Here is a 72,089-nt window from a genome sequence, read left to right on the forward strand (position 1 = left end):
CTTGCCAGAATTGCTAACTCCTCCTCCTTATTAACCTCAATCTCATCTAGTCCAATAGCCTGTATCGCAGTATTCTCCTCGACAACATTGTCTTTTTCCTGCGTGAATACTGACGAAAAATATTCATTTAGCGCCTCTCCTATCTCTTCAGACTCCACGCACAACTTCCCACTACTGTCCTTGACTGGCCCTAATCTTACCCTAGTCATTCTTTTATTCCTGACATACCTATAGAAAGCTTTAGGGTTTTCTTTGATCTTACCTGCCAAAGACTTCTCATGTCCCTTCCTGGCTCTTCTTAACTCTCTCTTTAGGTCCTTCCTGGCTAACTTGTAACTCTCAAGCGCCCTAACTGAGCCTTCACGTCTCATCTTTACATAAGTCTCCTTCACAAGAGACACAACGTCTTTTGTAAACCACGGTTCCCTCGCTCGACCACTTCCTCCCTGCCTGACAGTTTGGGTGGGGGTTGGGTCCCAAAGCAATAGGGAGATAGATGAGAAGTTTGAGGACAGCACAGAAGTTAAAGAGAGCACATTAGTTAGTAAAGGCAGTGTCAGTAATCTTAGTACCAGACAGATCAGGCAAAAGCAAGACAGGGAACAAAGAAAGTCCAGATTAAACTGCATTTATTTCAATGCAAGAGGCCTGACGGGCAAAGCAGATGAACTCAGGGCATGGGTACATGGGACTGGGATATTATAGCAATTACTGAAACATGGCTAAAGGAGGGGCAGGACTGGCAGCTCAATGTTCCAGGGTACAGATGCTGTAGGAAAGATAGACCAGGAGGTAAGAGAGGAGGGGGAGTTGCACTTTTGATTAGGGAAAGCATCACGGCCGTACTGAGAGGGGATATATCCGAGGGTTCAGCCACTGAGTCTATATGGGTAGAACTGAGAAATAAGAAGGGGAAATCACTTTGATAGGGTTGTACTATAGGCCCCCAAATAGTCAGCGGGAAATTGAGGAGCAAATATGTAAGGAGATTACAGATAGCTCCAGGAAAAATAGGGTGGCAATAGTAGAGGATTTTAACTTTCCCAACATTGACTGGGACAGCCATGGGATTAGAGGTTTGGATGGAGAGAAATTTGTTGAGTGTATTCAGGAGGAATTTCTCATTCAGTATGTGGATGGTCCGACTAGAGAGGGGGCAAAACTTGACCTCCTCTTGGGAAATACGGAAGGGCAGGTGACAGAAGTGTTAATGAGGGATCACTTTGGGACCAGTGACCATAATTCAATTAGTTTTAAGATAGCTATGGAGAATGATAGGTCAGGCCCAAAAGTTAAAATTCTAAATTGGGGCAAGGCCAGTTTTGATGGTATCAGGCAGGAACTTTCATAAGTTGATTGGGGGAGTCTGTGGGAAGGCAAAGGGACATTTGGTAAGTGAGAGGCTTTCAAAAGTGTGTTAACCAGTTTCAGGGTAAGCACATTCCTCTTAGAGTAAAGGGCAAGGCTGGTAAGAAGTAGGGAACCCTGGATGACTCGGGATATTGAGGCCCTGGTCAAGAAGAAGAAGGAGGCACATGACATGCATAGGCAGCTGGGATCAAGTGAATATCTAATAGAGTTAAGAGAGAAATCAGGAGGGCAAAAAGGGGACATGAGATTGTTTTGGCAATAAGGCAAAGGCGAATGAGGGCCTACACAGTGGTTAGCACTGCTGCCTCACAGCGCCAGTGTCCCAGGTTCAATTCCGGCCTCCACACTGTCTGTCTGGAGTTTGCATGTTCTTCCCATGTCTGCATGGGTTTTCTTCGGGTGCTCTGGTTTCCTCCCACAGTCCAAGGATGTGCAGACTAGGTTGATAGACCATGCTAAATTGACCCTAGTGTCAGGGGGATCAGCAGGGTAAATGAGGGTCACAGCAATAGTGTCTGGGCGGGATTGTGGACGGTGCGGACTCGGTGGGCCAAATGGCCTCCTTCTGTACTGTAGGTATTCTGTGATTGGAGAATCCAAAGAGATTCTTCAAATACATAAAGGGCAAAAGAATAACTAGGGAGAGAGTAGGACCTCTTAAAGATCAACAAGGTCATCTATGTGCAGATCCACAAGAGATGAGTGAGATCCTAAATGAATATTTCTCATCAGTATTTACTGTTGAGAAAAGCATGGATGTTAGGGAACTTGAGGAAATAAATAGTGATGTCTTGACAGTGCGGCACTCCCCCCCTCAGTACTGACTCTCTGACAGTGCGGCACTCCCTCAGCACCGATCCTCTGACATTGCGGCACTCCCTCAGCACTGAGCCTCTGACAGTGTGGCACTCCCTCAGTACTGACCCTCTGACAGTGCGGCACTCCCTCAGTACTGACCCTCTGACAGTGCAGCACTCCCTCAGTACTGACCCTCTGACAGTACGGCACTCCCTCAGTACTGATCCTCTGACAGTGCAGCACTCCCTCAGTACTGACCCTCTGACAGTCCGGCACTCCCTCAGCACTGACTCTCTGACAGTGCGGCATTCCCTCAGTACTGACCCTCTGACAGTGCGAGACTCCCTCAGCACTGATCCTCTGACAGTGCAGCACTCCCTCAGCACTGACCCTCTGACAGTGCGGCACTCTCTCAGCACTGACCCTCTGACAGTGCGGCACACCCTCAGTACTGACTCTCTGACAGTGCAGCACACCCTCAGTACTGACCCTCTGACAGTGCGGCACTCCCTCAGTACTGACCCTCTGACAGTGCGGCACTCCCTCAGTACTGACCCTCTGACAGTGCGGCACTCCCCCAGCACTGACCCTCTGACAGTGCGGCACTCCCTCAGTACTGACCCTCTGACAGTGCGGCACTCCCTCAGCACTGATCCTCTGACAGTGCAGCACTCCCTCAGCACTGACCCTCTGACAGTGCGGCACTCTCTCAGCACTGACCCTCTGACAGTGCGGCACACCCTCAGTACTGACTCTCTGACAGTGCGGCACTCCCTCAGTACTGATCCTCTGACAGTGCAGCACTCCCTCAGCACTGACCCTCTGACAGTGCGGCACTCTCTCAGCACTGACCCTCTGACAGTGCGGCACACCCTCAGTACTGACTCTCTGACAGTGCGGCACTCCCTCAGTACTGACCCTCTGACAGTGCGGCACTCCCTCAGCACTGACCCTCTGACAGTGCGGCACTCCCCCAGCACTGACCCTCTGACAGTGCGGCACTCCCTCAGTACTGACCCTCTGACAGTGCGGCACTCCCTCAGTATTACCCCTGGGGTGTCAGTTTGGATTACAGTGTGAGACCTGAGCCTGTGTCTGGGTTGAGATCTGATGCTCCAGACTGAGGCAGACTCTGTTCCCCCGTTACTCGCACAGTGGGAGGGGCAGCTCGCCACAGCTGAGTTTAAGAGTTTTCCTGTCCAGGTCATGTCTGAGTGAGGAGTAAAAGTGACTGTGCCTATCTGTCAGTGAGGACTGGAAGCGGCGAATGTGCTGATTGTAACCTCTGTTAACAGGAGGGTCCACATCTCCCAAAGCACCTGTAATTGCCTGAATGGAGAGTTTGAACTTGAACCAGGAGAAGGGGAAAAGAGGAGCGAGTATTTGCGAGAGAAGGGGATAAAGACCTACCTGGTGGTGGTGCCTCCAAAATCCACAGTGGTGAAGAATGGGATCAATGGTGTGGTGAGCCAGATAGTCAGGAAGAATGTGTGTCTCTCCCTCTGTGTCTCTATCTATCTCCCTCTCTCTGTCTAAGCCTCTCTCTCTCTCTGTCTATCCCTCTCTCTATATATTTCTCTCTCTCTCTGCCTATCTCTATCTCTCTGTTTCTATCTCTCTCTGTCCCTCTCTCTGTCTATCTCTCTCTCTTTCTGTATCTATCTCTGTCTCTATCACTCTCTGTCCCTCTCTCTATCTCTCTCTCTGTATCTATCGCTGTCTCTCTCTCTGTCTATCCCTCTCTCTATATATTTCTCTCTCTCTGTCTCTGTTTCTATTTCTCTCTGTCCCTCTCTCTGTCTCTCTCTCTTTCTGTATCTATCTCTGTCTCTCTCTGTTTCTATCTCTCTCTGTCCCTCTCTCTGTCTCTCTCTCTCTGTCTCTCTCTCTGTCCCTCTCTCTGTCTCTCTCTCTGTCTCTCTCTCTCTCTCTATTTCTCTTTCTGTATCTATCTCTGTCTCTCTCTGTTTCCATCTCTCTCTATCCCTCTCTCTGTCTATCTCTCTCTCTTTCTGTATCTATCTGTCTCTCTCTGTCTCTATCTCTCTCTGTCCCTCTCTCTATCTCTCTCTGTGTATCTATCGCTGTCTCTCTCTCTCTCTCTGTCTATCCCTCTCTCTATATATTTTTCTCTCTCTCTCTCTGTCCCTCTCTCTGTCTCTCTCTCTCTCTGTCTATCTCTCTCTCTTTCTGTATCTATCTGTCTCTGTCTCTCTCTGTCCCCCTCTCTATCTCTCTCTCTGTATCTTTCGCTGTCTCTCTCTCTCTCTCTGTCTATCCCTCTCTCTATATATTTCTCTGTCTCTCTCTGTTTCTATTTCTCTCTGTCCCTCTCTCTCTCTCTTTCTGTATCTATCTCTGTCTCTCTCTGTCTCTATCTCTCTGTGTCCCTTTCTCTATCTCTCTCTCTGTATCTATCGCTGTCTCTCTCTCTCCCTCTCTCACTTTCTCTTGATGATTTAATTGGCGATCACTGTTCACTCTTTTTCAGAAGTTGTCTCTCACATCGTCCAATGGAAACTCGCCGCTGTTGATTAACACCACAGAGTGTAACGGCAGCCTCCACACCCCCTGCCCCAGCCCAGATGATGCTGAGGATCTGGACACCCGGGTGAGTAGGCGGCACGGTGTGACTCAGCCTAGCTCTCAGCAGAGTGACACTAAATCATCTGTCTGCATTCTTCAACTGCATTGCTGCAGAAAGATGCCTGTGAGACCTGCTAACGCTACGTAGCCTGTCCCAGGCTGAGGACCTTGCATACATGGAGTGATATCTGCTATCTGCCCGAACCAGTGAGCTCTAACTCCAGCTCAACACAGAAATATTCAATGTTCACTCTGAGTGTCTCTGGGTAAGGGGGACACATTGAGCAAATCTAAGACGCTGAACACACGCATCGATGCTGGGTAAAGGCATGTGTTGTTGAGGGATATTTGCAGCCAGTTTTAGTGAATGCTGAGTTGGTGAAACACAAACGGTCAGATTAAAACTTAAAGTGAAGTAAAATGGGAAAGTGCTGGGACACTCAGGGATCGAACAGCATCTGTGGAGCGAGAGAGAGAGAGTTAATGTTTCCAGAGCAACGATGTGTCAACTTGAGCCAATGGCAGGTCATTGATCAGAAACATTAACTCTGTTCCTCTCTCCACACATGCTGCCAGAATCACTCAGCATTTGGAGCAGTTTCTCTTTTTATTTCCAATGTGTAACATGTGCAGTATTTTGTTGTTGTGGGAATGGGTCAAGGTGGGAAAGAGTCAGAGAGTCTGAGGAGAGAGAAATAAACAACGCAGATTGATCTGTCATCTGAAAATAAGTAAATAATGTTTGCATGTGAGTGTTACCATCACAGCAGATGTCATTGAGCAAGCCAGACCCAGAGTGAGGTCTGGCACACTGATCATAAATCTTTTTTTATTGTGGAAATGAGGAGGAATAGCTACTGACCTCAAAAGCATAGAACTCCGGAAACACCTGCAGAATTGTAAAAATTAAAAGATGTAATAAAGAACTGAAACCCACAAGATTAAAGTTTCAGTTAAAACAGTTTTACAGAAAGTAAAGTAAAAAAGTAAAATAAAGTTTATTTATTAATCACAAGTAAGGCTTACATTAACACTGCAATGAAGTTACTGTGAAATTCCCCAAATAAACCTGCATGGTGAAAAATACACAAATTAATTATATTCCTGGCAAAACCCCCTTACAGATTTTAACCATAAAAATTCAGTCATATTACCCAAGTTAAGGGATTGCCATTTTGATAAAGATATACCTCATGACTTCTCAAACAATTCCAGTCTGATGTGGAATTCCAAAAGAAGGTTCAGAAAGAAAATAAAGACTCTTATAGCTCAGAGTGTTGGTGATCTTGTGACTGGGTTGAAGCACCTCAGAGTGCAACTTGCTCGATGTAGAAAACTTGAATGTCATTGCCCTTTCTGTGATGGCCATTCTGAAATGTTTATAATGTTCTTTCAGATATTTTATGAATAAAGTATTGTTAAAGTACAGGATCAGAAACATCGGGGTATATGATGAAACTAGACTGTTTGGAGCTTTGTTGTTCTGGTTGAAGTTAGGGGGATTTTGCAGGTTTCAGAAAGCTCTACATCTCTCTGAAAACTCCCAAGACTCCCTACACTCATAATAGCAAGTATATTTGTGATTGCTAATGATATTTAAAGTGGGTTTTAAGTCTATAAGAAGAATGTTGTTTATTTCGAACTGAAATAATGATGATTTAGAAATTAGAGTTGTTTCTTTTCGTGTTAAACTGTTGCGAGTTAAGCTGCGCCATTTGTTAGAGCTGCTCTGAGACGGTGAATAAAATTGGCAGCAGAAATGGCAGATAATTGTGCCTCAGTTCATAAATCAAGGTTTGGTTTTTGACATCAATTTCAATTTGTGAGGGATAGAAACTGGGGAAAAGACAGGTGGTCAATACAGAGGAAGTCTTGGAGATAGTTAGGACAGTTTGCTTCAGGTTAAAAAGGAAATGTGTGAGGATGGAAGAGAGAGAAGAAATCTTAAATCCTTTCTTTGTAATAAAGTTGGACACACAAATTCACAGTGTTGGTGGCTTAAGGAAAGCACTGAGAAGACAGACAGGTTAAGGCAAGATAAGTCAGTGAGATTCCTTAAATTGGCAAAATTCTTTTTCACCTCTTCAGTTGAAGCTGAAGACCTGAAAAAGAATGTACAGCCTTGTCGGATTTGTGTAGGTGAGGTTTACTCATATTTACAAGGTGAGGTAGGTAAAGAGATTAAGATATTAAGGGATGCAAGTGCCATTTAATCTTTAATGATGCGAGATGAGGAGGTATAGTAGCTTGGAAGGAGTATCGCCAGAAAAGGTAGTAAAATGTGGAATGGGGGTGAAGGGTGTAGTGTTCCATTATGTAAGGCAAGGTTAGAGAGTCCGGTGACAAGGGGTGAAGTGGTGATAGGAGTTTTAGAGGTTACCTTTACATTTTAACCTGGGTAACGATGTAGCTGGATCACAGGTGGGATGCCTATTGTGGTTGAAAAGCCAGAGGAAAGTCAAACAACTGAGGTGTTGTAGGAAGCATGTCCTGGAATGTTTCCCAAGTGCGTGGTAACTCGACCACAAAGCCACAGGTGGAGACAGGAGGAGGAGAAATCAAAGAGCAAAGTTAATTAGACGGAGGCTCAGTTATCAGAACAATATTGTGACCAGATTGTTGAAAAAGAACAAGAACAGGTGGAGGATAAAGTGGATATTTTTAGTCCAGTAAAGTTGGCAGAATTACAACAGAAAGATGCAGAGGTAAAACAGATATATTAAAAAGCATACACAGAAGAATCTGAGTGCCAGAGGACTGGAGAGTGGCGAATGTTGTTCCTCTGTTTAAGAAAGGGAATAGAAATGACCCTGGTAATTATAGGCCGGTAAGTCTTACTTCGGTGGTTGGTAAATTGATGGAAAAGGTCCTTAGGGATGGGATTTACAACCATTTAGAAAGATGCGGATTAATCCGGGATAGTCAGCACGGATTCGTGAAGGGCAAGTCGTGCCTCACAAATTTGATAGAATTTTTTGAGGAGGTAACTAAGTGTGTTGATGAAGGTAGGGCAGTTGATGTCATATACATGGATTTTAGTAAGGCGTTTGATAAGGTCCCCCATGGTCGGCTTATGATGAAAGTGAGGAGGTGTGGGATAGAGGGAAAGTTGGCCGATTGGATAGGTAACTGGCTGTCTGATCGAAGACAGAGGGTGGTGGTGGATGGAAAATTTTCGGATTGGAGGCAGGTTGCTAGCGGAGTGCCTCAGGGATCAGTGCTTGGTCCTCTGCTCTTTGTGATTTTTATTAATGACTTAGAGGTGGGGGCTGAAGGGTGGATCAGTAAATTTGCTGATGACACCAAGATTGGTGGAGTAGTGGATGAGGTGGAGGGCTGTTGTAGGCTGCAAAGAGACATAGATAGGATGCAAAGCTGGGCTGAAAAATGGCAAATGGAGTTTAACCCTGATAAATGTGAGGTGATTCATTTTGGTAGGACAAATTACAGGGTCAAAGGTAGGGTTCTGAAGACTGTGGAGGAACAGAGAGATCTTGGGGTTCATTTCCACAGATCTCTAAAGGTTGCCACTCAAGTGGATAGAGCTGTGAAGAAGGCCTATAGTGTGTTAGCTTTTATTAACAGGGGGTTGGAGTTTAAGAGCCGTGGGGTTATGCTGCAACTGTACAGGACCTTGGTGAGACCACATTTGGAATATTGTGTGCAGTTCTGGTCACCTCGCTATAAGAAGGATGTGGAAGCACTGGAAAGAGTGCAGAGGAGATTTACCAGGATGCTGCCTGGTTTGGAGGGTAGGTCTTATGAGGAAAGGTTGAGGGAGCTAGGGCTGTTCTCTCTGGAGCGGAGGAGGCTGAGGGGAGACTTAATAGAGGTTTATAAAATGATGAAGGGGATAGATAGAGTGAACGTTCAAAGACTATTTCCTCGGGTGGATGGAGCTATTACAAGGGGGCATAACTATAGGGTTCGTGGTGGGAGATACAGGAAGGGTATCAGAGGTAGGTTCTTTACGCAGAGAGTGGTTGGGGTGTGGAATGGACTGCCTGCAGTGATAGTGGAGTCAGACACTTTAGGAACATTTAAGCGGTTATTGGATAGGCACATGGAGCACACCAGGATGATAGGGAGTGGGATAGCTTGATCTTGGTTTCAGATAAAGCTCGGCACAACATCGTGGGCCGAAGGGCCTGTTCTGTGCTGTACTGTTCTATGTTCTATGTATACTGGAGTGTTATTACATTAGAAATAATGTATTAATGAGGAAATTGAGACCTTTACATATTCAGGCAGATGGAAAATGGGCAGAAGTTCATTAATCTGGATTAAAAATACAGAAAATCGAGTTGAGAAGAATTTGGTTATAGAAAGGAGGTTTTGCGGGTAACACATTAGATTCCACAAGGGGGAGGTTAAGGAAAACTCAAGTAAAAATACAAAAACACTTTCATTGGCCTGGACAACATAAAGATGTGGTTACATTTTGCCATACATGTCTCACATATCAGACAATAGGAAAACCTCAAGCGGTAATTAAACCCGGATCATTAATACCCATCCCGCTATTTGAGGAACCTTTTACTAGGGTTCTAATTGTTTGTGTGGAACCCCAGCCTAAAACAAAAAGGGGGAATTATGTTCTGGTTGAAGTTCGGGAAATTCTGCAGGTTTCTGAAAGCTCTAGATCTCTATGAAGCCTCGAAGGCTGTCTACACTCATTTCAGCAAGTATATTTGTGATTGCTAACTTTATTTAAAGTGAGTTGCAAGACTGTAAGAGGAATGTTGCTTATTTGAAACTAAAATAGTGATAAGTTAGAAATTATGACAGAAAGGGTGGTGGTAGGAGGCTGAGCGACTGGAAGCTGGTGTCCAGTGGCATACCACAAGCTTCAGTGCTGGGTCCCTTATTGTTATGTTTGGTGTCCTTATCTGAGGGAGGATGTCCTTGCTATAGAGGGAATACAGCGAAGGTTTACCAGGCTGATTCCTGGGGTGGCAGGTCTGTCATATGAGGAGAGACTAAGTTGGTTAGGAGAGGGGCCATGTTTTTGAGGAAGAGAAGCTGTTACAGGCTAATAGGCTGGAGGAAATAGATGTTCGGAGGGAGGATGTCCTGGCAGTTTTGAATAAACTGAAGGTCGATAAGTTCCCTGGGCCTGATAAAATATATCCCAGGACTTTTTGGGAGGCAAGGAATGAGATTGCAGAGCCTTTGGCTTTGATCTTTGGGTCCTCACTGTCCACGGGGATGGTGCCAGAGGACTGGAGAGCGGCGAATGTTGTTCGTCTGTTTAAGAAAGGGAATAGAAATGACCCTGGTAATTATAGGCCGGTTAGTCTTACTTCGGTGGTTAGTGAGTTGATGGAAAAGGTCCTTAGGGATGGGATTTACGACCATTTAGAAAGATGCGGATTAATCCGGGATAGCACGGATTCGTGAAGGGCAAGTCGTGCCTCACAAATTTGATAGGATTTTTTGAGGAGGTAACTAAGTGTGTTGATGAAGGTAGGGCAGTTGATGTCATATACATGGATTTCAGTAAGGCGTTTGATAAGGTCCCCCATGGTCGGCTTATGATGAAAGTAAGGAGGTGTGGGATAGAGGGAAAGTTGGCCGATTGGATAGGTAACTGGCGATCTGATCGAAGACAGAGGGTGGTGGTGAATGGAAAATTTTCGGATTGGAGGCAGGTTGCTAGCGGAGTGCCACAGGGATCAGTGCTTGGTCCTCTGCTCTTTGTGATTTTTATTAATGACTTAGAGGAGGGGGCTGAAGGGTGGATCAGTAAATTTGCTGATGACACCAAGATTGGTGGAGTAGTGGATGGGGTGGAGGGCTGTTGTAGACTGCAAAGAGACATAGATAGGATGCAAAGCAGGGCTGAAAAATGGCAGATAGAGTTTAACCCTGATAAATGTGAGGTGATTCATTTTGGTAGGACAAATTTAAATGTGGATTACAGGGTCAAAGGTAGGGTTCTGAAGACTGTGGAGGAACAGAGAGATCTTGGGGTCCATATCCACAGATCTCTAAAGGTTGCCACTCAAGTGGACAGAGCTGTGAAGAAGGCCTATAGTGTGTTGGCTTTTATTAACAGGGGGTTGGAGTTTAAGAGCCGTGGGGTTATGCTGCAACTGTACAGGACCTTGGTGAGACTACATTTGGAATATTGTGTGCAGTTCTGGTCACCTCACTATAAGAAGGATGTGGAAGCGCTGGAAAGAGTGCAGAGGAGATTTACCAGGATGCTGCCTGGTTTGGAGGGTCGGTCTTATGAGGGAAGGTTGAGGGAGCTAGGACTGTTCTCTCTGGAGCGGAGGAGGTTGAGGGGAGACTTGATAGAGGTTTATAAAATGATGAAGGGGATAGATAGAGTGAACATTCAAAGACTTATTTCCTCGGGAGGATGGAGCTATTACAAGGGGGCATAACTATAGGGTTCGTGGTGGGAGATATAGGAAGGATATCAGAGGTAGGTTCTTTACGCAGAGAGTGGTTGGGGGGTGGAATGGACTGCCTGCAGTGATAGTGGAGTCAGACACTTTAGGAACATTTAAGTGGTTATTGGATAGGCACATGGAGCACACCAGGATGATAGGGAGTGGGATAGCTTGATCTTGGTATCAGATAAAGCTCGGCACAACATCGTGGGCCGAAGGGCCTGTTTTGTGCTGTACTGTTCTTAGTCTAAGTCAATGTTTTGAGTCCATTCTGACTCTTCTTCAGAAACACTGGCTCTGAGCATCCACACCACTCACTCACTCTCCTAATCCAACCGGTTCTCTGTACAGGTTGTCAATCCTTCTTTTCCCAACCCTCGGAGGCGTCTGCGATTGCGGGATATATCCGAGCAGGTGATCGATGCTGAACAGAACCAGCTGGAGCTCAATCATTTACTGAATGCGGCCTTGTTGGAGCGAGAGACACTGCAGGCGTGAGTAACACCCCCCACACAGCTGGGCCGCGGGAGGGAGGCAGGATCAAACATTGCCATAGTGCTGGAGACAGGCCTCAATCTGTGTGTGTACAACTACTAATAACATGGCGTCACCAGGAGGGAGAACAGACAGAGAGAGAGAGGTGTGAGCCAAAGAGAGGGAGGGAGCGAGTGGGAGCAGAGAGAGTGAAAGTGGTACCAAAGAGAGAGGGGAGGGAGGGACTGGGATGTGGGATTAGGGAATGAGTACTTGGATTCAGGGTGAGTGATGGATAAGGAGCCGTGTGGTGGGGGAGTGGGGGGTGGGAGTGAGGGGTGGGTGAGGGGGAGGATGGGAGGGATGGGGTGGGGGGTGGATGGTTGCGCGATGGAATGTCTCAGTCCAATCGCTCACTCTCATGGTGTTCCCCATTAACAGGATGAGAGGAAAATCCACAAACCGACTGTCAATGCGATTCACTGACCCTCAGCTCGAGAGCCGCTTCTCAGTGGAGAAGGAGAAACAGAGCGGAGCAGCATTTAGCTGCTCCTGTGTCATCCTCTCGTTCACCTTTTTGGTGCAGCTTTTCATCGACCCTGGGTGAGTAGCTGTTGGTGTCAGGGTCAAGGGTTATCCAGACCGAGTGTCCCTGTTGTTGGACACTGCCACAATCTCCCAGCGGGTGATCTCCGGTCAATATGATCCAGGTTTGCTAAATCTGTTCAGGACGATACTAGGTAGGTAGAAGCTGACTGTTTCCAGTTGTTGAAAGTCTCAAGGGCAAGGCATCACAGATGCAAGACTAAATATCAGGGAGTTCATACAGAGAGCAGGAGAAACTTTTTCACAGAGAGCTGTGAGGCTGTGGGTTTCTGATGCACTATCAATCAAGCAAAGACTAGTTTGTATGCTCGAACAAATAGGCTTTTATTAGCAAAAGAGTTGGAGCACACCCATGCCGATGAACTGGTCCAGAGACTGAGGCAGGGGGTGGGGAGCAGTCACCTTTATACCTGGACCAGGGGGGGAGGAGTCTCAGGCAGGGCCGGCAGGGGCATGCCCAGGCATGTCGCACACACACACACAGGCAATAAGCTAACAATGGTTTACCACATTCACCCCCTGCTTTTAAAAAAGAGTCCGGCGGGGGTGAGGTGGGTGGAACGATATTTACAGAATTACAAATTTAGTCTCTCTGGGGGCTTGATCTGCCGCTGCGACCGCCGTAGTGCCGGTTGTGGTGTCGGTTCCGGTGGCCGCGGTGTTTGTTCAGGCGCCAGGCTGTAGTCGCTCGAGTCGTCTGTAGTCCCTTCCGATTGTCGAGTGAGTGGTGGCGGCTCCTGAGGCTCAGGTGTGCTGTATACAGGGTTGGGGGTGTGGGGTTGTGGGTCGTCGTGGTCCCTGGGGCACCTGCGGGTGCCAGGTCTCGAATAGAGACCGTGTCCTCCCACCCGTTGAGGTACGCCACATAGGCGTATTGGGGGTTGGCGTGGAGGAGTTGGACCCTTTCGACCAGGGGGTCCGACTTATGGGTCCTCACGTGCTTCTGGAGCAGGACAGAGCCTGGGGACGTCAGCCATGACGGTAGTGAGGTCCCCGAGGAGGACTTTCTGGGGAAAACAAGCATTCTATCGTGAGGGGTAGCATTGGTAGCTGTGCAAAGGAGCGATCTAATCGAGTGTAGTGCATCAGGGAGGACCTCTTGCCAGCGGGTGACTGGAAGACCTTTAGACCTGAGAGCTAATAAAACGGCCTTCCAGACTGTCGCGTTCTCCCTCTCTACCTGTCCGTTCCCCTTGGGGTTGTAGCTGGTGGTCCTACTCGAGGCTATGCCTTTGGAGAGCAGGTACTGTCGCAGCTCATCACTCATAACGGAGAATCCCCAGTCGCTATGGATATAGCTAGGGAAATCGAACAGTGTGAAGAGGCTGTGCAGGGCCCTGACGACCGTGGCCGAGGTCATATCCGGGCGGGGAATAGCGAAGGGGAAACGTGAATATTCGTCAATGACGTTGAGGAAGTATATGTTGCGGTCAGAAGAGGGGAGGGGGCCTTTGAAGTCGACGCTTAGGCGTTCGAAAGGGCGGGTGGCCTTTATGAGGTGTGCTCTGTCTGGCCGATAGAACTGCAGCTTGCATTCTGCGCAGACCTGGCAGTGTCTGGTTATAGACCTGACCTCCTCAATGGAGTAGGGCAGGTTACGGGCTTTAATGAAGTGAAAAAACCTGGTGACCCCCGGGTGGCAGAGGTCGTTGTGGAGAGTCTGCAATTGGTCTATTTGTGCGCTGGCACATATTCCCCGGGACAGGGCGTCTGGGGGTCATTGAGCTTCCCGGGCCGGTATAAGATGTCGTAATTGTAGGTGGAAAGCTCGATTCTCCACCTCAATATCTTATCATTTTTGATCTTGCCCCGCTGCGTGTTGTTAAACATGAATGCAACTGACCGTTGGTCCGTGAGTAGGATGAATCGTTTACCAGCTAAATAGTGGCGCCAGTGCTGTACAGCTTCCACTATGGCTTGGGCCTCCTTTTCGACAGAGGAGTGTCGAATTTCAGGGCCTTGGAGGGTTCGTGAGAAGAAGGCCACGGGTCTGCCCGCTTGGTTAAGGGTCATGGCTAGGGCAAAGTCAGACGCATCGCTCTCCACCTGGAACGGGATGGATTCGTCTACAGCGTGCATCGTGGCCTTCGCGATGTCTGCTTTGACGTCAGGGGAAAAGAGGTGGATTTGATGAGCGGACGGGCTTTATCCGCATAATTGGGGACCCACTGGGTGTAATACGAGAAGAAGCCCAGGCATCTCCTCAGTGCTTTGAGGCTGGTGGGGAGGGGGAGTTCCAGGAGGGGACGCATGCAGTCGGGTTCAGGACCGATGACCCCGTTTTCCACAAGACAACCAAGGATGGCGAGGCGGCGTGTGCAGAATATGCACTTCTTATTATAGGTCAGATTTAGGAGTGTGGCGGTGTGGAGGAATTTGTGGAGGTTGGCATCGTGGTCCTGCTGATCATGGCCGCAGATGGTGACATTATCCAGGTACGGGAAGGTGGCCCGCACCCGTTCTGGACTACTATTCGGTCCATCTCACGCTGGAAAACCGAGACCCCATTGGTGACACCGAAGGGGACCCTAAGGAATTGATAGAGGCGGCCATCCGCCTCGAAGGCAGTATATTGGCGGTTTTCCGGGCGGATAGGGAGCTGGTGGTATGCAGATTTTAAGTCGATGGTGGAGAACACCCGATATTGCGAAATCTGATTAACCATGTCAGAGATAAGAACATAAGAACATAAGAAATAGGAGCAGGAGTAGGCCATCTAGCCCCTCGAGCCTGTCCCGCCATTCAATAAGATCATGGCTGATCTGACGTGGATCAGTACCACTTACCCGCCTGATCCCCATAACCCTTAATTCCCTTACCGCTCAGGAATCCATCCATCCGCGCTTTAAACATATTCAGCGAGGTAGCCTCCACCACCTCAGTGGGCAGAGAATTCCAGGGATTCACCACCCTCTGGGAGAAGAAGTTCCTCCTCAACTCTGTCTTAAACCGACCCCCCTTTATTTTGAGGCTGTGTCCTCTAGTTTTAACTTCCTTACTAAGTGGAAAGAATCTCTCCGCCTCCACCCTATCCAGCCCCCGCATTATCTTATAAGTCTCCATAAGATCCCCCCTCATCCTTCTAAACTCCAACGAGTACAAACCCAATCTCCTCAGCCTCTCCTCATAATCCAAACCCCTCATCTCCGGTATCAACCTGGTGAACCTTCTCTGCACTCCCTCCAATGCCAATATATCCTTCCTCATATAAGGGGACCAATACTGCACACAGTATTCCAGCTGCGGCCTCACCAATGCCCTGTACAGGTGCATCAAGACATCCCTGCTTTTATATTCTATCCCCCTCGCAATATAGGCCAACATCCCATTTGCCTTCTTGATCACCTGTTGTACCTGCAGACTGGGCTTTTGCGTCTCATGCACAAGGACCCCCAGGTCCCTTTGCACGGGGGAGGGGATACACGTCCAGCTGCGTGTAGCGGTTAATGGTCTGACTGTAGTCAATGACCATGCGATGTTTCTCCCCAGTTTTAACAATGACCACTTGGGCTCTCCAGGGGCTGGTACCGGCCTCGATGATCCTCTCCCCTAGGAACCGTTGTACTTCGGACCTGATTAAAGCCCTGTCTCCAGCACTGTACCGTCTGCTCTTGGTGGCGATGGGCTTGCAGTCGGGGGTGAGATTTTCAAACAGTGAGGGAGGGGTGACTTTAAGGGTCGAGAGGCTGCAGGTGGTGCGCGGTGGGCGATCTAAGAACTGCCGATTGCAAACGGAGAGCGGGGGAAAAGGCCCATTATACTCCATGGTGACGCTCTTAAGGTGACTCAGGAAATCTAGCCCCAGGAGTACGGCAGCGCAGAGTTCTGGCAGCATGAGGAGTCTGAAGTTTTTGTACACTGTGCCCCGTACAGTCAGGGTCGCCACGCAGTACCCGAGGACATCCACCGAGTGGGACTTTGAAGCCATGGAGATCATTTGCTTCACTGGCTTAGGGTGAATAAAGCTCTCCGTACTCCCACAGTCAAATAAACAGCTTGTAATGTGACCGTTTACCTCGATGTCCATCACGGTCCTGGCGAGTTGGTGAGGCCTGGATTGGTCCAGCGTAATCGAAGCCACCGTTGGATTTTGCGACGCAGCTGACGGCGTCCAAGATGGAGGCCCGCATGGCTCACATGTGGCTGAAGGCATCCAAGATGGCGGCCCGCACGGCTCACACGCGGCTACCCAGCCCAAGATGGCGGCCCCCGTGGGTCGCACGCGGCGCTACTGGGCTTGGAAGTCGATTTCGCCCTGCATACCTTCACGTAATGGCCCTTCTTTCCACACCCGGAGCAGATCGCATCCTTCACCGGGCAACGTTGTTGGGGGTGCTTCCCCAGGCCACAGAAGTAACACCTCGGGCCTCCGGAGACTGCTGCAGCGGTCGGGTCATTGGTGGGACGTGACGTGGTGTAGGCCTGCGGCCCTCCCGAGTACAGAGGTGGCGGCAGCCGCGGTGTCCACGATGCACCCCCGTGGTCGGGGGTGTAGGCCTCGGGATTACGGAAGGCCACATCTAACGAGTCGGCAAGCGCCACAGTCTTTTGTAGATCCAGCCCACCCTGTTCCAGCAGTCGTTGTCAGATATAGTTTGACCCGATACCCGTGACATAGGCATCTCTGATTAAGTCCTCAGTGTTTTGGGCGGCTGTTACGGCCTTGCAGTTGCAGGCCCTGCCAAGTGCTCGCAACGCACGCAGGAATTGATTGCCCGATTCTCCTGGCTGTTGTCTGCGAGTAGCCAGAAGATGTCTGGCGTAGATTACATTAGTCTGTTTGTTGTACTGGCCTTTTAAAAGTTCGATCGCGTCCTTGTAAGTTTCAGCGTCTCTAATCATCGAGAATACTTGATCGCTGACCCGGGCGTGGAGCACGTGGAGCTTGTCGGTTTCGGTCCGGACGACGGAGGCGGTGAGGAAAGTTTCGAAACAGCGCAGCCAGTGATCGAAGCTGTTCGAGGCTCCTACAGCTAGAGGATCCAATTCAAGTCTATCGGGTTTTAGTATCTGCTCCATCCCAAAACTTTTGCTAATAAAATTGATGCACTATCAATCAAGCAAAGACTAGTTTGGATGCTCGAACAAGTAGGCTTTTATTAGCAAAAGACTTGAAGCACACCCATGCCGATGAACTGGTCCAGAGACTGAGGCAGGGGGTGGGGAGCAGTCACCTTTATACCTGCACCAGGGGGGGAGGAGTCCCAGGCCGGGCCGGCAGGGGCATGTCCAGGCATGTCACACACACACACACACACACACACACACACACACAGGCAATAAGCTAACAGTGGTTTACCACAGTTTCATTTCCAGGGTGAGTGGTTGAGGAAGAAACAATGTGAACTTTCGAGATGAGATTGGAGAGGGGATGGAGGAAAGAAAAGGTGTTTGAAGGGATGTGGGAAGAAGGTGAGTAACTGGTTCAAACTATTTTCTCACATGAAGGGGAAAGGCCAACATGACTGGCTGCTTGGGACTGGAGTCAGGGGTCAGGTTGGGGTGGGGTCAGGGGTCAGGGTGAGGTTGGGGTGGATCTGTTTTAAATTCTATTTTCCTGTGACTGTTCTCTATTTTTTCTAGGCTGCTGGTGAATTATTACACATTCATTGTCGGGGAGATTCTGCTGCTGATCCTCACCCTGTGTTCTCTTGCTGCCGTCTTCCCCAGGGTGAGTCCAGAGTCAGAGGCCTTGATTCTGTCTCTGGCCATGAATCTGTCCACTAATTTCCCTCTTCAATGTTGCCCACCATGTTAGTTGTGCCCAGTGACCTCCTTCTCCAAGTGCAGATGCTCACAGTTCTCATCCTCTTCAGGTCTTCCCCAAGAAACTGGTCTTGTTCTCGACATGGATCGACAGGACTCGGTGGGCCAGGAACACATGGGCCATGTCTGCAATCCTCATCCTCACCACAGCAGATATCATAGACATGGTGAGTGTCCATCCCAGGTACACACACACACACAGACATGCACACAGACATGCACGCACACACACAGGCATGTGCACACATACAGACACACGCACACAGCACAGACGTGCACACACACAGGTGCACACACACACACATGCACATTCACACACAAGAATGTGCACGCACACTGGCTTGAACAAAGAACAAATAAAATTACAGCACAGGAACAGGCCCTTCGGCCCTCCAAGCCTGCACCGACCATGCTGCCTGACTGAACTAAAACCCCCTACCCTTCCGGGGACCATATCCCTCTATTCCCATCCTATTCATGTATTTGTCAAGACGCCCCTTAAAAGTCACTACCGTATCCGCTTCCACTACCTCCCCTGGCGGCGAGTTCCAGACACCCACTACCCTCTGTGTAAAAAAACTTGCCTCATACATCTCCTTTAAACCTTGCCCCTCGCACCTTAAACCTATGCCCCCTAGTAATTGATTCTTCCACCCTGGGAAAAAGCTTCTGACTATCCACTCTGTCCATGTCCCTCATAATCTTGTAGACTTCTATCAGGTCGCCCCTCAACCTCGTTCCAGTGAGAACAAACCAAATTTCTCCAACCTCTCCTCATAGCTAATGCCCTCCATACCAGGCAACATCCTGGTAAATCTTTTCTGTACCCTCTCCAAAGCTTCCACATCCTTCTGGTGGTGTGGCGACCAGAATTGAACACTATATTCCAAGTGCGGCCTCACTAAGGTTCTATAAAGCTGCAACATGACTTGCCAATTTTTAAACTCAATGCCCCGGCCGATGAAGGCAGGCATGCCGTATGCCTTCTTGACTACCTTCTCCACCTGCATTGCCACTTTCAGTGAACTGTGTACCTGTACACCCAGATCCCTTTGCCTATCAATACTCTTCAGGGTTCTGCCATTTACTGTATATTTCCCATTTGTATTAGACATTCCAAAATGCATTACCTCACCTTTGTCCGGATTAAACTTCCATTTGCCATCTCTCCGCCCAAGTTTCCAACTGATCTATATCCTGCTGTATCCTCTTTGCTATCCACAAATCCACCAACCTTTGTGTCATCCGCAAACTTACTAATCAAACCAGTCACATTTTCCTCCAAATCATTTATATATATTGCAAACAGCAAAGGTCCCAGCACTGATCCCTGAGGAACACCACTTGTCACAGCCCTCCATTCAGAAACGCACCCTTCCACTGCTCCCCTCTGTCTTCTTTGACCGATGTGGAGATGCCGGCGTTGGACTGGGGTAAACACAGTAAGAAGTTTAACAACACCAGGTTAAAGTCCAACAGGTTTATTTGGTAGCAAAAGCCACACAAGCTTTCGGAGCTCTAAGCCCCTTCTTCAGGTGAGTGGGAATTCTGTTCACAAACAGAGCTTATAAAGACACAGACTCAAATTACATGAATAATGGTTGGAATGCGAATACTTACAACTAATCAAGTCTTTAAGAAACAAAACAATGTGAATGGAGAGAGCATCAAGACAGGCTAAAAAGATGTGTATTGTCTCCAGACAAGACAGCCAGTGAAACTCTGCAGGTCCACGCAACTGTGGGAGTTACAAATAGTGTGACATGAACCCAATATCCCGGTTGAGGCCATCCTCGTGTGTGCGGAACTTGGCTATCAGTTTCTGCTCAGCGACTCTGCGCTGTCATGTGTCGCGAAGGCTGCCTTGGAGAACGCCTACCCGAATATCAGAGGCCGAATGCCCGTGACCGCTGAAGTGCTCCCCAACAGGAAGAGAACAGTCTTGCCTGGTGATTGTCGAGTGGTGTTCATTCATCCGTTGTCACAGCGTCTGCATAGTTTCCCCAATGTACCATGCCTCGGGACATCCTTTCTTGCAGCGTATCAGGTAGACAACGTTGGCCGAATTGCAAGAGTATGTACCGTCTACCTGGTGGATGGTGTTCTCACGTGAGATGATGGCATCTGTGTCGATGATCCGGCACGTCTTGCAGAGGTTGCTGTGGCAGGGTTGTGTGGTGTCATGGTCACTGTTCTCCTGAAGGCTGGGTAGTTTGCTGCGGACAATGGTCTGTTTGAGGTTGTGCGGTTGTTTGAAGGCAAGAAGTGGGGGTGTGGGGATGGCCTTGGCGAGATGTTCGTCTTCATCAATGACATGTTGAAGGCTCCGGAGGAGATGCCGTAGCTTCTCCGCTCCGGGGAAGTACTGGACAACGAAGGGTACTCTGTCCACTGTGTCCCGTGTTTGTCTTCTGAGGAGGTCGGTGCGGTTTTTCGCTGTGGCGCGTTGGAACTGTTGATCAATGAGTCGAGCGCCATATCCTGTTCTTATGAGGGCATCTTTCAGCGTCTGGAGGTGTCTGTTGCGATCCTCCTCATCCGAGCAGATCCTGTGTATACGGAGGGCTTGTCCGTAGGGGATGGCTTCTTTAACGTGTTTAGGGTGGAAGCTGGAGAAGTGGAGCATCGTGAGGTTATCCGTGGGCTTGCGGTACAGTGAGGTGCTGAGGTGACCGTCCTTAATGGAGATGCGTGTGTCCAAGAATGCAACCGATTCCGGAGAATAGTCTATGGTGAGCCTGATGGTGGGATGGAACTTGTTGATGTCATCATAGAGTTGTTTCAGTGATTGTTCACCATGAGTCCAAAGGAAGGAAATGTCATCGATGTATCTAGTGTATAGCATCGGTTGAAGGTCCCGTGCGGTGAAGAAGTCTTGTTCGAACCTGTGCATGAAGATGTTGGCATATTGAGGTGCGAATTTGGTCCCCATGGCTGTTCCGTTTGTCTGGATGAAGAACTGGTTGTTGAAGGTGAAGATATTGTGGTCCAGGATGAAGCGGATGAGATGTAAAATTGCATCTGGAAACTGGCAGTTGTTGGCGCTGAGGACCTGCAGAGTTTCACTGGCTGTCTTGTCTGGAGACAATACACATCTTTTTAGCCTGTCTTGATGCTCTCTCCATTCACATTGTTTTGTTTCTTAAAGACTTGATTAGTTGTAAGTATTCGCATTCCAACCATTATTCATGTAAATTGAGTCTGTGTCTTTATAAGCTCTGTTTGTGAACAGAATTCCCACTCACCTGAAGAAGGGGCTTGGAGCTCCGAAAGCTTGTGTGGCTTTTGCTACCAAATAAACCTGTTGGACTTTAACCTGGTGTTGTTAAACTTCATTCTTTGACCGAGCCAGTTTTGTATTCACCTTGCCAGCTCACCTTTGATCCCATGCGACTTCACTTTCTGTACCAGTTTGCCTTGGGGGACCTTGTCAAAGGCCTTACTGAAGTCCATGTAGACAACATCCACTGCCCTACCTTCATCAATCATCTTCGTCACTTCCTCGAAAAATTTGATCAAGTTAGTGAGACACGACCTCCCCTTCACAAAACCATGTTGCCTCTCACTAATACATTCACTTATTTCCAAGTGGGAATAAATCCTGTCTCAAAGAATCCTCTCCAATAATTTCCCTACTCTGTCGTAAGGCTCACCGGCCTGTATTTATCTGGATTATCCTTGCTACCCTTCTTAAAAAAAGGAACAACATTGGCTATTCTCCAATCCTCTGGGACCTCCCTTGTAAGAAGTTTAACAACAACAGGTTAAAGTCCAACAGGTTTATTTGGTAGCAAAAGCCACACAAGCTTTCGGAGCCTTAAGCCCCTTCTTCAGGTGAGTGGGAATTCTGTTCACAAACAGGGCATATAAAGACACAAACTCAATTTACAGAATAATGGTTGGAATGCGAATACTTACAGCTAATCAAGTCTTAAAGGTACAAACAATGTGAGTGGCGAGAGCATTAAGACAGGTTAAAGAGATGTGTATTGTCTCCAGACTGGACAGCCAGTGAGACTCTGCAGGTCCAGGCAAGCTGTGGGGATTACAGATAGTGTGACATGAACCCAATATCCTGGTCATCATACACATACACATTCCACTTCATGACCTCCCTTGTAGCCAGTGAGGATACAAAGATTCCTCTCAAGGCCCCAGCAGTTTCCTCCCTTGCATCTCTCAGCGTTATGGGGTATATCCCATCAGGCCCTGAGGACTTGTCTACCTTAAGTCTCTCAAGAATCCCAATCCCACCTCCTTTTTGACCTCAATATGACTCAAACTATCTACACACCCTTTCCCAGACTCATCATCCACCAAGTCCTTCTCTTTGGTGAATACTGATGCAAAGTACTCATTTAATACCTCACCCATTTCCTCTGACTCTACGCATAGATTCCCTCCCTTGTCCTTGAGTGGCCAACCCTCTCTCTGGCTATCCTCTTGCTCTTTATATATGTATAAAAAGCTTTGGGATTTTCCTTAATCCTGCTGGCCAATGATTTTTCATTCCCTCTTTTAGCCCTCCTGACTCCTTGTTTAAGTTTCTTTCTACTTTCCTTGTATTCCACACTTGCTTCGTGTGTTCCCAGCCTCCTAGCTTTGACAAATGCTTCCTTTCTCTTTGACTAGGCTCACAATATCTCTCGTTATTCAAGGTTCCCAAAACTTGCCATACTTATCCTTCATCCTTACAGGAATGTGCCGGTCCTGAATCCCGATCAACTTATAATTGAAAGCTTTCCACATGCCAGATGTTGATTTGCCCTCAAACAACTGCCCCCAATATACATTCTTCAGTTCCTGCCTAATATTGTTGTAATTAGCCTTCCCCCAATTTAGCACCTTAACTTGAGAACTCCACTTTTCTTTATCCATCAGTACCTTAAAGCTTACTGAATTGTGGTCACTGTTCCCGAACTGCTTCCCTACTGAAACGTGGACCACCTGGCTGGGCTCATTCCCCAATACCAGGTCCAGTACGGCCCCTTCCCAAGTTGGACTATCTACATACTGTTTCAAGAAGCCCTCCTGGATGCTCCTTACAAACTCTGCCCCATCGATGCCCCTAGCACTAAGTGAGTCCCAGTCAATATAGGGGAAGTTAAAATCTCCCACCACAACAACCCTGTTACTTTTACACCGTGCCAAAATCTGCCTACATATCTGTTCCTCTATCTCCCGCTGGCTGTATGGAGGCCGAACGTAAACCCCCAACATTGTGACTGCACCCTTCCTATTCCTGAGCTCTACCCATATTGCCTCGCTGTATGAGCCCTCCCCAAGGTGTCCTCCCGCTTGTGTGGAAACATATACAGACCCCCTCATGCAAATGCATTCACAAATATAGAAACACAGACACACACACACGTACACACACACGTACACACACACGTACACACACACACGTACACACACACGTACACAAACACATACACACACACACACACACGTACACACACACGTACACATACACACGTACACAAACACGTACACACACATACACACACACGTACACACACATGTACACACACATGTACACACACACACATACGCAGACAGACACACACACTCGTACACACACACACATACGCAGACACACACACACACTCATACACACACACACACGTACACACACGTACACACACACGCACAGATACGCAGACAGGCACACACACACACGTACACACACACATACACACACACGTACACACACCTGTACACACACACACAAACACGCACACACGTATACACACACACACACAGATACGCAGACAGACACACACACGCACACGCATACACACACACACGTACACACACACACACAAATATAAATACACGCAGTTGATTTGACACATATCCAGCAGGGATCATTGGGCAGTGATCGGGAGCAGGAACCGTGGCTGATTTCTCTCTGTTACCATTGCTGGGATGATGGGGTTGTGCTAGAAGTCTGTACTCAGCTCTGTGTCTGAATTACTGAAGGGCCTGATTCGTGAGCGCTTTGCAATATTTTACAAGGAAAATATTTTGAGTACAACAAGAAGCTGTACGGTGATTGGTTAATGGCTGATGTCTATGGCTACAAACTGGAGTGACCTTTGAACTGTAAGTGTAGTGACTCATCTGGTTAATGTGTAACACGGGGACGTAATGATCTGCTTTCAGTTAGCTAATGAGTGGTTTGTTTGGAGTGAGTGCCATATTATCCACATGATAGCGTTCTCATTAGGATATTGAAGATGGCAGAGTGCCAGGGCTGGCGTCAAGGGGAAACACAGGAGAGAGCCTCGGGACTATTAGCAATGTCTTGTCTCTGAAATAGATCTTTAGATAGTAGATTCAGTGTAAAGGGCATGTCTGTGTGTTTGTATGTATCTGTGTATCTGTCATATATGTTTGTCTGTGTCCGTCTGTCTATCTCATAATAACATAAGAAACAGGAACAGGAGTAGGCCATTCGGCCCCTCGAACCTGCCCTGCCAGTCGTTAAGATCAGGGCTGACTTGATCGTGCTCTCAACTCAACTTTCAAAGAACAAAGAAAATTACAGCACAGGAACAGGCCCTTCGGCCCTCCAAGCCTGCACCGACCATGCTGCCCGACTTAACTAAAACCCCCTACCCTTCCTGGGACCATATCCCTCTATTCCCATCCTATTCATGTATTTGTGAAGACACCCCTTTAAAGTCACTACCGTATCCGCTTCCACTAACTCCCCCAGCAACGAGTTCTAGGCATCCACTACTCTCTGTGTAAAAAATCTGCCTCGTACATCTCCTTTAAACCTTGCCCCTCGCACCTTAAACCTATGCCCCCTAGTAATTGACTCTTCCAACCTGGGAAAAAGCTTCTGACTGTCCACTCTGTCCATGCCCTTCATAATCTTGTAGACTTCTATCAGGTCGCCACTCAACCTCCGTCGTTCCAGTGAGAACAAACCAAGTTTCTCCAACCTCTCCTCATAGCTAATACCCTCCATACCAGGCAACATCCTGGTAAATCTTTTCTGTACCCTCTCCAAAACCTCCACATCCTTCTGGTAGTGTGGCGACCAGAATTGAACACTATATTCCAAGTGCGGCCTAACTAAGGTTCTATAAAGCTGCAACATGACTTGCCAATTTTTAAACTCAGTGCCCTGGTTGATGAAGCATGCCGTATGCCTTCTTGACTACCTTCTCCACCTGCATTGCCACTTTCAGTGACCTGTGTACCTGTACACCCAGATCCCTCTGCCTATCAATACTCTTAAGGGTTCTGCCATTTACTGTATATTTCCTATCTGTATTAGACCTTCCAAAATGCATTACCTCACATTTGTCCGGATTAAACTCCATCTGCCATCTCTCCGCCCAAGTCTCCAACCGATCTATATCCTGCTGTATCCTCTGATGGTCCTCATTGCTATTCGCAAATCCACCAATCTTTGTGTCGTCCTCAAACTTACAAATCAAATCAGTTACATTTTCCTCCAAATCATTTATATATATTACAAACAGCAAAGCTCCCAGCACTGATCCCTGAGGAACACCAGTTGTCACAGCCCTCCATTCAGAAACGCACCCTTCCACTGCTACCCTCTGTCTTCTTTGACCGAGTAAGAGTTTTAACAACACCAGGTACTCTTACTGTGTTTACGCCAGTCCAACACTGGCATCTCCACATCATGACTTCTTTGACCGAGCCAGTTTTGTATCTTTTCTTGCCTGTTCCCCATAACACTCGACTCCCTTCTCAATCCAAAATCTGTCCAACCCACTGTGAGTGTGGGTGGGTGGGTGGATGGGCGGGAGATACGAGAGAGTGCGTGCATGCGTGGTGTGTGTGTGTGTGTGTGCACCTGCATCAGTCGAAGTATCTGTGTCAGTTAGTCCGGTGGTGGGAGTTACGGTGGGGGGTCACGAGGGTTACAGTGGGGGTTACGGTGGGGGGTTTCGGGGGGGGGGGGTTACGGTGTTGTTTTTGGTGAGGGTTATTCTGGGGATTATAATTTGGGTGTTTTGGTGTTTTTTCCGGATCTGATGGATTGAATTATTGAATTTCTTCCCAAGTTGAGCTGTCTGCACAGTTACCGAGCGACAGCCAATGGAAATATTACTCACACCCCCCGGGGCTGCCTGAAGCAACCAAAATATTACAGCTACATCGCGGTGTTGGCACTCATCGCCACGACGATGCTGGTCCAGGTCAGTCACATGGTGAAGATCTTCCTGATGCTCCTGATCAGTACTGGCTGTGGATTGGTCAGTACCCTGGGCTGGAGGGAAGTCTACGACCAATACGATCGAGATCGCTTTAAGGAATTTCAGTAAGTGGATCACTGCGACCAATACGGCGCTGAGGTTAGCAATAGAATCATTCCGACAGCGTCCAGTTTGTGTGGTTACAAAGCTCCAGATTCTGAAGAACTGGCCAGTTTTGCAGTTTTGCGCTTTCAGTGTTCAAAACATTAAAGGTTTGGGAAAATGCTGCAACTCAGCGAGATCTCAGAGGAACGGAGTGTTTATGAGGCTGAGGGAGGGACACAGGACATCGATCATAGAATCCTACAGTACAGAGGGAGGCTATTCGGCCCATTGAGTCTGCACCGACAACAATCCCACCCAGGCCCTATCCCCATAACCCGAGCCAGTTCTGTATCCACCTTGCCAGCTCACCTCTGATCCCATGCGACTTCACTTTCTGTACTAGACTGCCATGAGGGACCTTGTCAAAGGCCTTACTGAAGTCCATGTAGACAACATCCACTGCCCTACCTTCATCAATCATCTTCGTCACTTCCTCGAAAATCTCAATCAAATTCGTGAGCCACAACCTCCCCTTCACAAAACCATGTTGCCCCTCACTAATACATCCACTTATTTCGAAGTGGGAGTAAATCCTGTCTCAAAGAACCCTCTCCAATAATTTCCCTACCACTGACGTAAGGCTCACCGGCCTGTATTACCTGAAATATTCTTGCTACCCTTCTTAAACAAAGGAACAACATTGGCTATTTTCCAATCCTCTGGGACCTCCCCTTTAGCCAGTGAGGATACAAAGATTTCCCTCACGGCCCCAGCAATTTCCTCCCTTGCCTCTCTCAGTATTCTGGGGTATATCCCATCAGGCCCTGGGGACTTGTCTACCTTAATGTTCTTCAAGAACCCCAATACCTCCATTTTTGATCTCAACATGACCCAAACTATCTACACACCCTTTCCCAGACTCATCATCCACCAAGTCCTTCTCTTTGGTGAATACTGACGCAAAGTACTCATTTAATACCTCGCCCATTTCCACTGGCACCACGCATAGATTCCCTCCCTTGTCCTTGAGTGGCCAACCCTCTCCCTGGCTACCCTCTTGCTCTTTATATATGTATAAAAAACCTTGGGATTTTCCTTAATCCTGCTGGCCAATGCTTTTCCGTGACCTCTTTTAGCCCTTCTTACTCCTTGTTTAAGTTTCTTTCTACTTTCCTTGTATTCCCCACTTGCTTTGTGTGTATATAATATGTAAGGAGATTACAGATAGCTCCAAGAAAAATACGGGATTTTAACTTTCTCAACTTGGCTTTATAGGACCCTGGTTAGACCCCACTTGGAGTACTGCGCGCAGTTCTGGTCACCTCATTACAGGAAAGATGTTGAAGCCATTGAAAGGGTGCAGAGGAGATTTACAAGGATGTTGCCTGGATTGGGGGGCATGCCTTATGAGGATAGGTTGAGGGAGCTTGGTCTCTTCTCCCTGGAGAGACGAAGGATGAGAGGTGACCTGATAGAGGTTTACAAGATGTTGAGGGGTCTGGATAGGGTGGACTCTCAGAGGCTATTTCCAAGGGCTGAAATGGTTGCTACGAGAGGACACAGGTTTAAGGTGCTGGGGGGTAGGTACAGGGGGGATGTCAGGGGTAAGTTTTTCACTCAGAGGGTGGTGGGTGAGTGGAATCGGCTGACGTCGGTGGTGGTGGAGGCAAACTCGTTGGGGTCTTTTAAGAGACTTCTGGATGAGTACATGGGATTTAATGGGATTGAGGGCTATAGATAGGCCTAGAGGTGGGGATGTGATCGGCGCAACTTGTGGGCCGAAGGGCCTGTTTGTGCTGTGGCTTTCTATGTTCTATGTTCTATGTTCAACATTGACTGGGACAGCCATAGGATTAGAGGGTTGGATGGAGAGAAATTTGTTGAGTGTATTTAGGAGGAATTTCTCATTCAGTATGTGGATGGCCCGACGAGAGAGGGGGCAAAACTTGACCTCCTCTTGGGAAATAAGGAAGGGCAGGTGACAGAAGTGTTAGTGAGGGATCACTTTGGGACCAGTGACTATAATTCCATTAGTTTTAAGATAGCTATGGAGAATGATAGGTCAGGCCCAAAAGTTAAAATTCTAACTTGAGGCAAGGCCAATTTTGATGGTATCAGGCAGGAACTTTCAAAAGTTAATTGGGGGAGTCTGTGGGAAGGCAAAGGGACGGCTGCTAAGTGGGAGGCTTTCAAAAGTGTGTTAACCAGGGTTCAGGGTAAGCACATTCCTCTTAGAGTAAAGGGCAAGGCTGGTAGAAGTAGGGAACCCTGGATGACTCGGGATATTGAGGCCCTGGTCAAGAAGAAGAAGGAGGCACATGACATGCATAGGCAGCTGGGATCAAGTGAATCCCTTGAAGAGTAAAGAGGGTGTAGGGGTAGAGTTAAGAGAGAAATCAGGAGGGCAAAAAGGGGACATGAGATTGCTTTGGCAGATAAGGCAAAGGAGAATCCAAAGAGCTTCTACAAATACATAAAGGGCAAAAAGTAACTAGGGAGAGAGTAGGGCTACTTAAGAATCAACAAGGTAATCTATGTGCGGATCCACAAGAGATGGGTGAGATCCTAAATGAATATTTCTCATCAGTATTTACTGTTGAGAAAAGCATGGATGTTAGGGAACTTGAGGAAATAAATAGTGATGTCTTGAGGAGTGTACATATTAATGATAAATCCCCGGGACCTGGTGAAGTGTATCCCAGGTTAGGGAGGAAATTGTGGGTCCCCTAGCAGAGATATTTGAATCATCAACAGCCCCAGATGAGGTGCCTAAAGATTGGAGGGGAGCAAATGTTGTGCCTTTATTTAAGAAGGGTTACAGGGAAAAGCCTGGAACTACAGGCCAGTGAGCCTAACATCTGTAGTGGGTAAGTTGTTTGAAGGTATTCTGAGAGACAGGATCTACAGGCATTTAAAGAGGCAAGGACTGATTAGGGACAGTCAGCATGGCTTTGTGAGTGAAAAATCATGTCTTGCAAATTTGATTGAGTTTTTTGAAGGGGTAACCAAGAAAGTAGATGAGGGCAGTGCAGTCGATGTTGTTTACATGGACTTTAGCAAGGCCTTTGACAAGGTACCGCATGGTAGATTGTTGCATAAGGTTATATTCATGGGATTCAACGTGAGGCAGCCAATTGGATACAAAATTGACTTGACAACAGAAGCCAGAGGGTGGTTGTAGAGGGTTGTTTTTCAAGCTGGAGGCCTGTGACCAGCGGTGTGCCTCAGGGATCGGTGCTGGGTCCACTGTTATTTGTTATTTAAATTAATAATTTGGATGAATCATCGGGACCTCTCAGGGACAAAAGTGGGGAATTATGCTGAGAGCCCAAAGAAGTAGGAGAGATCCTAAATGAATACTTTGCGTCGGTATTCACAAAGGAGAGGGATGTGTTGATTGGGAGTGTCTCGGAGGGGAGTGTTGACCCGTTAGAGAAAATCTCCATTACAAGGGAGGAAGTGTTAGGTTTTTTAGGGAATATAAAGACTGACAAATCCCCAGGGCCTGATGGAATCTATCCCAGGCTGCTCAGGGAGACGAGAGATGAAATCGCTGGGCCTCTGACGCAAATCTTTGTCTCGTCACTGGACACAGGTGAGGTCCCAGAGGATTGGAGGATAGCTAATGTGGTCCCATTATTTAAGAAGGGTAGGAAGGATAACCCGGGTAATTATAGGCCGGTGAGCTTGACGTCCGTGGTGGGGAAGTTGTTGGAGAAGATTCTTAGAGATAGGATGTATGCGCATTTAGAAAGGAATAAGCTCATAAACGATAGTCAGCATGGTTTTGTGGGAGGGAGGTCATGCCTCAGTAATCTGGTGGAGTTTTTTGAAGAAGTGACTAGAATGGTTGACGAGGGAAGGGCCTTGGATGTCGTCTATATGGACTTTAATAAAGCGCTGGACAAAGTCCGTCATGGTAGGTTGGTGCAAAAGGTTGGATCTCATGGGATAAAGGAGAGGTGGCTAGATGGGTGGAGAACTGGCTTGGTCACAGAAGACAGAGGGTGGTAGTGGAAGGGTCTTTTTCCGGCTGGAGGCCTGTGACTAATGGTGTTCCGCAGGGCTCTGTATTGGGACCTCTGCTGTTTGTGATTTATATAAACGATCTGGAAGAAGGTGTAACTGGGGTGATCAGTAAGTTTGCGGACGACACAAAAATGGCTGGACTTGCAGATAGTGAGGAACATTGTCAGAGGCTACAGAAGGATATAGATAGGCTGGAAATTTGGGCAAAGAAATGGCAGATGGAGTTCAATCCAGATAAATGCGAAGTGATGCATTTTGGTAGAACTAACGTAGGGGGGAGCTATACGATAAATGGCAGAACCATAAAGGGTGTAGATACGCAGAGGGACCTGGGTGTCCAAGTCCACAGATCCTTGAAGGTGACATCACAGGTGGAGAAGGTAGTGAATAAGGCATATGGCATGCTTGCCTTTATAGGACGGGGCATAGAGTATAAAAGATGGGGTCTGATGTTGCAGTTGTATAGAACGTTGGTTCGGCCGCATTTGGAATACTGCGCCCAGTTCTGGTCGCCACACTACCAGAAGGACGTGGAGGCTTTAGAGAGAGTACAGAGGAGGTTTACCAGGATGTTGTCTGGTATGGAAGGGCTTAGTTAGGAGGAGAGATTGGGTAAACTGGGGTTGTTCTCACTGGAAAGACGGAGGATGAGGGGTGACCTAATAGAGGTGTATAAAATTATGAAAGGCATAGATAGGGTGAATGGTGGGAAGCTTTTCCCCAGGTCGGTGGTGACGTTCACGAGGGGTCATAGGTTCAAGGTGAAGGGGGGGGAGGTTTAACACAGATATCAGAAGGACGTATTTTACACAGAGGGTGGTGGGGGCCTGGAATGCGCTGCTGGGCAAGGTGGTGGAGGCGGACACACTGGGAACGTTTAAGACTTATCTAGATAGCCATATGAACGGAGTGGGAATGGAGGGATACAAAAGAATGGTCTAGTTGGGACCAGGAAGCTGCGCGGGCTTGGAGGGCCGAAGGGCCTGTTCCTGTGCTGTATTGTTCTTTGTTCTTTGAAAATCTATGGGGCATAGACAGTAATTTTACAGATGACACCAAGATTGATGGCATAGTGGACAGTGAAGAAAGTTATCTCAGATTGCAACGGGATCTTGATCAATTGGGCCAGTGGGCTGATGAATGGCAGATGGAGTTTAATTTAGATAAATGCGAGGTGATGCATTTTGGTAGATCAAATCAGGGCAGAACTTACTCAGTTAACGGTAGGGCATTGGGGAGAGTTACAGACAAAGAGATTTAGGGGTACATGTTCATAGCACCTTGAAAGTGGAGTCACAGGTGGACAGAGTGGTGAAGAAGGCATTTGGCATGCTTGATTTCATTAGTCAGAACATTGAGCACAGGAGTTGGAATGTCTTGTTGAAATTGTACAAGACATTGGTAAGGCCACACTTGGAATACTGTGTGCAATTCTGGTCACCCTATTATAGAAAGGATATTATTAAACTAGAAAGAGTGCAGAAAAGATATACTAGGATGCTACCGGGACTTGATGGTTTGAGTTATAAGGAGAGGCTGGATAGACTGGGACATTTTTCCCTGGAGCATAGGATCTTCTAGAGGTCTATAAAATAATGAGGGGCATAGACAAGGTAGATAGTCAATATCTTTTCCTAAAGGTAGAGGAGTCTAAAACTAGAGAGCATAGGTTTAAGGTGAGAGGGGAGAGATACAAAAGTGTCCAGAGGGGCAATTTTTTCACACAGAGGGTGGTGAGTGTCTGGAACAAGCTGCCAGAGGTAGTAGTAGAGGCGGGTACAATTTTGTCTTTTAAAAAGCACTTAGACAGTTACATGGGTAAGATGGGTATAGAGGGATATGGGCCAAATGCGGGCAATTGGGACTCGCTTCGTGGTAAAAACTGGGTGGCATGGACAAGCTGAGCTGAAGGGCATGGTTCCATGACGTAAACCTCTATGACTCTATGACAATTGTAATGCTGTCCTTATAGACTCCCATTTGGATTTGCACCAAGCCCCATTCTCCTGTTACCCTGGTGCTGACTGACACTGTGTCCCAGCGCAGCAGAAGCTTGATTTTAAATCCTCATCATCGTTTTGAGAATTGATCATGTCCTAGCTCCTGCCGATATCTTTAACCCCTTCCAGCCCTACAACTCTCCCAGATCTCTGCGCGTCTCCAATGCTGGCTCTCTGAGCATTCTTGATTTTAATCGCTTTGCCATTGGTGGCCGTGCCTCCAACTGCCCGGCCCCAAGCTCTGGAATTCCCTCCATAAACCTCACTTCCTCTCTTGCATTTCAGATCGTCTAAAAACTCACCACTTCTGACCTGGTATTTTGGCCACGTGTTCTCGCATTTCCTTCTCTGACTCAGATAATATCCCCACGAAGCATCCTGGGATAGAAAATTGGAGCAGGAGGTCATTCAGCCCTTTGAACCTTTCTACCAATCATTATGATCATGGCTGATCATTGAATTCAATATCCGGATCCCGCCTTCTCCCCATGTCCTTTGATCCCTCTTGCCCCAAGAGCGAAATCTAACTCCTTCTTGACCTTGCCTCCCTGCCTTCAATTCCAGAGCAACAGGTTTGACCTGTTGTCGGAAACCACCCAACAAACCACCCAGCTGGAGTCTGCAAGCTGCCAACTCTTCCAAAAGGCCCATTACTTTCTCAGGGCAAGTAGGCGCGGGCAATGTTCACATCGCAAGAATAAATATCAAGGAAGGGCGAGAACACATGTGGGTTACAGGCTGCATGGATATGATCATGAATATTGGGATCAAAGGATGTTCCCAAGGCTGAGCATGTGGAAAGCAGGGTCAGGAATATCGCAGCAGAAGCGAGTAGAGTAGGATAGTTGTGTGGGACAGAGAGGCGCAGGGGCACCTCGTGATGGGGAATCAGTGCAGACATTGGCAGCGATGTCCCAGCCCTGCCAACAAAAAATAAATTCCTCTTGTGGCAGAATCTAGAACGAGGGGGTCACTGTTAAATCAGACACTGACCCCGACCCCGACCCTTCCTGATCCTGACCCACCCTGACCCCAACCCACTCTTGAGCATGACAGACTCTTGGCCCTGATTGACTCTGAACCCAACTGACCCTTGACCTTGTTTGACTGGTGACCCTGTTTGACCCTGACACTCCGCCTCAGCGATGTGTCAGTTGGTGATTGACTTCCTCTCCTGTTTGTTTCCACAGGTCCCTCATTCTGCCGTCTCGCTTTTCAATGGTCGCCATGATCTTCGTCATGACGATGAGTTTTTACTATTTCACTCGACACGTAAGTGCAGCCGGGGCCATGTGTGAGGGTTTGGGACCCGGGCCTGCAGTGAGAGCTCAGGACACCTGGGGAGGGGGCCCAAGGTCAGGAGAACTCCAGAGAAACACCTGCATTGATTGATAATGATGCACTGGGACGCAGCGTACAATATTCCACATGGTGATGGTAACATACTAACGAGCAGCAGCATGGAGTATTATTGCTTGTAGTTTATTATTCGTTTTATTACTGAGTCTCCCTCTCTGCCAGGTGGAGAAATTAGCACGGACTCAGTTCCTGTGGAAGATGGATGTTCATGAACAGAAGGAGAGGGTTTATGAAATGCGGCGATGGAACGAGGCTCTTGTCACCAACATGTTACCAGAGCATGTGGCTCGACACTTCCTTGGCTCCAAGAAGCGAGATGAGGTGACTGACGAGAACCAATTATTCCCCAAGCTCTCTCCGTCTCCCTCTTTTCCCATCCTGCTCTCTCAGTCCCTACCCTCGTTCTGGAAGCTGTTACTAACTATATTTTCTCCAATGTTTTTCTACCTGCAGGAATTGTACAGTCAGTCATACGATGAGATTGGGGTTATGTTTGCATCGATCCCCAATTTCTCTGACTTCTACACTGAGGAGAGCATTAACAACGGAGGCATTGAATGTCTGCGATTCCTGAATGAAATAATCTCAGATTTTGATGGTGTAAGTAAAGGTTCCTGATTTGTACCCCGAAGCACAATGTCCTAACTGTGTTGGAGGTTGTGGATTTAAACAAAGAGGAAAGGGTGTGACTGGCTCTTCAAACAATCATGCAACCCTTAGATGTCAGACAATAAGGGAGCCGGGAGCCAGTGAAAGAAGAGGAAAGATCCCCAGCCAGGGACAGTTTATTAACCAAACAGCAAGCGAGTGGCAGAGTGAGCTCCCAAATACATTGACACAGAGGGAAGAGATTTGACAATTTGTACATTGGGGTTGATGGTGGAGCTGAGAGAAAAGGGTGCAGATGTGTACCTGGGGCTAAGGAAAGGATAAGAAGCTTGGGGTTCCAGGATATGATATTGCTGTAATCTTCAGCTAAACTCTGTACCTTATCCACTGATTCCCTGGTCACTGTGTAAGGCTGAACTACACTGTTTGCACCCTCAGCATCCTAACTAACCTTGAGCTGATCCCCGACCCAAATCCTCTCCATCGCAGGGAGATGGACTTCTATCTCTCCAATATCACTCATCACTACCCTGCCTTAGCTCATTGGCTGGTGAATCCCTCATCTGTACCTTTGTTGCCTCATGTATGGACAATTCCAGTGCTTCCCATGTTCTAATCTTCCAGCCTCCACAACCTCAGTTCATCAAAACTCTGTAGCCTGTACCCGAACTATATCCATCAGTCTCTGTGCTTGCGGACCTGCAATACACTGGCTCCTGTTCCAGCAACACTGGCTCCTGTTCCAGCAACACTGGCTCTTGCTCCAGCAACACTGGCTCCCGCTGCAGCAACACTGGCTCCAGCTGCAGCAACACTGGTTCCCGCTGCAGCAACACTGGCTCCCGCTGCAGCAACACTGGCTCCAGCTGCAGCAACACTGGCTCTCGCTGCAGCAACACTGGCTCTCGCTGCAGCAACACTGGCTCCAGCTGCAGCAACACTGGCTCCAGCTGCAGCAACACCTCAATTTTAAAATTCTAATTTTGAAATATGGCCTCACATCCTGAATGGTTCCTCAGGTCATAGAGGTTTACAGCATGGAAACAGGCCCTTCGGCCCAACTTGTCCATGCCGCCCAGTTTTTACCAATAAACTAATCCCAATTGCCTGCATTTAGCCCATATCCCTCTGTACCCATCGTACCCATGTAACTATCTAAATGCTTTTTAAAAGACAAAATTGTACCCGCCTCTACTACTACCTCTGGCAGCTTGTTCCAGACACTCACCACCCTCTGTGTGAAACAATTGCCCCTCTGGACACTTTTGTATCTCTCCCCTCTCACCTTAAAACTATGCCCTCTAGTTTTAGACTCCCCTACCTTTGGGAAAATATATTGACTATCTACCTTGTCTATGCCCCTCATTATTTTATAGACCTCTATAAGGTCACCCCTCAGCCTCCTACGCTCCAGAGAAAAAAGTCCCAGTCTATCCAGCCTTTCCTTATAACTCAAACCATCAAGTCCCGGTAGCATCCTCGTAAGTCTTTTCTGCACTCTTTCTAGTTTAATAATATCCTTTCTATAATAGAGTGACCAGAACTGTACACAGTATTCCAAGTGTGGCCTTACCAATGTCTTGTACAACTTCAACAAGACGTCCCAACTCCTGTATTCAATGTTCTGACCGATGAAACCAAGCATGTCGAATGCCTTCTTCACCACTCTGTCCACCTGTGACTCCACTTTCAAGGAGCTATGAACCTGTAACCCTAAATCTCTTTGTTCTGTAACTCTCCCCAAAGCCCTACCGTTAACTGAGTAAGTCCTGCCCTGCTTCAATCTACCAAAATGCATCATCTCACATTTATCTAAATTAAACTCCATCTGCCATTCGTCAGCCCACTGGCCCAATTGATCAAGATCCCATTGCAATCCTAGATAACTTTCTTCACTGTCCACTCTGCCACCAATCTTGGTGTCATCTGCAAACTTACTAACCATGCCCCCTATATTCTCATCCAAATCATTATTATAAATGACAAATAACAGTGGGCCCAGCACTGATCCCTGAGGCACACCGTTGGTCACAGGCCTCCAGTTTGAAAAACAACTCTACAACCAGCCTCTGGCTTCTGTCAAGAAGCCAATTTTGTATCCATTTAGCTACCTCACCCTGGATCCCGTGAGATTTAATCTTATGCAACAACCTACCATGCGGTACCTTGTCAAAGGCCTTGCTAAAGTCCATGTAGACAACATCAGCTGCGCTGCCCTCATCTCCCTTCTTGGTTACCCCTTCAAAAAACTCCAATCAAATTTGTGAGACATGATTTTCCACTCACAAAGCCATGCTGACTGTCCCTAATCAGTCCTTGTGGCTCTAAATGCCTGTAGATCCTGTCTCTCAGAATACCTTCCAACAACTTACCCACCACAGACGGTCAAGTTCCGATCAGTCTCTGCTTGTCTCCTCCTGGGACACAGTTAGTGGATCTCTGATTAGAAAGCCTTACAATTTAGCCTCAACCCCAACTTCTCATTTTGTTCCTTTCCTCAGTTACTGGATGAACCACAGTTCCGAAACATCACCAAAATTAAGACCATTGGTAGCACCTACATGGCAGCATCCGGCTTAATACCAGACACCAATCCCAACAGCTACAATAGCACTGTCAAGGTAAGCCTGACTGAACATTGTATGTGAGAGAGAGCTTCCATTTGTATGATCATGTGTGGGTGTGGATGTGGGAATCTCTGGCTGGGCTGGAATTCCGAGTTGCCCTTGAACTGAGTGGTTTGCTCGGTCATTTCAGAGGGCAGTTGAGAATCAATCACATTGCTGTGGCTCTGGAGTCACATGTAGGCCAGACCAGGTAAGGACAGCAGATTTCCTTCTCTAAAGGACATTAGTGAACCAGATGGGTTTTTCTGACAATTGACAATGGTTTCATGATCATCAGTGGACTTTGCATTCCAGATTTTTATTGAATTCAAATTTCACCATCTGTCGTGGCGGGATTCGAACCCAAGTCCCCAGAGCTTTACGCTGGCTGTCTGGATTACTAGTCCAGTGACAATACCAATGCACCACTGGCTTCCCCCATATATGTTGGTATGTGTAAGCATGCATGTGTGAAACCTCCCACAAGAGTGCATGTATGTGTGATCCCCAGATGGAGATACCAACTAGCGTATAATTTATTTATTTATTCTATTTTCCAGAAGGATCAGCAAGTTTCAGCAAAGGAACATTGGCAGCATCTGGCAGACTTGGCTGACTTTGCTTTGGCGATGAAAATCACCTTAATGAACATCAATTATCAGTCGTTTAATAACTTCATGCTACGAATTGGTGAGTACTTTTCAAATGTGTTTGTTACGGGATGTGGGCATCACCGGCCAGGTCAGCATTTATTGCCCGTTGCTAGTTGTCCTTCAGAAGGTGGTGATGAGCTGCTGCCTTGAACTCGCTGCAGTCCATGTGGTGTAGGTACACCCACAATGCTGTTAGGGAGGGAATTCCACAATTTTGTCCCAGCGACAGTGAAGGAACGGTTATATATTTACAAATCAGGATTGTGGGTGACTTGGAGGTGAACCTCCAGGTGGTGGTGTTACCATGTATCTGCTGCCCTTGTCCTTCTAGATGGAAGCGGTCATGGGTTTGGAAGGTGCTGCCGATGGAACCTTGATGAATTGCTGCAGTGCATCTTGTAGACAGTACACACTGCTGCTACTGAGTGTCGGTGGTGGAGGGAGTGGATGTTTGTAGATGTGGTGCCAATCAAGCGGGGCTGCTTTGTCCTGGATGGTGTCAAGCTACTTCAGTGTTGTTGGAGCTGCACCCATCCAGGCAAGTGGGGAGTATTCCATCACACTCCTGACTTGTACCTTGGATAGGTGGATAGACTTTGGGCAGTCAGGAGGTGAGTTACTCGCCGCAATATTCCTAGCCTCTGACCTGCTGTTGTAGCCACTGTGTTTATGTGGTGAGTCCAGTTGAGTTTCTGGTCAATGGTAACCCCAAGGATGTTGGCAGTGGGGGATTCAGTGATGGTATCACCATTGAATTGTCAAGGAATGATGCTTAAAATGACTCAAGAAAGGAACAGATAAATGTAATCTCATTGTTTGCCAGATTTACGTAACCTCAATATGTCTCATATTAAAGTAATCTCAGCGTGGCTACCATTACAATATGTACCTAACACACATCTATTGCTAACATTCGCCATGTGTTATATCCCAACTAATGGAGCATTGAGTGTGGATTGTTTTCAGTCTTTTGCTCTTATTCCAGGAATGAACAAAGGAGCTGTTCTGGCTGGAGTCATTGGTGCTCGCAAACCACATTATGATATCTGGGGAAATACAGTAAATGTGGCCAGCAGAATGGAGTCAACAGGTCAGATGGGAAATATCCAGGTAATGGAGGCCAAACACCTGTTACTGGGTATAGGGTCAATGGTCAGAGTTCAGGACAGGCTGAAGGGATAAGGTTCGGAATGGGAGAGAGCAGACAGTGAGGGAGTGTAAAGTACCAATGAAAGTAAAATCAGTAAAGTTGTGAGGTGGTAATGTCAGGTGATGGATCTTTGTGAATGAAAGTTGCGTGTATGAAATGGTGAGTTTCTGATGCTATCCTGCCTGAGGTGCTTCTCAATATCAGCCTGAGCCTGAAGTCTTGGGAACTTGGGAACTCCTTAAATGTTTGCCATTGCCTATCCACCGTCACCCCTTTAAGTAATGTTTCCTAATCCATCATAACCAACTCACACCTCATGTCATCCGAGTTTCCTTTATTAAGATTCAGAACCCGAGTCTCAGAATCAACTACATCACTCTACATCCTAATGAAAAATTCTATCATGGGGTCTCGCACAACCAGATTGGCAATGATTCCTTTCTCATTACACAATACCCAGTCTAGAATTGCCTGCTCTCGAGGTGGTTCCTCAACATATTGGTCCAGGAAACCATCCCGTACAAACTCCAGGAATTCCTCCTTTACGATTTGTAACTAATTTGATTGCCCAATCTATATGCAGATTAAAGTCACCCATGACAACTCCTACCAACGTTTTTTGCCGCTTGGTGTTTCTTAGCTCTACCCATAGAGATTCCACATTATCGCAGCTAATAGCCTTCCTCAGTATGGTGCTAATTTCCTCTTTAACCAACAATGCAACTCCACTGCCTTTACCTTTTGTCTGTCCTTCCGAAATACGGAATACCCTGTGGATGTTCAGTACCCATTCCTGGTCACCCTGCCTCCATATTCCCGACAATATCATAGCTGTTTGCATCTATTTGTGTGATTAATTCATCCACTTTATTTGTAAATGGAGACCGACAGGTGGTGATTCCTTTCTCCCTCACACCATTTCCTCTTCCTGTTTACAGATGGTTGAGGAGATGTACCTGGTGCTGAAGGATTATGGATTTCGCTTTGTGCGCCGGGGCCCTGTCTACGTCAAAGGCAAAGGCGAACTCATCACCTACTTCATGAAAGGTCGAGAGAAACAGGGTTCCTTCATCAACAGCTCAGCAGTGACACTGCCCCATCAGGTGGTGGAGAATGCATGAGGACTTCCATTACATCACTCTGGCCCAGGGCTCCATTCAGTGCAACAGCGAGGCTGAGGGAGGAGCCAAAAGCAGCAGGAGAGAGGATGGGTACAGGACATGGAGAGGACATGAGCCACAAAGGGCAGCCTCAATATGGGTGGCAGAATGAGATGGGAGTTGGCTGGTCAGGTGGTGAACCCGGCTGATTTTCGGCTTTGCTGCAAAAGGCAAAGTTCCGGAACGATCTCTAACCGAGTGCTCGGGGGCATTCAAACCTTACTTTGAACCTGGCTACAGAGGAACTAAAGTAGGTAGAGTACCTCAGCCCAGGCCCCATCAGCAATGCCTGTGGCCTGCAGCCGACACTAACTGTGGAAGGACAATGCCAGACTGCATCCATCTATTTTGTTTCGCTTTGTTCCTTCTTTCACATTGGCTGCTAATTTTATGATGTGTTAGCCTGTGGCGCTGCATTCTATGAAAACTGTCCAAGTGAATTTAATATCCTATTGTGTATGTTGTTTGGCTGCAGTTGTTTAAGGTGTTTGCACCCATTGCTGTCCCAGTATGTGTGGCTCCCTCTTCTACTGTTTTTGGTTTACTTATTTATATATGCGTAAAGAAGTGACTTTTATGTTAGCACAGGACCAAAGGTTAAATTGTGTTCTCCGTGTCTTTATACCAAGCGTCAGGTCTGTCCCAATCACGGTAGGTGTTGATGTGGAGGCATCACCAACTAGAGCACCTTTATCTTCGAGAGATACAGACCATCTGCTTCCAGATAGAAGACCCAACACAACCCCAAGACCATTACAATCCCATCCTCATTACAACCCCATTACTACCCCGTTTCCATTACAGCCCCATCACCATTACTGTCCCATTTCCATTACAGTCCCTACGCTATTACAGACCCATTGCCATTCCACTTGCATCGCCATTACAGCCCCAACCCCATTACAGCCCCATCCCCATTACAGTTGTGGTAACTTAGCCACAACAAGGTAGTCCAACACATTGTGATTTTTAATCTTCTTATAAAAATATCGGAATACAGTACAGCACAGACTCAGAATGGAGGCAGCAAGTTACGCCACTCCTTCATGGGAAAACTAGACCCGAGAAAGCCCGCACCATCGATGACGTCACTAGTGCAAGCTCATAACCACTGAAGACATCAGTAAATATATTCAAATAGGAAGATGCTCAACTATAACACTCCGGAACATTTCCTCTCTCTTAATTTCAATCTCATCATACCTCACCATACATCAGTCTTTCAGGAGCTTTGCAACCACGCTGTGACCCTGTAGACACTGGGAGTCTTGTTTCACTGGAGCTCGAGTTGTGGGCACAGGATTGGGTGAAGTATCTGTGAATGAATGTCCCTCATCCACTCCTGGAGTAGATGCTACTGGAAATCCTCGTACAACAGGAACCATCTCCTGTTGAATGTTCACTGCAACATTTCCCTCGACTGTTATCTGGACCTTTTGCTGTCTCTGAGTCATGGTGTCGATGAACGTTATCCTGGTGTCTGCATTGGTCAGTTTCACTACCAAAGTTATTGGACCACTTTGGTTGAGAATGACTGCAAGCAGCCAATGATGGTTACTGCCAGAATTCCTCACAGAGACAGAACCATTGGGGTTGAAATGTCTCTCCTGCTTTTCCTATTTCCTTCCCACTCTCAGTTACAAGCGGATGTAACAGATCCTGGTGAGACTTTGGCTTTCTACCCATTGGTATTCAGCAGTATTGAATACAGGAGTTGGGGCATCTTGTTGAAGCTGTACAAGACATTGGTAAGGTCACACTTGGAATACTGTGTACAATCGGGTCACCCTATTATAGAAAGGATATTATTAAACTAGAAAGAGTACAGAAAAGATTTACTAGGATGCTACTGGGACTTGATGATTTGACTTATAAGGAGAGGCTGGATAGACTGGGACTTTTTTCCCTGGAGCGTAGAAGGCTGAAGGGTGATTTTATAGAGGTCGATAAAATAATGAGGGGCACAGATCAGCTAGATAGTCAATATATTTTCCTAAAGGTAGGGGAGTCTAAAACTAGAGGGCATAGGTTTAAGGAGAGAGGGGAGAGATACAAAAGTGTCCAGAGGGGCAATTTTTTCACACACAGGGTGGTGAGTGTCTGGAACAAGCTGCCAGAGGTAGTAGTAGAGGTGGGTACAATTTTGTCTTTTAAAAAGCATTTAGACAGTTACATGGGTAAGATGATGTGGAGTTGCCGGTGTTGGACTGGAGTGGGCACAGTAAGTAGTCTCACAAAGTCCAACAGGTTTATTTGGTAGCACGAGCTTTCGGAGCGCTGTCTGATGAAGGAGCAGCAATCCAAAAGCTCGTGCTACCAAATAAACCAATGGATACAGAGGGATATGGGTCAAATGCGGGCAATTGGGACTGGCTTAGTGGTTTTAAAAAAAGGGCAGCATGGACAAGTTGGGCCAAAGGGCCTGTTTCCATGCTGTAAACCGCTATGGTGAGAGTCCGGTTGGTGTTTGTGGTGTGAGACGAAACTGGAACAAGAACTGTTTGTTCACAAAGTATCACCTGCCATTCTCCTCAATCCTTCTTTCAATGTCTGAACAGCAAAATCATTTTTTTTGGATGAAAAGGAGCTGTACGTACGTGATGTATTCCATTCCTTTGCATAAACTCCTGGAACAAATCACTCGGAAATGTTGTACCGTTATCAGAAACAAGAGGATCTGGGAAACGGAGTTGCAAAGACTTGGCTTATTTTCTCTATTCTAATGGGAACTGCAATGTTGTTCATTATGTTAACTTCTAACCAGTTAGAATGTACGTTCACGGTGACTAGAAACACATGACCCATAAAAGATCCTGCATAGTCCACGTGAAGTCCAGACCACGATGATATGGCCACTCCCACAGATACAGTGATGCTGGTGGCGCCATCTTTTGGTTGACCTGACTCGCAGGGCAGGGTTTACCTTGATGTCCAAGTCCTGATCTATAGCAGGCCATCAACATAAGACTGAGCAAAACTTTTCATTTAGGGGGCAGCCAGGTCAGCCTCATGAACTTCATCCAAGACTTGTGAATGATCCGGAGGGGAGGGGGGCGGACAAACACCCTGGATCCCAAAAGACTACAACCATCCTGCACACTCAGTTCGTCTTTCTGCTGTGTGCATGGTCTCACTCCATCATCCCCTATCACCATAGGACAACCCTGCATCAGCAATCTCTTCACCTGGGCTGGAACAGGATCTTGTTCCAATGCTTAATCTGTCTAGCATTCAATGGAGAATGTGAAAGTCTCTCAAACAAGAAAATTGTCTCTTAAGAAAATAATGCCTTGGTTGGCAAGTCTGGTAAAGACTTAATGTCTGTGTTTGCATTGTCCTTCCCTGCCTTGTACTGATACACTGACACTGTGAGAGTCCAGCTCTGTATTCTCAGCGAGGCCGAGGGAGAAATGCACTTGGATTCACTGAAAAGACTCATAAATGGCTTGTGCATACAGTGAATGAACAACCATAGAAGAAATAATGAAACTGTTTCACAGCAAAGACAATGGCTTGACCTTGTCTAACTGTGACTATCCCTTCTCAGCTGTCGTCAGCGTACGTGATACAAAACCAATGGGTTTCTCTGACCCATCCTCCATCAAATGAGGGAGAACATCCCCACACCGCAGGATGAGGCATCGCAGAGAGAATGATTCTCTGCCTCAAAGTGAATCAGTACATTAGCTGATTGTAGCATTGCTTTCACATCGTTGAAAGATTTCTTTTGCGCTTGTTCCCATTTCCATTTGGTTTCTTTGTGAAATAGTGGAAATAGTGGTACCAACACTATTGGCAGGTCCGGCAGAAACCTCTGTAGAAACTTACCATGCCCAGAAACAAGCAAAGCTCAGACACACTTGTGGGATTTGGAGCTTCCTCAATAACTCTGACTTTGTGTTCCACTGGGGACAGACCTGCACTGTGATTTTGTGACCCAAATATTCCACACTCTGTGACTGGAAGATAGAATCCACAGAATACAATGCAGAAGGAGGCCATTTGGCCATCAGGTCTGCACAGTCTCTCCAAAAGAGCATTCCCCCCCCCCGACCCCCAACACCATCCCTGTAACCCCACATCTTGGAACACTAAGGAATAATTTAGCATGGCCAATCCCCCTATCCTGCACATCTTTGGACTGTGGGGAGAAACAGAGCACCCAGAGGAAACCTACACACAGAGAACATGCAACAGTCACCCAAGGCTGGAATTGAAACCGGGTCCCAATACCATTACAACCCTGCCCCATTACTGCCCCATTCCCACTACATTCCCATAATTGATCCATTGCAATTACAGGCCCATCAATATTACAACCCGATCCTCTTTTTTTTTTAATTCATGGGACATGGGTGTCGTTGGCTGGACCAGCATTCATTGCCCATTCCTAATTGCCCTTTGAACTGAGTGGCTTGCTAAGCTGTTTCAGAGGAGCAATTGAAAATCAACCATGTTGTTGTAGGTCTGGAGTCACGTGTAGGCCAAACCAAGTAAGGACGGCAGATTTCCTTCCCTAAAGGGTACTAGTGAACCAGATGGGTTTTTACGACAATCAACAATGGTTTCATGGTCATCAGTAGATTCTTAATTCCAGATTTCTATTAAATTCAAATTTCACCATCTGCCGTGGTGGGATTTAAACCCAGGTCCCCAGAACATTACCCTGGTCTCTGGATCACTAGTCTAGTTTCAAACCACTGCCTTCATTACTGTCCCATCGACATTACAGCCCCATCCTATTACTGCTTTATCACCATTACAACTTCGTCTTCCCCATTACAGGCCCATCACCATTACAGCCCCACCCCAATTACTGGCACATCATTACACCCTCGTCACCATTACAGCCCGTCACCATTATGTTCACTGGCACTGCCTGATCAAATTCAAGATAATAAACGACCATATTCCAGCCGAGGCCGTGTACTTTGCCTGTAAATGTAATGCCTGTATGTCTAGTGCCTGTGCTTGTCCAAGTTCTAACGGCAATAGGTAAGAGTAAACACAACATCTACAGCCAAAATCAGCTGTCCTCAAGTTGGACATTAAATTGCAGGTCAGACAGGATCATAATGATTGTCAGATTGATTTGAACGATGAGGGTGATCTTATTGAAAAAAATAAGATCCTGAGGGAAGTTGATAGGGTGGACACCAGGAGAATGTTTCTTCTTGTGGGGGGAGACTAGAACCAGTAGAGCAGTTTAAGAATAAAAGGCCGTCTTTTTGAGATGGAGATGAGGAGAATTTCATTCTCTGAAGGTCTTTTAGCCTTTGGAATTCTCTTCTCCAGAGTGTTGGAGGCTCGGTCATTGAATATTTTTTAAGTTGGACGTTTGACAAGGGAGTTGAGGGTAGTGTGGGGCAGATAGAAAAATGGGGCTGAAGCCACAACCAAATTAGCCATCATCTTACTGAATCGTGGAGTAGCTTCAAAGGGCCAAATGGGCTACTCCTGCTCCTAAGTTCTATATTCCGACCGTAACTTGCCGTTTAGTTACTGTATTGACAGCAATGCAGATACCATCAAGTTAGAAAGAGTTGGAGAGAATGTGGGGGAAGTCAGAAAATGATTGGGAGCAGTCTCATGGATTGTGAGTGGAGGGCAGAATGAGATCAGCGAGTGTTGCTAAGATTTAAAATGAGTTTTGGTGAAGGGATAGATGATGAAGGGAAAGAAAGGCAGGGCATTTGGGGTTTTAGGAAACTTTCAGTCAAACCCTTTGAGTGGGTGAGAGGATTAAATCTGAAGCCTGAGGCATCAGGAGTGAACAGAACTGTTTCAAACACAGCAACTATTGCAAGAAAAAGGTTGACGTTTATATCATTGCCTTATCACATCTCCCAGAGTCCCCTCACTATGAACCATATAAAGCTAATTACTTACAAATATATCTAACCGTTCCGGTGCAGTGATAGTCCATAGATAGAAAGAGAGAAAACCTGTTTTAAATAGCCACAGTCTTTTCCCCAGAGTAGGGGTGTCCAAAACTAGAGGGCATAGATTTAAGGTGAAGGGGAAAGATTTAAAAGGGCTCTGAGGGGCAACTTTTTCACACAGAGGGTGGTGTGTATATGGAATGAGCTGTCAGAGGAGATGGTAGAGGCGGATATAATTACAACATTTAAAATAAATTTGGACAGGCACATGGATGAGAAAGGTTTAGAGGGATATGGGCCAAATGCAGGCAAATGGGACTAGTTCAGTTTAGGAAACCTGGTCAGCATAGACGAGTTGGGCCGAAGGGCCTGTTTCCGTGCTGTATATCTTTATGACTCTAAATGATATCAAGGGATGATTTTGGTTAGAACTCCCCTACTCTTCTCCAGTAGTACCATGGGATTAGAAATAGCCATGACAGAAATAGCGATAGGTGCTTAGAACAGTTTGTAGCACTGTCCAGCCTGACACTTGCAGAGTGGGCAGTGCCAGAAATAACATGCAAAGCATTCAAAGTATGTAATTGGTTTCTGCACTGATTTGAATGTTTAATTATTTCAATTACCAATTTATGGTATAGCTTTCAGTTAACCAGTGAGTTAAATGGCACCCCACAAACAGTGGGCTCATCAATACACTGCCTCCTCTGTTACTGTCGTGCCGAGCATAAGGAAATCTGAGTTCTACTTGAAGGAAACCTGTATTTGGGAAGGTTGCTGATAACTGACATGTTTTGCACAGAGGATCTCAAACCCTAAGAGGACCCGTCCCAGTGAAGCAGGGTGGCGATGAGCCAGCCTGGCATCACCAAGTTCCGAGGGCAGCAGGGATTACTCAGTGCCAGCCCATTGGAGGTTCTGAAGCAGCTGCTGCTACAGTGGCTGGAAAGGTGGTTCTGAAATCGATCCAGGTCAGCAAACTTTTCAAAACAAAACAGTTTTCCAAACAGATCATTGTTCAACCTTTGTAAAGTCTCTATTAAACAGTAATATTGTGACTCAGTCTGGACCATTCCTTGTGTTAGAACCTCTGCTGCTTTGCTCGCTAAAGACACTCGGTATTAAAACTTGCTGGTTGTGGAGGAGAGCAGCAGTGATACAGACTGTAGCTGTGAACAAAGAACAGTACAGCACAGGAAACAGGCCCTTCGGCCCTCCAAGCCTGTGCCGCTCATTGGTCCAACGAGACCATTCGTTTGTATCTCTCCATTCCCAGACTGCTCATGTGACTATCCAGGTGAGTCTTAAACGATGCCAGCGTGTCTGCCTCCACCACCCTACTTGGCAGCGCATTCCAGGCCCCCACCACTCTGTGTAAAAAACGTCCCTCTGATATCTGAGTTATACCTCGCCCCTCTCACCTTGAGCCCGTGACCCCTCGTGATTGTCACCTCCGACCTGGGAAAAAGCTTCCCACTGTTCACCCTATCAATACCCTTCATAATTTTGTACACCTCTAATAGGTCTCGCCTCATTCTCCGTCTTTCCAGGGAGAACAAGCCCAGTTTACCCAATCTCTCCTCATAGCTAAGACCCTCCATACCAGGCAACATCCTGGTAAACCTTCTCTGCACTCTCTCCAAAGCCTCCACGTCCTTCTGGTAGTGCGGCGACCAGAACTGGACGCAGTACTCCAAATGTGGCCTAACCAGCGTTCTATATAGCAGTAACATCAGACTCCAGCTTTTATACTCTATACCCCGTCCTATAAAGACAAGCATACCATATGCCTTCTTCACCGCCTTCTCCACCTGTGCTGCCACCTTCAAGGATTTGTGGACTTGCACACCTAGGTCCCTCTGTATTTCTATACTCTTGATGGCTCTGCCATTTATTGTATAACTCCCCCCTACATTAGTTCTTCCAAAATGCATCACTTCGCATTTATCGGGATTAAATTCCATCTGCCATTTCTCCGCCCAATTTTCCAACCTATCTATATCCTGCTGTATTGTCCGACAATGTTCATCGCTATCCGCAAGTCCAGCCATCTTCGTGTCATCCGCAAACTTGCTGATAACACCAGTTACACCTTCTTCCAAATCATTTATATATATCATAAATAGCAGAGGTCCCAGTACAGAGTCCTGCGGAAAACCACTGGTCACAGACCTCCAGCCGGAAAAAGACCCTTCGACTGCTACCCTCTGTCTCCTGTGGCCAAGCCAGTTTTCTACCCATCTAGCCACCTCTCCTTGTATCCCATGAGCCTTAACCTTCTTAACCAACCTGCCATGAGGGACTTTGTCAAATGCCTTACTGAAATCCATATAGACGACATCCATGGCCCTTCCTTCATCAACCGTTTTTGTCACTTCCTCAAAAAACTCCACCAAATTTGTAAGGCACGACCTCCCTCTTACAAAACCATGCTGTCTGTCACTAATGAGATTGTTCCGTTCTAAATGCGCATACATCCTGTCTCTAAGAATCCTCTCCAACAACTTCCCTACCACGGACATCAAGCTGACTGGCCTAAAATTACCCGGGTTATCCCTGCTACATTTCTTAAATAACGGTACCACATTCGCTATACTCCAATCCTCAGGGACCTCCCCTGTGTCCAATGAAGAGACAAAGATTTCCGTCAGAGGCCCAGCAATTACATCTCTTGTCTCCCTGAGCAGTCTAGGATAGATGCCATCAGGCCCTGGGGATTTGTCAGTTTTAATGTTACCTAAAAAACCTAACACTTCCTCTCTTGTAATGGAGATTCTCTCTAACGGGTCAACACCTCCCTCCGAGACACTCCCAGTCAACAAGTCCCTCTCCTTTGTGAATACCGATGCAAAGTATTCATTTAGGATCTCCCCTATACCCTTGGGTTCTAAGCATAATTCCCCTCCTTTGTCCCTGACAGGTCCGACTTTTTCCCTGACAACTCTTTTGTTCCTAACATATGAATAAAATGCCTTAGGATTCCCCTTGATCCTGTCTGCCAAGAACATTTTGTGACCTCTTTTTGCCCTTCTAACTCCCCGTTTGAGTTCTTTCCTACTCTCTCTATTCCTCCAGAGCTCCATCTGTTTTCAGTTGCCTGGACCTAACGTACACCTCTCTTTTTGATCAGATCCTCAATTTCCCTGATTATCCACGGCTCTCGAATCCTATCTTTCCTATCCTTCCTTTTTACAGGCACATGCCTGTCCTGCAGCCTTATCAACTGACGTGGACTTATCCCCGAACAGCCTTTCCCAATCAACGGCCACCAATTCCTGCCTAATCCGGCTACAGTTAGCCTTCCCCCAATTTAGCACCCTACCCTTAGGACAACACTTGTCCTTGTCCATTACTATCCTAAAGTTAAGAGAGTGGTGGTCACTATTTGCCACATGTTCCCCCACCTGACCGGGCTCATTCCCAGAATTAGTGCATGAATGTTTAATTTACCTCTGGTTTAAACATTCATAAGAACATAAGAAATAGGAGCAGGAGTAGGCCATCTAGCCCCTCGAGCCTGCCCCGCCATTCAATAAGATCATGGCTGATCTGAAGTGGATCAGTTCCACTTACCCGGCTGATCTCCATAACCCCTAATTCCCTTACCGATCAGGAATCCATCTATCCATGATTTAAACATATTCAACGAGGTAGCCTCCACCACTTCAGTGGGCAGAGAATTCCAGAGATTCACCACCCTCTGAGAGAAGAAGTTCCTCCTCAACTCTGTCCTAAACTGACCCCCCTTTATTTTGAGGCTGTGCCCTCTAGTTCCAGCTTCCTTTCTAAGTGGAAAGAATCTCTCCACCTCTACCCTATCCAGCCCCTTCATTATCTTATAGGTCTCTATAAGATCCCCCCCATAGCCTTCTAAATTCCAACGAGTACAAACCCAATCTGCTCAGTCTCTCTTCATAATCAACACCCCTCATCTCTGGTATCAACCTGGTGAACCTTCTCTGTACTCCCTCCAAGGCCAATATATCCTTCCGCAAATAAGGGGACAAATACTGCACACAGTATTCCAGCTGTGGCCTCACTAATGCCCTGTACAGGTGCATCAAGACATCCCTGCTTTTACATCCCCCTTGCGATATAGGCCAACATCCCATTTGCCTTCTTGATCACCTGCAGACTGGGTTTTTACGTCCCATGCACAGGGACCCCCAGGTCCCTTTGCATAGTATCATGTTGTAATTTTTTTCCATTTAGATAATAATCCAATTTGCTATTATTTCCTCCAAAGTGAATAACCTCGCATTTGTTAACGTTATACTCCATCTGCCAGATCCTCGCCCACTCACTCAGCCTGTCCAAATCTCTCTGCAGACCTTCTACGCCCTCCACACGATTCACTTTTCCACTTATCTTTGTGTCGTCTGCAAACTTTGTTACCCTACACTCCGTCCCCTCCTCCAGATCGTCTATATAAATGGTAAATAGTTGAGGCCCCAGTACCGATCCCTGCGGCACACCACTAGTCACCATCTGCCAACCAGAAAAGCACCTATTTATTCCGACTCTCTGCTTCCTGTCGGATAGCCAATCTCCAATCCACGCTAACACCCTACCCCCAACTCCGTGTGACCCAATCTTCTTCAGCAACCTTTTGTGAGGCACCTTATCAAATGCCTTTTGGAAATCCAAAAACACCGCATCCACCCGTTCCCCTCCGTCAACCGCACTAGTCACATCTTCATAAAAATCCAACAAGTTCGTCAAGCATGACTTTCCCCTCATGAATCCATGCTGCGTCTGCTTAATCGAACCATTCTTATCCAGATGGCCTGCTATTTCTTCTTTAATGATGGATTCCAGCATTTTCCCAACTACGGACGTTAAGCTCACCGGCCTGTAGTTACCCTCCTTTTGTCTATTTCCTTTTTTAAACAGCGGCGTAACATTAGCCGTTTTCCAATCAACCGGCAGAACAGTGCATGAATGTTTAAATCAAAGGTAAATACAGAGCTGTGGAAAAAGAGCAGGCACAGTTATCAATACACAGAATAGCTGCAATGGATTGTCAGATCTTGAACTTTTAATCCCAGGCCCTTTGAAGCTACTCCACGATTCAGCACATTAGGAAGTGGAGCATTTTCCAATTAAACAAGACCATGTACAACAATGGATCAGATAGAGTAAAGCTCCCTCTACACTGTCCCCATCAAACACTCTCAGGACAGGTACAGCACGGGGTTAGATACAGAGTAAAGCTCCCTCTACACTGTCCTCATCAAACACTCCCAGGACAGGTACAGCACGGGGTTAGATACAGAGTAAAGCTCCCTCTACACTGTCCCCATCAAACACTCTCAGGACAGGTACAGCACGGGGTTAGATACAGAGTAAAGCTCCCTCTACACTGTCCCCATCAGACACTCCCAGGACAGGTACAGCACGGGGTTAGATACAGAGTAAAGCTCCCTCTACACTGTCCCCATCAGACACTCCCAGGACAGGTACAGCACGGGGTTAGATACAGAGTAAAGCTCCCTCTACACTGTCCCCATCAGACACTCCCAGGACAGGTACAGCACGGGGTTAGATACAGAGTAAAGCTCCCTCTACACTGTCCCCATCAAACACTCCCAGGACAGGTACAGCACGGGGTTAGATACAGAGTAAAGCTCCCTCTACACTGTCCGCCATCAAACACTCCCAGGACAGGTACAGCACGGGGTTAGATACAGAGTAAAGCTCCCTCTACACTGTCCGCCATCAAACACTCCCAGGACAGGTACAGCACGGGGTTAGATACAGAGTAAAGCTCCCTCTACACTGTCCCCCATCAAACACTCCCAGGACAGGTACAGCACGGGGTTAGATACAGAGTAAAGCTCCCTCTACACTGTCCCCCATCAAACACTCCCGGGACAGGTACAGCACGGGGTTAGATACAGAGTAAAGCTCCCTCTACACTGTCCCCATCAAACACTCCCAGGACAGGTACAGCACGGGGTTAGATACAGAGTAAAGCTCCCTCTACACTGTCCCCATCAAACACTCCCAGGACAGATACGGCACGGGGTTAGATACAGAGTAAAGCTCCCTCTACACTGTCCCCATCAAACACTCCCAGGACAGGTACAGCACGGGGTTAGATACAGAGTAAAGCTCCCTCTACACTGTCCGCCATCAAACACTCCCTCCACCACCAACTCGGGCAGCAAATTCCAGACTCCATCAGCGTTTGCATAACTGCGGACCTGCACGCCCAGATTCCACAGTGGCACAATGGTTAGCACTGCTGTCTCAGTGCCAGGGACCCAGGTTCGATTCTGGCCTCGGGTCATTATCTGTGTGGGGTTTGCACATTCTCCCTGTGTCTGCATGGGTTTTCTCTGGGTGTTCCGGTTTCGTCCCACAGTCCAAAAATGTGTGGTTAGGTTGATTGGTACGTTTATTGGTAGGGGGATTGAATTTAGGAGTCGTAGCGTTATGTTGCAACTGTACACAACTCTGGTGCGGCCGCACTTGGAGTACTGTGTGCAGTTCTGGTCCCCACATTACAGGAAGGATGTGGAGGCTTTGGAGAGGGTGCAGAGGAGGTTTACCAGGATGTTGCCTGGTATGGAGGGGAGATCCTATGAGGAGAGGCTGAGGGATTTGGGATTGTTTTCGCTGGAAAGGCGGCGGCTAAGAGGGGATCTTATTGAAACATATAAGATGATTAGAGGTTTAGATAGGGTGGATAGTGATAGCCTTTTTCCTCTGATGGAGAAATCCAGCACGAGGGGGCATGGCTTTAAATTGAGGGGGGGTAGTTATAGAACCGATGTCAGGGGTAGGTTCTTTACCCAGAGGGTGGTGAGGGATTGGAATGCCCTGCCAGCATCAGTTGTAAATGCGCCTAGTTTGGGGGCGTTTAAGAGATCCGTAGATAGGTTCATGGACGAAAAGAAATTGGTTTAGGTTGGAGGGTCACAGTTTTTTTTTAACTGGTCGGTGCAACATCGTGGGCCGAAGGGCCTGTTCTGCGCTGTAATGTTCTATGTTCTATGTTCTATGATTGGCTGTGCTAAATTAACCCTAGCATCAGGGGGATTAGCAGCGTAAATATGAGGGTTTACTGGAATAGAACCTGGGTGGGATTGTGAGCGGTGCAGACTCAATGGGCCGAATGGCCTCCTTCTGCACTGTAGGGATTCTATGATTCTAATGTCCCCTCTACACCCACTGACACTTGTATTGAGTCTTTGTCTCCTGTTCTAGAATTCTCCACCATGGGAAACTATTTTATCCTGGCCACTATCTCTTCTCATAATTTTGCACACCTCTATCAAGTCACCCCCTCAGCCTTCTTCAGTCCAAGGAAAATCACTCCCATCTATCTAATCTCTCTTCATAGCTATATTTTCTATCAAGTTTGGCAACATTTAACTACATCTTTATTCAATCCAGGCCAATAAAAATGTTTTCATACTTTTGCTCCGGTTTTCCTTACTCCTAAATGACCTCCTACTGGTACCTTGTGCTTGATGCAACACCCCCCTTTCTGTACCCTACCGGCAATACCACTCGAGCCTCTGTCCATTTTCCATCTGCCTGAATATGTAAAGGTCTCCACCTACTCATTAAAACATAATTTCTAATGAAATAAAACTCCAGTACACACTCAGATTCTTCAATGCATGTTTTCTGATGCAACTGTTTTATCTCTACATCTTTGTTGTAATTCTGCCAACTTTACTGAACTAAAAATATCCATTTCATCCTCCACCTGTCCTTGTTCTTTATCAACCATCTGGTCAAAAATTGTTTCTAATAACTGAACCTCAGCCTCCTTATCTTTACTCTGATTTCTCCTTCTCCTGTCTCAACCTGTGGCTGTGATCTTGTTACCACACAGTCAGGAAATATATGCTTCCTGCAACACCTGTTGTTTGTCGTTCCACTGGTTTTTCAACCACAGTAGACATCACTCCCACCTGTGATCCAGCGATATCGTTACCCAGGATAAACTATACCCCTAGAAAAGATCATTTCTCCATTACTCCTACCACCACTTTTCACCGGACTCTCCAACCTGCAATTGCCTCTCCCTCTTTTCCCAGGTCATTGCCTCTAATTCAATCTGTTCATTTGTAAGCAAATTCTAGCCAATTCCAATTCTTCAGGCTGCGACGCTGACAAATTTAAATGCTGGATATCGCTGGAATTCTCTCTGCCTTCCTCGCCGCTTCAGATACAGTCAACTGCAACATGCCCACCAAATCCAAAAGTGGCACTTTAACCACCCTTTTTAAAATCACTGAGTGACCTCTTCCACACCCAGGAAATCTTTAGTCACTGAAAGAGCCATTTTTTAAACACGGCAGAGCAGGGTGGCACAGTGGTTAGCACTGCTGCCTCTCAGAACCAGGGACCCGGGTTCAATTCCCACTCGAGTCACTGTCTATGCAAAGTCGGCACGTTCTCCCCGTGTCCCCAGGTGCTCCAGTTTCCTCCCACAATCCAAAAGACATGCTGGTTAGGTGCATTGGCCACGCTAAATTCTGTGTACCCAAACAGGCGCCAAGTGTGGTGACTAGGGGATTTTTACAGCAACTTCATTGCAGTGTTAACACAAATCTACTCTTGACACTAATAAATAAACATAAACTTAACCAAACGCAACACCTGAAAATAAACACCAATTCCTCAACATCCACTGTCTTATAACTTTTAATCCCAGAAAAGAGCCCCGAATGTTTTCTATGTAGTAGATCAGAAACCCCAGGGTATACTATAAAACCAGACTAGACCCCAACAATTTTTCTATTTTTACATTAATATGGGGAAATGATGCTTCACTGCAGGCACAATTCTACTGACAAACTAGGGAGTTTTTATCAAAGATTTAACATAGTTTAACTATAACAAATGAATTAGCTTAATTCATTTATTCATACGTTAGGAACAAAAGGGTTGTCAGGGAAAAAAAATCGGACCTCTCAGGGACAAAAGTGGGGAATTATGCTTGGAGCCCAAAGAAGCAGGGGAGATCCTAAATGAATACTTTGCGTCGGTATTCACAAAGGAGAGGGATGTGTTGATTGGGAGTGTCTCGGAGGGGAGTGTTGAACCGTTCGAGAAAATCTCCATTACAAAGAGGAAGTGTTAGGTTTGTTAGAGAATATAAAGACTGACAAATCCCCAGGGCCTGATGGAATCTATCCAAGGCTGCTCAGGGAGACGAGAGATGAAATCGCTGGGCCTCTGACGCAAATCTTTGTCCCGTCACTGGACACAGGGGAGGTCCCAGAGGATTGGAGGATAGCTAATGTGGTCCCGTTATTTAAGAAGGGTAGGAAGGGTAGCACGGGAAATTATAGGCCGGTGAGCTTGACGTCCGTGGTGGGGAAGTTGTTGGAGAAGATTCTTAGAGATAGGATGTATGCGCATTTAGAAAGGAATAAACTCATTAACAATAGTCAGCATGGTTTTGTGAGAGGGAGGTCATGCCTCACTAACCTGGTGGAGTTTTTTGAAGAAGTGACTAGAATGGTTGACGAGGGAAGGGCCGTGGATGTCGTCTATATGGACTTTAGTAAAGCGTTTGACAAAGTCCCTCATGGTAGGCTGATGAAAAAGGTTGGATCTCATGGGATAAAGGGGGAGGTGGCTAGATGGGTGGAGAACTGGCTTGGTCACAGAAGACAGAGGGTGGTAGTGGAAGGGTCTTTTTCCGGCTGGAGGCCTGTGACTAGTGGTGTTCCGTAGGGCTCTGTATTGGGACCTCTGCTGTTTGTGATTTATATAAACGATCTGGAAGGAGGTGTAACTGGGGTGATCAGTAAGTTTGCGGACGACAAGAAAATTGGCAGGACTTGCAGATAGTGAGGAGCATTGTCAGAGGCTACAGAAGGATATAGATAGGCTGGAAATTTGGGCAAAGAAATGGCAGATGGAGTTCAATCCTGATAAATGCGAAGTGATGCATTTTGGTAGAAATAATGTAGGGAGGAGCCATACGATAAATGGCAGAACCATAAAGGATGTAAATACGCAGAGGGACCTGGGTGTGCAAGTCCACAGATCCTTGAAAGTGACGTCACAGGTGGAGAAGGTGGTGAAGAAGGCATATGGCATGCTTGCCTTTATAGGACGGGAAATAGAGTATAAAAGTTGGGGTCTGATGTTGCAGATGTATAGAACGTTGGTTCGGCCGCATTTGGAATACTGCGTCCAGTTCTGGTCGCCACACTACCAGAAAGACGTGGAGGCTTTGGAGAGAGTACAGAGGAGGTTTACCAGGATGTTGCCTTGTATGGAGGGGCTTAGTTATGAGGAGATTGGGTAAACTGGGGTTGTTCTCCCTGGAAAGACGGAGGATGAGGGGACCTTATAGAGGTGTATAAAATTATGAAAGGCATAGAGAGGGTGAACGGTGGGAAGCTTTTCCCCAGGTCGGTGGTGATGTTCACGAGGGGTCATAGGTTCAAGGTGAAGGGGGGGGAGGTTTAACACAGATATCAGAAGGACATATTTTACAGAGGGTGGTGGGGGCCTGGAATGCGCTGCCAGGCAAGGTGGTGGAGGCGGACACACTGGGAACGTTTAAGATTTATCTAGATAGCCATATGAACGGAGTGGAAATGGAGGGATACAAAAGAATGGTCTAGTTTGGACCAGGGAGCGGCGCGGGCTTGGAGGGCCGAAGGGCCTGTTCGTGTGCTGTATTGTTCTTAACTTTTAACAATTATAGAATACTTAAACATGACAAGATACAATTCTTAACTGCTAACCTATTTCTATGAGTTCTAATCAACAACATTTCCCTTTGCAGACTTAAACCCCTCTTTATAATGAGTTAGCAAAACACAGGTATATTTGCTTGTGACTTGGGTTAATAGTCCTGGAGCTTTCAGAAAACCTCTAGAGAGAGGAGACAATTGTTTCTTCCGGCAGGTCCAGGCAACAACTGCTTGTATTTTGAAATGCAAGTGAAACTGGTCTTTTCTGCAAGCTTAGCTCCTCCCATTAATCACATGACTCTGTCCCTGTCGATCAACCTAATCAAAACTCTCAAGACTCTGCATACCTAGTCTAAAATCCCAGGATAAACTAAATAAACAAAGGTCCATTAACGCTACAAAGTAACACATCCCTAACTAAAATCAGTAATTAGTCTGCATTCTTCACATCTGCCGTATGTTTCTCAGACAAATTGATTCTTGTAAAACAGTTCCTCTTTAAAGCAACCCCACCTTAAACATAAAATATATCAGAATAGCACCGTCATCACACACAGGAAAGGAGGTAAAAAGCCAGCTGTAGACCTGATCTGTGTACTGCTGCTGAGGTAGCAGTGTGCGCGACACAAACAGGAAGGGACTGGGGAAGCTTGTAGACACAAAAGGATTTCTCTGCTGCTGGAGAAATTCAGCAAAAGCCACAAGCTTAAGGAAATTGGACATATTTGCAGTTACCCTGCAAATTCCAGCATCCCTACAGTAACTGCTAGCCTGCCAGTCAGCTTTACAGGAATCACCCAATTTAACAGCCGCAACGTACCACCAGCTTCTACCATCCCAGACAAGCCAAAGCTTGACTCAAATATTCTTCACTTTTATCACGACTTGTAACTTATGTGTGTTCTTTATTATTTTCTGTAACTAATAAACTTGCTCTTTCTTTGACTCAAGAAAGCCTGGTTAAATTGGCTCCTCCTAAAAAGTAAATACATTTGGACTAGGAAAAGGTTTTCCTGAGAAAAGGGATTCCTTATAAATTAACCTTATTGTGACCAAGGCAGAGGGACTGAATAAAGAAGGGGATGCGGCTAATTCATCCCCACCTGGGGGCTAAACAAATTACGGATCCCATTCATGAAGTTAACAAATTAGGGGACCTCATCCAGGTACTGGTAATAACAATGGTGTTGAAACTCTTGACTGGAACAGCAGCCATCCAGGCAAGTGAAGGGTATCATAGATGGTGGACAGACTTTGGAGTTAGGAGGTGAGTTACTTGCTGCAAAACTCCTAGCCGCTGACCTGCTCTGGTAGACACAGTATTTATACAGCTAGCCCAGTTCAGTTTCTGGTCAATGATAACCCTCAGGATGTTGGTCGTGGGGAATTCAGTGATGATAATGCCATTAAATGTCAAAGGATGCTGGTTGGTTTCTCTCACATTGGATGTGGGCATTGACAGGCCCTTGTGTTGGGAGAATGTCACTTGATGCAGAGTAGCACATACCTGGCATTACAACTCAATGCAATGGACCAACCAGAATTTAAAAATCCATCTCCTACAGTTCTTTTGTATAACATACATCTCTCTGGAGAACCAAGATGGGACGGGGAAAGATAGGCTGTGTTTGCTTATCAGAAATACGTCACAAGGATTATTTTCCAATTGGTGAATAATTTTATTCAGCTTTATAAAATCTCCATTGTAAACAAGTTCAGTGAAAGGAAGATAGAATATGAGCATCTTTCACAACCCAAGATCCCTCAAAAGCTTTCAGCTAACTAATGTTTGAAAGGTAGTCACCATTGTAATAGGGCTAAGCATTAGTTAAATTATCAGTTGCAACATTTTTGATGTTTGTTGAGGGAGGAACATTGCACAGGACAGCAAGAAGCCCCCTTCTCTTCTGCTGGGACTGCGCAGATATCGTGAACATCCATCGGAGAGGCACGGACACTCGGAACATCTCATTCCAAAGATGGCATCTTTGACAGTGCAGCATCCCTCAGAACTGAAAAGCGCGGATTATGTGCTCGAGTCTCTGGCCTGAGGTTTGAAACCAAAGGCCTTTTCGCTCTGATCTCCGATAACACTTGAGCCCCAGCTGACTCATTCCCAATTTGAACAAAAAGATGCAGAAAATAACTAAAAGTTTCAGAATCAATCATCCCTTTAAATGAATAACTCATGGCTTCAAGATCAAAGCAGCTCGTCTCCTGTCTCCTCTTCCATCGCCATTTTGTACAGTAAATGGTGAGATGTGTGTGGCATTCAGTAGCAGGAGGAGCTGGCTGAGCTCTGCGCTGTAGAGAGGTTTCTGCTCGAGATGGCCACTTCTTCCTGCAGCTTGAAGCTGTCAAATACTCGGTGAAGTCCCACCTTTTCAAAGAGCTGCCGATGACATTCTAACTTTGCGTCCATGGATTCCACATCTGCCCCTAGTATAATACAAGGCAACTGCAGTGAGCAGGACACATTAGAACTCTCGCTCTTTTAATTCTCATAGTAAATGAATATCTACATATAACATGTCTCAGCCTCATACTAATTGTGCCCCCTGGTGGCTGGAGGTTGAACTAGGGAATTCGCAGCAACTAAGTTTCAACGCAATGCAATGTGAATGGTAGCACTGTGGTGTTACTGGGCCAAAAATCCAGAGGCTAGGACTAATACTCTGGGGACAGGAGTTCAAATCCCAAAAAGCTGGAGTCTTTAAATTTAATCAATAAAATCTGGAATATCAAGCTAGTCTCCGAGGTCAGTGACGTATCTCCTTTTTACTCACTTTGGAGGAGAAATTGTCATTGCGCCATTTCACCAGATTCTAAGGGCTGGATTTTACAACCTTGCTCGGGCAAGGTCGTAAAATCCCACCCGAAGCCAACGGAGATTTCTATTCTGGAAACCTCACCCGCCCCAATCTCTTTCCTATACTCTGTCTCATCATTGTTTTGAGGTCCAATCCACACATGCTTCTGTCATCAGCAAACTTGACAATGGAGTTGGAGGACAATTTGGCATGTCCGCTACAACTTTTACAGAGGCACCGTAGAAAGTATCCTTTCCGGATGTATCACAGCTTGGTATGGCTCCTGCTCTGACCAAGACCACAAGAAACTACAAAATGTTGTGAATGTAGCCCAGTCCATCACGCAAACCAGCCTCCCATCCATTGACTCCAAACTTCCTGCTGCCTCGGAAAAGCAGTCAGCACCCCACATCCCAGAAATTCTCTCTCCCTCTTTCTTCAGTCGGGAAAAAGATAAAAAGTCTGAGATCACACATTAACTGACTCAAGAACATCTTCTTCCCTGCTGCCATCAGACTTTTGAATGGAGGAGCCTACCTTATATTAAGTTGATTTTTCCCTAGCTATGGCTTTTATTCATTTGTAGGACATGGGCGTCGCTGGCTAGGCAGCATAACTGCCCATCCCTCATTGCTGTTGAGGTGGTGGTGAGCTGCCTTCTTTAAACCCTGCAGTCCATGTGCTGTGGGTTGACCCACAATGCCATTAGGGAAGGAATTTCAGGATTTTGACCCAGCGACTGCAAAGGAACGGCAATATTTTTTCATGTCAGGTCCTATCTAAGGATCTTTGGTAAATTGCTGCAGTGCATCTTGTATATTGTACACACTGCTGCAACTGTAACACTCTGTACCCTCTCCTTTCCTTCTCCCCAATATACGATGTACTCTATGAACAGTATGTTTTGTCTGTATAGTGCTCAAGAAACAATACTTTTCACTATATACCAATACATGTAGCAATAATAAATCAAATCAAAAATCACCATCCCAGGGCTCACCAGCAGGACACATCCAGCAAAGGTGGTGGCACAGTGACATAAAATCAGGAGGGAGTTGCCCTCGGAGTCCTCAACATCCATGTGGACCCCAAGAGGAGTCAGGAAACCTCCTGCTGAGGGGTGGGTGCGTGAGAGGGGAGTGCGCATTAAATCTTCCCATTAAAAATAGCAAAAAGGTAAGCCTCAAGAATGTTTTTTAATAAGATAACTTTTTAATTATAGTAAATGTATGCACGGCACAGTGGTTAGTACTGCTGCCTCACAGTGCCAAGGACCTGGGTTCTATTCCTGGTTCGGGTCACTGTCTGTGTGGACTTGCCCGTGTCTGCGTGGGTTTCCTCCGGGTGCTCCGGTTTCCTCCCACCGTCCAAAGACATGCGGGTGAGGTGCATTGGCCATGCTAAATTGCCCCTTAGTGTTCCGGGATGCGTAGATTAGAGGGATTAGCGGGTAAATATGTGGGTTGACAGGGATAGGGCCTGGGTGGGATTGTTGTCGGTGCAGACTCGATGGGCTGAATGGCCTCCTTCTGCACTGTAGCATTCTATAATTTCTATGAAATGAGAAATAGAAAAGACTACAATAAATTCAGTTTTTGTCTGTTTGCACCCCTTGTGCAAAAGCAATGATTTTTTCTGTGGTTTAGCTCTTCAATACAATAAGAACTCAGCAGTTCATCGGTACATTTGGGAGGTCAAAAGCATTGTGTGGCTGGAAAAGTTTGGTAAACCCTGATCTAGATCTTGGTGTGCAGGGGACAATTTCAGTTGACACAAAACTTGGCAGCATTGTAAAATGTGAAGGGGACAGTGTAGAACTCCAAATGGACATAAACAAGTTGGTGGAGTGTCAGATAGGTGGCAGATGAAGCTCAATGCAGAATTGGTTAGTGACAGGGTGATGGTGGAAGGATGTTATTGTGACTGGAAGCCTGTGTCCAATGGTGTACATGATGTGGAGATGTCGGCATTGGACTGGGGTAAACACAGTAAGAGTTTTAACAACACCAGGTTAAAGTCCAACAGGTTTATTTGGTAGCAAATGCCATTAGCTTTTTTTTTCCAATGGTGTACTGCAGGGATCGGTGCTGGGTCCCTTGCTGTTTGTAGTGCACATTAATGATCTAGAAGTGAATGTGGGGGGTATAATCAGTAAATTGGCAGATGACACAACAATTGATGGTGTGATAAATGGCAAAGAGGTAAGCCTTGGATTACAGGATGATTTAGATGGGCAGAACAGTAGCAAATGGAATTTAACCCTTAAAAGTGTGAGGGGATGCATTTTGGGAGGACAGCAAAGCAGTTTTCCAAATTTTGAAGTTTATTTATTCGTGTCACAAGTAGGCTGACATTAACACTGCAATGAAGTTATTGTGAAAATTCTCTAGTTGCTGCACTCCGGCACCTGTTTGGGTACATTGAGGGAGAATTTAGCACAGCCAATGCACCTAACCAGTATGCTTTCAGACTGTGGGAGGAAACTCCAGCACCCGGAGGAAATCCACACAGACACGGGGAGGACGTGCAGACTCCGTGCAGTCAGTAACAAGCCAGGAATCGCACCCAGGTCCCTGGCGCTGTGAGTCAGCAGTGCTAATCACTGTGCCACCCTGCAGCCCTAAGGGAATGAATGCTAGAACTCTAGGAAGTATAGAGGACCAGGGGGCCTTTGGGGCGCATGTGCATAGATCCATGAAGGCAGCAGGACAGGTAGATCAGGCAGCTGAGGCATCAGGGATACTTGCCTTTATTAGCTGAGGCATAGAATATAAGATAAGAGGTTATGATAGAGCTGTATAAAACGCTCATTAGGCCACAGCTAAATTCTGGTCGCCACACTTTCTACAGCACCCATGTACAGTGGCAACAGTATGTTGTATCTACAAGACGCACTGCAGCAACTCACCAAAGCACCTTCAACAATACCTTCCAATCCGGTCACCTCTAACACTTGAAAGGACAATGACAGCAAATGCATAGGAACACCACCGATGCAAGTTCATCTCCAGGCCACATACCATCCTGACTTGGAAATGTATTGTTGTTTCTTTACTGTAGTTGGGTCAAAATCCTGGAACGCCCTCCCCAACAGCTGTGCCTACAATACCTGGACTGCAGCAGTTCAGGAAGGCAGCTCAACACCATTTTTCAAGGGAATTAGGGATGCGTTATAAAAATGTTGGACTAGCTAGCAATGCCCACATCCTGTGAAAATAATAATTTGCAAGCTGTCTTCTCTCGAACCCAGAGGATCACTGAACAGGGAATAGGTGTAAAAAAAAACAGCAAATTACTGTGGATGCTGGAATCGAAAATAAAAGCAGAAAATCTCAGCAGGTCTTTCAGCATCTGTGGAGAGAAAACAGCTAACATTTAGAGTCTGACTGACCCTTCATATAAATATATGGGATATAAATTGTCCCATCAGTAAGACGCAGAATGGGTTCATGAAGGGAAGGTCATGTTTGACTAATTTGGTGGAATTCTTTGAGAACATTACATGCACAGTGGACAATGGGGAACTTGTGGATGTCGTCTATCTGGATTTCCAGAAGGCATTTGACAAGGCGCCGCACCAAAGACTGCTGCATAAGATAAAGGTGCACAGTGTTACGGGTGATGTATTAGCATGGATAGAGCATTGGTTAACTAACAGAAAGCAAAGAGTGGGAGTAAATGAGTGTTTTTCTGGTTGGCGATCAGTGACCAGTGGTGTGCCTCAGGGATCAGTGTTGGGACCGCAATTGTTTACGATTTACAGAGATGATTTGGAGTTGGAGACCAAGTGTAGTGTGTCAAAATTCGCAGATGACACCAAGACACCAAGATGGGTGGAAGAGCAAAATGTGCTGAAAGTCTGCAAAGGGATATAGATAGTCTAAGTGAGTGGGCGAGGGTCTGGCAGATTGAGTACAATGTTGGTAAATGTGAGGTCATCGATTTTGGTAGGAATAACAGCAAAATGGAATATTATTTAAATGGTAAAAAATTGCAGCATGCTGCTGTGCAGAGGGACCTGGTTGTCCTTGTGCAAGAATCACAAGCAGCTGGTTTGTAATTAAGGCGGCAAATGGAATTTTGTCCTTTATTGCTAGAGGGATGCAGTTTAAAAACAGCAAGGTTATGTTGCAGCTGTATAAGGTGCTGGTGAGGCCACACCTGGAGTACTGTGTAGTTTTGGTCTCCTTACTTGAGAAAGGATATACTGGCACTGGAGGGGGTGCAGAGGAGATTCACTAGGTTGATTCCTGAGTTGAGAGGGTTGGCTTATGAGGAGAGACTGAGTAGACTGGGGCTAAACTCATTGGAATTCAGAAGAATATGGAGAGATCTTATAGAAACATATAAAATTATGAGGGGAATAGATAAGATAGAAGCAGGGAAGTTGTTTCCACTGGTGGGTGAAACTAGGACTAGGGGGCATAGCCTCAAAATAAGGGGAAGCAGATTTAGGACTGAGTTGAGGAGGAACTTCTTCACACAAAGGGTTGTGAATCTGTGGAATTCCCTGCCCAGTGAAGCAGTTGAGGCTACCTCATTGAATGTTTTTAAGGCAAGGATAGATAAATTTTTGAACAGTAAAGGAATTAAGGGTTATGGTAAGCGGGCGGGTAAGTGGAGCTGAGTCCATGAAAAGATCAACCATGATCTTATTGAATGGCGGAGCAGGCTCGAGGGGCCAGATGGCCTACTCCTGCTTCTAGTTCTTATGTTCATCAGAGCCATTGCCAGATGCAGATACCCTGGCTGGTCCATATTCTCTCTAAACTACATTCACTGCATAATGATCAGGAACAAATCACAGGACTTGCAATAGAAACATAGAAAACTACAGCACAAAACAGGCCCTTCGGCCCCACAAGTTGTGCCGAACATATCCCTACCTTTTAGGCCTACCTATAACCCTCCATCCTATTAAGTCCCATGTACTCATCCAGGAGTCTCTTAAAAGACCCTATTGAGTTTGCCTCCACCACCACTGATGGCAGCCGATTCCACTCGCCCACCACCCTCTGTGTGAAAAACTTACCCCTAACATCTCCCCTGTACCTACCCCCCAGCACCTTAAACCTGTGTCCTCTCGTAGTAGACATTTCCACCCTGGGAAAAAGCCTCTGAGAGTCCACCCAATCTATGTCTCTCAACATCTTATATACTTCTATTAGGTCTCCTCTCATCCTTCGTCTCTCCAAGGAGAAAAGACTGAGCTCCCTCAGCCTATCCTCATAAGGCATGCCACTCAATCCAGGCAACATCCTTGTAAATCGCCTCTGCACCCTTTCAATCTTTTCCACATCCTGTAATGAGGCGACCAGAACTGAGCACAGTACTCCAAGTGGGGTCTGACAAGGGTCTTATATAGCTGTATCATTATCCCTGGACTCCTAAACTCAAACCCTCAATTGTCATGGATCAGATCCCAGTACCCATCACACAAAGTTAAAATTCACGTGCACCTCAGCAAGGCTCAATAACAACGCGAGGAGAAAGAACAATGCCATTGTCTGATTATCATGTACAGGAAGTCAATTCCTATCAGCTCTTACCTGTACAGGTGAGTGTAACTCCAGTCGGAAGATAGCATGCAAGATCCTTATAGACCAGTTTCACCTGGACGTCTTGCTCCATGTCCCCACACAAAATTGGATACCGAAACTTCAGTAAGTTATAGGCAGCATTCCTCTGTACTTGGCCAGTTAGGAACATGCTGTGGAGTTCCTGGGAAAGAGTGTTACCATTAGTGATTAACTTCCTATAACCCCACAGATTTGCAGCATAACACTCCCAGGAGCTTTTACTCTGTATCTAATCCTACGAGTGTTTGATGGGGACAGTGTAGAGGGAGCTTTGCTCTGTATCTAACCCCATGCTGTACCTGTCCTGGGAGTGTTTGATGGGGTACCTGTCCTGTACGACGTGCTACCAAATAAACCTGTTGGACTTTAACCTGGTGTTGTGAGACTTCTTACTGTGTTTACCCCAGTCCAACGCCGGCATCTCCACATCGTGTTTGATGGGGGACAATGTAGAGAGCGCTTTACTCTGTATCTAACCCCATGCTGTACCTGTCCTGGGAGTGTTTGATGGGGACAGTGTAGAAGGGGTTTTACTCTGTAACTAATCCCGTGCTGTACCTGTCCTGGGAGTGTTTGATGGGGACAGTGTAGAAGGGGCTTTACTCTGTAACTATAGCCTGAGGTTGCTCTGCTTTATACCTGTAACTGCTCCACCTGATATCTTCTGCTGGTGTAGGCATTCAGGGCGTCACACAGTAGATCCATGAATCGCCGCAGGTCCAGCTCGAGGTAGGTGCGAGCCATCTGCTCCACAGGGATGAAGGCAGGAATGTTGTGACAAATGATCTTGCGAGGATGCTGGGTCTGAATGTCCAGGTAATAGGAATCGAGGTAGCTGCCCTCATATGCCGTGTTGATACAGAAAGTGAATGCGGAGTTCAGCTCTCTCACCTTAGCACTAATCCCTACATAGGAACAGCAAAAGACCAATGATAGCTAGCAATCAGCATCTGAACATCTGTTCACATCTTTCCCTCTGACTGCCCCAGTGACTCTGATATCTGACTCAATTTCCACACAGACACATATGGCTAAATGGCCTCTTTCTGTGCAATAAGTCTCAATGATTCAAAATAAACATTCAAATAAAAAAGAGCATGCTTCAAATAGGAATTACAGATAAACAGAACAACGAGTAAATAGAACCTACCGCTACGATTATAGAAGCAGAAAACAAAAGCAGGAGGAGGCCATTTGGCCCCTCAAGCCTGCTCCGCCATTCATCTTGATCATCAAATTCAATTCCCTGATTCCTCCCCTCCCCCCCCATATCCCTTGGTCCCTTTAGCCACAAGAACTATATTTAATTTCTTCTCAAAAATCAGACAACGTTTTAGCCTCAACTACATTCTGTGGTAGCGAATTCCACACATTCACCACCCTCTGGGTGAAGAAATTTCTCCTCACTTCAGTCCTAAAAGGTTTACCCCTTATCCTCAAACTATGACCCCTAGTTCTGGACTCCCCCCACCATCGGGAACATTCTTTCTGAATCTACCCTGTCTAACCCTGTTAGAATTTTATAAGTTTCTATGAGATCCCTCTCTCTTCTAAACTCACATGAATACAATCATAACCGGCTTAGTCTCTCCTCATGTGACAGACCTGCCATCCCAGGAATCAGCCTGGTAAACCTTCGCTGTGCTCCCTCTATAGCAAGGACATCCTTCTTCAGATAAGGACATCAAAACTGCACACAGGCGCGGCCTCACTAGACCCTATACAATTGCAGCAAAACATCCCTATCCATATGCTTAAATCCACCCGCTATGAAGGCCAACGTACCATTTGCCTTCTTTACTGCCTGCTGTACCTGTGCACTTACTTTCAGTGACTGATGCACGAGGATAACAAGGTCTCACCGAGTATCCACCTCTCTCAATTTACTCATTCAGGTAATAATCTGTCTTCCTATTATTGCTACCAAGTGGATAACCTCACATTTATCCACATTATGCTGCATCTGCCATGCACATGCCCACACACTCAGCCTGTCCAAATCACGCTGAAGCATCACTGTAAGCAAATGACGCTGAAGCATCTTTGTAGACAGTGAGAGAGTCAGTCAGAAACAGATCTGTAGATCAGTGTGAGAATCAATTAAAACAGTTTGATTGTGGGAGAATGAGCTGTTACTGGTTTGTTTTTCGGGTTGCTCTCTGAAAAGAGAAGTGTAGCAACATGTGAGATCACAGTATCCAGTTCCATACAAAGAGGGACTGAGTGGTGTTTAACAAGATATGAGACTTAATAGAGGTTTATAAAATGATGAAGGGGATAGATCGAGTGAACGTTCAAAGACTATTTCCTCGGGTGGATGGAGCTATTACAAGGGGGCATAACTATAGGGTTCATGGTGGGAGATATAGGAAGGATATCAGAGGTAGGTTCTTCACGCAGAGAGTGGTTGGGGTGTGGAATGGACTGCCTGCAGTGATAGTGGAGTCAGACACTTTAGGAACATTTAAGCGGTTATTGGATAGGCACATGGAGCACACCAGGATGGTAGGGAGTGGAATAGCTTGATCTTGGTTTCAGATGAAGGTCGGCACAACATCGTGGGCCGAAGGGCCTGTTCTGTGCTGTACTGTTCTATGTTCTAATAACACAAGGCCCAGGGGATTTTCACAGTAACTTCATTGCAGTGTTAATGTAAGCCTACTTGTGACACTGGTAAATAAACAAAGTTACAAGAAAGAATATCTACTGATTTGTGATTCATTTGAAGTTTGATTTGCTTATATTTCCTCTTGTCTAAAGTTGTTAATCCATTTTGGATAATGTGTTTTCTTGGTCAGTGTTTAATGATCCTTAGAATGCATTAATTTGCATGTTCTACATTTTCTCCAACAGAAAGAGTTCTGCGTACAAACTTCAATTAATCTTCCCCTCCATTCCACTAGGTTGTATACCCAGTGTAGTTTTAAACAAGTGAATTATATGAAATTATGGTCACAGTCATCAGAAGGCTAATCTTTACAATACCATTGCACTGAATGAAATATATAGTGGAGAGGGTGAGTTAGCACGGTCTGAATTAAAGCTATTACTGTTCATGATGCTGTAAGCTGGTCATACCTAGCATTGTCAATGAGCATGCCAAGTTTAATGTGGCCTAGTCCCACAACTCCTTCTGGGGGTCCATACCAACATTACATAGAACATTACAGCGCAGTACAGGCCCTTCGGCCCTCGATGTTGCGCCGACCAGTGGAACCAATCTAAAGCCCCTCTAATCTACACTATTCCAATATCATCCATGTTTATCCAATAACCATTTGAATGCTCTTAATGTTGACGAGTCCACTACTGCAGCAGGCAGGGCATTCCACGCCCTTACTACTCTCTGAGTAAAGAACCTACCTCTAACATCTGTCCTATATCTCTCACCCCTCAATTTAAAGCTATGTCCCCTCGTGCTAGCCATCACCATCCGAGGAAAAAGGCTCTCACTATCCACCCTATCTAATCCTCTGATCATCTTGTATGCCTCTATTAAGTCACCTCTTAACCTTCTTCTCTCCAACGAAAACAACCTCAAGCCCCTCAGCCTTTCCTCATACGATTTTCCCACCATACCAGGCAACATCCTGGTAAATCTCCTCTGCACCCTTTCCAACACTTCCACATCTTTCCTATAATACGGCAACCAGAACTGTACGCAATACTCCAAATGCGGCTGCACCAGAGTTTTGTACAGTTGCAGCATGACCTCCTGGCTCCGAAACTCAATCCCTCTACCAATAAAAGCCAACACACCGTACGCCTTCTTAACAACCCTATCAACCTGGGTGCCAACTTTCAGGGATCTATGCACATGGACACCCAGGTCCCTCTGTTCATCCACACTACCAAGTATCTTACCATTAGCCCAGTACTCTGTATTCCTGTTACTCCTTCCAAAGTGAATCACCTCACACTTTTCCGCATTAAACTCCATTTGCCACCTCTCAGCCCAGCTCTGCAGCTTATCTATGTCCCTCTGTAACCTGCCACTTCCCTCCGCACTGTCTACAACGCCACCGACTTTAGTGTCATCCGCAAATTTACTAATCCATCCTTCCACGCCCTCATCCAGGTCATTAATAAAAACAGCAGTGGCCCCAAAACAGATCCTTGCGGTACACCACTAGTAACTGAACTCCAGGATGAACATTTCCCATCAACCACCAACCTCTGTTTTCTTACACCTAGCCAATTCCTGATCCAAACCACTAAATCACCCTCAATCCCATGTGTCCGTATTTTCTGCAAAGGCTTGCCATGGGGAGCCTCATCAAACGCTTTGCTGAAATTCATATACACCACATTAACCGCTTTACCCTCATCCACCTCTTTGGTCACCTTCTCAAAGAACTCAAAAAGGTTTGTGAGGCACGACCTACCCTTCACAAAACCGTGCTGACTATCCCTAATCAAATTATTCCTTTCTAGGTGATTATAAATCCTATCTCTTATAATCCTTTCCAATACTTTGCCCACAACAGAAGTAAGGCTCACCGGTCTATAATTACCAGGGTTGTCCCTACTCCCCTTCTTGAACAAGGGGACAACATTTGCTATCCTCCAGTCTTCTGGCACTGTTCCTGTAGACAATGACGACACAAAGATCAAAGCCAAAGGCTCTGCAATCTCCTCTCTAGCCTCCCAGAGAATCCTAGGATAAATCCCATCCGGCCCAGGGGACTTATCTATTTTTACCCTTTCCAGAATTGCTAACACCTCCTCCTTATGAACATCAATCCCATCCAGTCCAACAGCCTGCATCTCAGTACTCCCCTCGACAACACTGTCCCTCTCCAGTGTGAATACCGACGAAAAATATTCATTTAGTGCCTCTCCTATCTCTTCAGACCCAACGCACAACTTCCCACTACTGTCCTTGACTAGCCCTAATCTTACCCTAGTCATTCTTTTACTCCTGACATACCTATAGAAAGCTTTAGGGTTTTCCTTGATCCTACCTGCCAAAGACTTCTCATGACCCCTCCTGGCTCTTCTTAACTCTTTCTTTAGGTCCTTCCTGGCTAACTTGTAACTCTCAAGCGCCCTAACTGAGCCTTCACGTCTCATCTTAACATAAGTCTCCTTCTTCCTCTTCACAAGAGATTTAACCTCCTTAGTAAACCACGGTTCCCTCACACGTCTGCTTCCTCCCTGCCTGACAGGTACATATTTATCAAGGACGCATAGTAGCTGTTCCTTGAACAAGTTCCACATTACAATTGTGCCCATCCCCTGCAGTTTCCTTCCCCAACCTATGCCAGCTAAATCTCACCTAATCGCATCATAATTTCCTTTCCCCCAGCTATAACTCTTGCCCTTTGGTATATACCCATCCTTTTCCATTGCTAAGGTAAACGTAATCGAATTGTGGTCACTGTCACCAAAGTGCTCACCTACCTCCAAATCTAACACCTGGCCTGGTTCATCACCCAGTACCAAATCCAATGTGGCCTCGCCTCTTGTTGGTCTATCTACATACTGCGTCAGGAAGCCTTCCTGCACACACTGGACAAAAACCGACCCCTCTAAAGTACTCGAACTATAGCTTTTCCAGTCAATATTTGTAAAGTTAAAGTCCCCCAGTACAACTACCCTGTTACTTTCGCTCCTATCCAGAATCATCTTTGCAATCTTTTCCTCTCCATCTCTGGAACTTTTCGGAGGTCTATAAAAAACTCCCAACAGGGTGACCTCTCCTTTCCTGTTTCTAACCTCAGCCCAAACTACCTCAGTAGATGAGTCCTCATCAAATGTCCTTTCTGCCACCATAATACTGTCCTTGACTAACAATGCCACACCTCCTCCTCTTTTACCACCTTCCCTGCTCTTACTGAAACATCCAAACCCCGGAACCTGCAACAACCATTCCGGTCCCTGCTCTATCCATGTCTCCGAAATGGCCACAACATCGAAATCCCAGGTACCAACCCATGCTGCAAGCTCACCCACCTTATTCCGGATGCTCCTGGCGTTGAAGTATACACACTTCAGACCACCTGCCTGCCTGCCAGTACACTCCTGCGACTCTGAAACCTCATCCATGACCTCACTACTCTCAACCTCCTGTACACCGGAGCTACAATTCAGGTACCCACCCCCCTGCTGAATTAGTTTAAACCCTCCCGAAGAGCATTAGCAAATTTCCCCCCCAAGATATTGGTACCCCTCTGGTTCAGGTGCAGACCATTCTGTTTGTAGAGGTCCCACCTACCCCGGAAAGAGCCCCAATTGTCCAGGTATCTGAATCCCTCCCTCCTGCACCATCCCTGTAACCACGTGTTCAACTGCTCTCTCTCCCTATTCCTCTCCTCACTATCACGTGGCACGGGTAACAAACCAGAGATAACAACTCTGTTTGTTCTCGCCCTAAGCTTCCACCCTAACTCCCTGGATTTCTGCCTTACATCCCCATCCCTTTTCCTACCTATGTGTTGAGTGCCTTTGTGAACCACAACTTGGGGCTGGTCCCCCTCCCCCTTAAGGATTTCAAAAACACGATCCGAGACATCGCGGACTCTGGCTCCTGGGAGGCAACACACCAACCGCGAGTCTCTCTCGTTCCCGCAGAATCTCCTATCCGTCCCTTTAACTATGGAGTCCCCAATGACTAATCCTCTACTCCGCTCCCCCCTTCCCTTCTGAGCCACAAGGACAGACTCTGAGCCAGTGACCTGTACACCATGGCTTATCCCCTGCTAAGTCGACCCCCCGCCAAACAGCATCCAAAAGTGTACTATCCCCAATTTCAACTACATTTCTTGTTTCTCCCCCCACTTGGACGGCTCCCTGTACCTTGGTGCTGTGGTCAGTTTGCTCATCCTCCCTTTCCCTCCCCTTCTGAGCTGCCGGGCCGGACTCTGCGCCGGAGGCACGGCCACTGTTGCTTCCCCCAGGTAGGCTGCTCCCCCCAACAGCACTCAAACAGGAGTACTTATTTTTAAGGGGCACAGCCACTGGGGTACTCTCTAGTACCTGACCTTTCCCCTTCCCCTTCCTAACCGTGACCCACTTGTCTGTCTCCCGTGGCCCCGGTGTGACCACCTGCCTGTAACTCCTATCTATCACCTCCTCATTCTCCCTAACCAGACGAAGGTCATTGAGCTGCAGTTCCAGTTCCTCAATGTGGTCCCTTAGGAGCTGCAGCTCGACGCACCTGGCGCAGATATGGATGTCCGGGAGGCTAGCTGACTTCAGGACCTCTCACATCCGACACTGAGAACAACAAACTGGCCTCACACTCATAATTCCCCCTTTCTTCCACTGACACAGGAAAAACT

The 72,089-nt window shown here is 46.7% G+C and overlaps 2 protein-coding genes across 3 annotated transcripts in view; one reads left to right on the plus strand and one right to left on the minus strand.

Moving 5' to 3' along the window:
- Positions 1–3,464: 3,464 nt before the first annotated feature.
- adcy3a (adenylate cyclase 3a) lies at positions 3,465–46,796 on the plus strand (the record flags this gene model as incomplete). The annotated part of the gene is made up of 14 exons (XM_078206497.1): positions 3,465–3,633; positions 4,661–4,780; positions 11,508–11,650; positions 12,072–12,233; positions 17,820–17,907; positions 18,053–18,169; positions 26,057–26,313; positions 33,513–33,594; positions 33,844–34,002; positions 34,135–34,281; positions 36,792–36,911; positions 37,457–37,586; positions 38,535–38,659; positions 39,638–46,796. Coding segments are annotated over 14 exons (2,002 nt in total), but the record flags the coding sequence as incomplete, so codon positions are not given.
- Positions 46,797–58,079: 11,283 nt separating this feature from the next.
- cenpo (centromere protein O) overlaps positions 58,080–72,089 on the minus strand; it is a 23,405-nt gene continuing 9,395 nt past the window's right edge. The window contains exons 3-5 of one of the 2 annotated variants that reach the window (XM_078206495.1): positions 65,446–65,711; positions 64,777–64,948; positions 58,080–58,856 (exon numbers count right to left, since the gene is read on the minus strand). In XM_078206495.1, the coding sequence (XP_078062621.1) occupies positions 58,690–58,856; positions 64,777–64,948; positions 65,446–65,711 (605 nt within the window). In that variant the 3' untranslated portion in view covers positions 58,080–58,689. The remainder of the gene's footprint in view (positions 58,857–64,776; positions 64,949–65,445; positions 65,712–72,089) is intronic. The other variant, XM_078206496.1, reaches the window with a different exon arrangement.

The sequence above is a fragment of the Mustelus asterias genome, unplaced genomic scaffold (assembly GCF_964213995.1).
Source record: "Mustelus asterias unplaced genomic scaffold, sMusAst1.hap1.1 HAP1_SCAFFOLD_1550, whole genome shotgun sequence".
NCBI lineage: Eukaryota > Metazoa > Chordata > Chondrichthyes > Carcharhiniformes > Triakidae > Mustelus > Mustelus asterias.